The sequence below is a fragment of the Teleopsis dalmanni genome, chromosome 2, assembly GCF_002237135.1.
Source record: "Teleopsis dalmanni isolate 2A chromosome 2, ASM223713v2, whole genome shotgun sequence".
Classification (NCBI taxonomy): Eukaryota; Metazoa; Arthropoda; class Insecta; order Diptera; family Diopsidae; genus Teleopsis; species Teleopsis dalmanni.
The window spans coordinates 182,764,642-182,836,730 of NC_051847.1; the positions used below are offsets into that span (position 1 = coordinate 182,764,642).

Below are 72,089 nucleotides of genomic sequence, written 5' to 3' on the forward strand. Positions count from 1 at the left end.
AATATACAGCGCGCGAATTTTAAATGAGAATTTCCGAAAGCTTTTCGGTCACAATGTATCTGCAGTCTGAGTTGGATTGAATTCCTAATTTCAGATTATTCAATCTGCAGTGACCGGTCAATAATCCCGTAATAATTCTTAGGTTGTTTTTTGATTGTGATATGCAATCTTTGAAGTGTAAGTCCCTAACAGCATTTTAGATTGTGAGTTCCTATTGATTTTTCGCTATAGGATCAGATGTAATAGTAATGCGAAACTATCAGATTCTTATCTTGTAAATCTGACTATTGCGACAAACTCTTGTTGGGTTATGGCTACTAATTAAGGGCATTAAATCCTTTTTTATAGTAATAATTATGTAGAATTATGTAATGTGTTTCTTCAGATAGTTCATTTATTTTCTAATTACAAACTTTTTACACTAGACGCGAAATACTTTCCCAAAAAAAGCCTAAAATGTCACCTTTCAAACACATGTTCATGTGACATAATGGGATTAGTGTTACTATATATTCGAGTTTCAAGACCAAAAATGGCAGCTACTTCTTATATTACAGAATATATTTGCAGGTGTATTTGTATTAGCTACGCACCAATACTATCTGGTTGGTATATATTTTAAGTAGCTCTCAAGGGTTTTACAAATTTATTCTATTAAAACTGTGAAACAGATTGTCGAAGATTAGTTTAATCAGAACTTATTATTTTAGTACAGACAGGTGGCTGCAATTTGTTTCAATGTACTTGGGTCTATTGGCGCGTTGTAATTCCACCTGATTATACTTAAGAAATCTTTCATTGTTTCTCGCAAAACCAACCACACCGACCTTTGTGAACATTAAAATGTGGTGTAAGTCCATTTTGGCAACTGCCCCAGATTATATACAAAAGAGATTATACTCACGCTAATGCTACATAAAGTTAGGCAGTTGCAGATAAGATGATCAATAATGTCCTATATCGCCTTGTTATGTCCGCTTTTTCAAAAATTATTTCAGTGAACTTTGATTATAGCAGCGTACCTACCAATTAGATAGTAACCTGGTTTTATCTCTATTAACGGGGCAAGATTTCGCCTATTAAGCTAACTTATATATTTTGCTTTTTTACCGCTAAATTCTGTGTTTATTATACGTGCTTGACATATTCTATCGTCTTTGATTTCTAATGACTATAAATATATAATTTATATGTAAGGGATTGAAATGATTTTTGAATTTTGTTAAAAAAGTTCTTGTGCAATAGTTTACAGCTTCCGAGTAAAACGACGACTTTTATGAAATTATTCCAGTGCGATATTTCCGGACACATTTTCCCGAGTAAAACGACAATTTTGTTTCAGTGAGATATTTTCGAATAAATTTTCCGGAATAAATGTTCAATTCCATAATATTATTCCAGTGCGATATTTTCGGACAAGCTTTCCCTAGTAAAACGACTAATTTGATGATATTATTCCAGTGCGATATTTCCCGACAAATTATCTGAGTAATCATTTATGATATTCTTCTAGTGCGATATTTTCTTACAAATTTTTCCGGATAAAACAACCAATTGTATGATTTTGTTCTAGTGCGATATTCTCGCACAAATTATCTCTAGTAAATGCGATATTTCCGAATAAATTTTTTTGTTATTAATTTAGGGCAAAATATTCTTTTAAACACCATAATTGGACGATTTTACGGATAATAAGTATAATCCAGCCAGAATTGGATTAAAATACAACTTGATGAAAAATGTATGCAAATCCTTCGGATTAGTGGAGTAAACTTGCAGTTTATGTCAGTTCTCTCAAATTGGAAAAGAGATAACTGACATAATCTTAGTTATGTGTAATGTTAAGAATGCTTTTCAGAATTGTAGATCATTAAAGATTTTCACATATAAGTGCGACTATTTTTACCATCTTCAATCTTCAAATCAAATGTTGCAAATGCTTCATGCAGTATTTTAGCATGATTGACTCTTGTTGAACTAATGACAGTTAGTTTTGCATTTGCATTTATTATTGTTTGCCGTAGATTTTGTATTTTTTTGTTAAAATGAAAACAAAAACAAACGCAAGAGCAAAAACAAATATATGCGAAATCCGAACTAAAGAAACGATAGATACAAAGATATATCTGCAATGTGCTCATTTGTGCTACTGAATTCGGCTTAGTTTCTTCTGAGATGCACGAAGTTGTTAATAATGATTTCCTTTCTTTGACTCTTTGCCATAGACGGTTGCATTGGCTTATTGACTTTATCGATTTGCAACTTCTGGTTAACGTTTTGTTAGCAGCAGCAAATCATTTAAAATTTGCATGTCAACGACGTGAAAAGACAGCAAATTCTTTTTATTTTTTTTTTTGACTTTTTATAAACACCACTGAAGTGAATATTTTCCTTAAAGAAAACTTTTATGAAATGTGGTTAAAGTTGCCTGCCAGAGAAACTCAAATGCGGGTAATTGAAAATGTTCTGTAGGCAGTTATGCCTTACATGACCGAGCAAAGAAAATTCCAAGAAAATTTATTTGCAATTTGTCTTAGAATTTGAATGACAATCGTTCGTAAAACCCACATATATGCCAATTACTCATTTTTCTTAAAGCTACTGAGAAACTTTTGATTTGCAAATAATTTCACATAAATTAAATTATTATCTGCTTATGGCTTGTACCCACCTATTGGTCAATGAAATAGCGCCATTCAATCAATAATCCAGTCATGCATTTTCTACAGAATTTCACTACAGATACTTTTAGCAATGCATTTTTTTTTTATTGTAACTTTTTTTTTCTACAATTTCACTTTTTCATTTCTCTCTTGTATTTGAGCCCTTCCGCCTTCAATGCTGTCAGTCATTTTACCGGAAACAACTGTTGCCATTATTTTTTTGACCAACCTTTCTCATTATTTGAACGAAAATATATTGTGTTTTGCTGTCTGGTGAATGTTTTTCATTGTTACTGTCTTGCCTTCCATTTTGATTGGTGGTAGGGAATGAAGTCTTGACGTGACCATTTTCGGGTTTTATTTTTACAAGAAGTCAATGGAAAAATATTTGTGAATTATGACAGGAAAGTCAGCAGCTGACCATGCAAGTATATAATTACTTCTACTGCAGTACCAGCGATACACAAAGGAAAGGAATTGTGAATGTTATATGCAGCAGATATTTTCACTTTTCATATGAAAGTTTTCACTATAATTGAAAACTTAGAAGATATGCTATTTTAAAAGAAAATTTATGAAAATATTAAATGTTTAGCTTTAAGTATATCGATTCCTGTAAGGTTTTTAAGGAATATGTGCAAATAAAATTATGAAAAAGTTATGATCATATAATAAATGATATATACCAAATCGTAATAACAATTTATATACAATATATATATTTATATACACATGTATATTATGACTTTTTCATAATTTTATCTATTAATCTGATTTCGTAATTAATATCTGATATATAAATACAGTCAAACTTCCATAACCCGAAATCCAATTTTGCAAAGAAAAGGTTCGACTTATGGAGAATTTTTTTATTTTTTTTTTTATTTTTATTATTTGCAATCAAATAAAGCACAGGCGTTATAGTGAAGTAAAATATTCAGAAATTAGGATTTGAGACTTTAATTTTATTTTCAATAAAAAGAGATTCCATTTTATCCATACTCTAATAGTGATCATCAGTTGGAGTATCATTCGTTTGCAGATATAAATTCAGAATTTTGAATGAATCTTCTACTTCATTCTTGGAAGGCTGATTAACAATTACAACCACCGAACGAACCCTCATCATCACTTCCCGTTGCACCTAGAATTGGATCCAGTAATTTAGAGCTATTGTGCTCAATAATATCGTCATCTGCAGGAAAACTTGATATACAAATTTCACAAGTTCAATAGAATCATTAAAAATAGCATTGGAAGTTATTATATTTACTTTAAACCAAGCTGCCAGCGATTGGCATTTGCACAAAGAAGCAACATATGAAACGAAAAATTAAACATTTGGTTTGGAAAAAGGGGCTTCCTCTAACAGCAAAATGCATTTATACTTAAAACAAAAATTCGACTTATAGAATGCATAGAGGTATCGAAGTTCGAGTTATGGAAGCAGAATTGTATGTAATTTGCTCTCTAAAACCTTGGTGCACTGTTTTTGGTTCGAGTTATAGAAAATTCGAGTTATGGAAGTTTGAGTTATGTACAATATATACATATATATATACATATATTATATAATAAATGATATGCAGTCAATCTTTCATAAGTAGTTTTTCATTTCGACTTAGAAAAGGTTCGACTTATGGACACTTCGAGTCAAAGAATTGTATGTAACCCTATTACATTCTATTTAGTTCGAGTTATAGAAAATTTGAGTTATAGAAGTTCGAGCTATGGAAGTTTGACTGTATTTCATTTTTTAGTATAGTAACAAAGTTGTAAATCCTAATATATATAAAGATAATATTCAAAATCCCACTTATACATAATTAATTGACTTAGGTAATCGTGGCTCCACTATATCCAACAACGAACTTATTGACAAAAAGGCAAAAATTAAAACTTTCTTCAATTGTAAATTACATTTAATGTTGATGATAAAGTTTTCAATAAAAACCCATGATTATCAACTTGTACTTATACGAAAATCCCCTTCCCAATTGAGAAAATATTTCCAGAAAGAATTTCAAAGAAGCAAAAATTTCTTTCAAAATGAATTAAAATTCATTTGTAGTTAAACGACGTAGATCGCATACTGACCGTATTCACCGTTAGAGAACCAGATAGTACAGAACATATAATTCATTACTTCATTTATAAATCGGTGCCGATGACATATGTAGTTATAACATAGTTACCATAGGTCCCTTTTTGTTAAATAATTCAACGTTTAATATTTTTTATTACCTATATTCTATATTTTGACTCTCCTTGAGAGTCATCATCATTTGTTATGTAAACAAAATGAATGTATTCATAATAAATCAGAGTAAATAATAATAATAATGTAAATTGATATAATTATCTTTGTAGAACGTGATCCTGATGATGACTCTCAAGGAGAGTCGAAATATAGAATATAATAAATAATATTAAATGTTGAATTATTTAAGAAAAAGGGAGCTATAGTCGTCTTAAAATATACATAAAAACCATTATAAAATTAATTTATAAAAAGTATTAATTTATGTTTAAAAATAATTAATAATACAAACTAATACAAACTTTGCAATTATACTATGTAATATTTATCCATTTAATATTGATTGCATACAACAATTAATTAAAGTACATGCTATTAAAAAATCGGAACTATAGAGTTCTTCAAAAAGTAGTAGGAAAATGCTAACATTATCGTATATTCGGATTGCGAGGTAGTTATAGAGTCAATTCAATCTTGCTTCACTAAAAAATTCATGTGGACCGAAGATGATAAAAATATCAGATCTTGAACAAGATAACATCCATCTAAATATTTATAGTTCCTCAGTTAATGTTCTAGATATCTAATAGATATCTAGTTTAGATAGATATCTAACTACAATAGATATATACAGTTAATATCCTATATATCTTTCATTTTAAGCATAGCAGATTCATCCAAAGAAATATAGATTTCTATTAAACACATACCACCCAAAGTTTCCAAAACGTTCCACTCAAGGTGTCGTCTATTGTCTTTTAAATAAATATTTTATACCAATTAAAAATTTAACTTTGGCATGCTAAACTTTTTAAAAAAGGCTATCTTGTCTGCAAATCTCGACGCAACAATTGCATTTTATTGAATTCTTCCACTCATCACAAGAACGCCTTTCATATACATTCAATAAAGTAATAGAATATTCTAGTTCAGCTACTAATTCGCATAAATGAAAGACAGCGAAACAGATTGTTAACAAATAGCGCCTGGAGATGCGATTAACAGTTTCTTCTCCAGAGGAAATTGCGTGCGTTCTTGATTTACGCAGATTAAGTGTAAATATCAAAGCAACAACAACAACACCATAAAACGACAACAACAACAATGATATCATATGAAAACATCAACCGTAGTGAAATACAAATCTTTAAACTTGCAAATTGATTGTGCAATTTGTATGCAACCCAGTTCAAGTGTTGAATGTCGTGATTATCATAGCGAAAAGTACATAAAAATAGTACAAATGCTTTAAACAGCAGTGCAACAGTGCAGCAGTGCAGCAGAGCAGCAGAGCAGCAGTGCAACAGTGCGGCAGTGAGGAAAGTGCAGCATTGCAATTGCATTGATGCACTGATTGAGCAACATTTCCGCTGGTTTGCGTGCAACAAGTTGATTTTTCTTAATCCATCCTGCAGCAGAAAAACAAATACGACTCTTAAAGATAAATGCGCATAGCGCGAGGCACAATGCTCACTGTTTATGTTGCATGGCAAAGAATTATGTCTTCGATTTGGATTGACACAAATGCGGATTCATTGAATGGACTCAAGTGTTGAGCCACCACAACGAATTGCTGCAGGCAAAGAACGAACTGCTACGTCTTGTATGCGATGAATGCTTAGATTTGTATAGAATGTGAAAATTTATTTGAATCCACTTTAGTGTTTATCTATAGATTTTAAGGTTGTACGTTCCTTCTACTGACAATCGGAATAAAAGCAGATTTTGACAGATGCATTTGCATATGCGATTCCTTTTATGCCAACTGATGTCAATATCAATTTGACAAACCATCAACACATCAATTGTTTGCCATCAATCAAGCGATTTAGTGGACGATTGGAGCTTTCGGCTATCGAAATGAGTATTTTTCTCCCAAGAGTTGTTCTGACACTCAACCATTCATAACGGAATACAAAGTGGGTTTAAATTGTGCGCTTTTTTTTTTAATATGGCGGATCATGAACAAGAAACTAAATTGTAGTTTTCTTCTCCTGTTTGTTCACCAATTAACATGGACTCTTAATTAAAATGCGATTAAGGTCGCACACCTTAATTATGTATTCAAGTCTCTGCGTGAAGTTTCTGGAACATTCTGTATTAATTAGTCAAACGCAACAGTGCTAGTTATAAATTTTCTATAGGCTTATCTCAACAGGAAGTTTAAAAAAATGTAATTATTTAAATGCAACGATATGCAAATTAAACTTGGTTTACCATTTAATCCCATAATTATTATGAATAAAATCATAAAAAAAAATCATTATAATAAAATAATCATAACTACTTTTCATAAAAATAGAAATTCTGACATCGATTTAAATAGATTTGGTAGAGAGTGCAGTATTCTGTACTCTGTTGCTCTGGAAACCATCACAAAAGTATAATAAAATAAATTGTTAATTAGAAAATTATAACGTTAATAATTCAGTATTGTAGCCAATTCACTATTGAGTGACATTATATCCAATTTAGGAATACATGGTGGGAATTAATTTCCATTGACTGCTAATACAGATTAACTTGTTGGTGTTGTCTTTCAACACCATTCCTTATTTCCTTGTTTGCTATTATCTCTAAAGCTGTTGGCCGTTTATAACAGGAAAACATGTCATGTAAATGCAGATTAAATCTGGTTCTTCCCCGTAGATCTACCTAAAGATTTGCCCAAGAAAGAAAACTAAATCTTTTCTTTTAGAAAGACACAAATGCAGAAATTCAAAATAAATCAAGCACAACTGTTTTTCTAAATGTGTTGTTTCTGAACGGAAGGAATCTCTGGAATATTTTTATCTTCTTAGTGATCATCAAGAAAACTTTTGCTTTATTATAAAACACATAAACTTTAAAGTACTTAGCTACTTATTTCAATAAAGACAATTATTTGGAAATAAGTAATACATCTTCAGAGGCTTTGTGGTTTAGTCTATTTGCGGACTATTTGTGGACTTTATGGATTATTGATTATCGTATTTTTAAAAGCGATAAGTTGGGTGGTCAAGTTTGGGTATATACCATATGAAAACCTAAAGAAACTAAATAACATAAACGTCAATTTTTTCTTTCTTGAATGCCATTATCTTTAATTAACTCCAAGATTTTTAAATTAAATTTCTCCCTCTTTCCGCCCCTTTTATTTTTTTTTACTTTTTTTACACCTTTTAATTCTTATGGAGAGAAAGGCTATGCTCCATATCAGCCGTACAGACCGAGTCGGAATTCTTTTACATATGTACAGTCCGAGTTATTTTAGAAATTTGTGCTCCCTTCATATATATATATATTTAATCCTTTAACTATTAGGAGGAGCATAGGGCCGCAACAAATAACTTTCACTCGGTACGATTGGTGGCCAATAGCTTCAACTCTCCCCAACCTTTCCACATGTGCGACATTTCCGTGTCAGTTTGTCTTCTCCAGGTGTGAGCAGGTGGAGTATTTCTCCAAGTCAAACTTCTTCCATATATTGTAGTATTGAACCTTCATCACAAAGTTTTATATCTTCATCCGAAATGAAATGTTCACCTAGATACTTCTTTTGTTTATACATCAGTACCGGGCAAATTTCTATCACGTGTTTTGAGGTCATGTTCTCTTACCAACAAGTTCCCAGTTGTTGTAAGATGTTAGTTTAACCTGTCATCTTGGGTATATTAGAACAAAATATTTGTTGGATATATGGTCTGCTATTGTAACTTTTGACTGGAAACGTGATTAAATTGCATATTCATATTAGATATTGCGCTGTTCCTATGACTTCAATACTATCTATATAGGTTTAAGATTCATTTTATTGATAATTGTTTTATTTTTGTGTTTTCTCCTTTAACTACATAAATACTTCTGAGTATAATGCCGTAGATCTTCGATGAATTAAAAAAGTCGTTGCATCAATATCGCTAAAAAGGTTGGCAATTGTATAAGTATGTATGGCAAACCTAATTTATCGGGTATTTAAACTCTGTCGGGCGCTATATAAGATATTACTATATATTGCTCAACTGGGGTTTTCTTACTCATAAACAATATGATTTCTGAAAACAAAGGTAAATAGTCTGCAAAATGGTGACTATTTGCGGTATAGACGAAGGAAGTACCATATAATGAAAAATTTGTATCCAAAGTTACATTATTTTTAATATTGTTTTAAAAATTGCGCTCAACCCATTTAAAACAATATTACGCTATAAAACAAAAATTATATGTAAATCGGACTTTTACCATACAATGTAGAATTAGCAACAATAGATTACTATCCTCAGTTTATGTGATTGTAGATTGATCTCTGCAATGATAAAATCTTCCACATACATTACTTATAGATAATACATTCACTTGTCTTTACATTTCTAACTGCATTCACATTGTTAAAAACCAGAATAATAGTTAAATAAAATTTATTTATTATATTTTTTTTGCGTTTTCCCAAATTCGCATAACAAATTGATGTGCAAATATATAATTCAGTAAGAATTACTTCGAGACAATTGAAAGAATTCTCACCATAAACTTGTTAAAAACTTTTTCTTGTCATTTCCTTTGTCAACTTTTTCTGGAGTTCTCTAGTCTCAAGACTATAAAATAGAAACTTCTTTGTTTATTGTATGTTGTCTAATGTCACTGTCACACCAAGTCAGCATATATACGAGTATACGAGTACATGTGACAATCAACCAGAAGACACTTGCATAAATTTTTTCTAATTTTTATGCACGATCGTACGCATGCCCAATATGCATTCTTCGTTTCATTGACTTTGTGGAATTGCCTGGCACTAAGACGCCTGACTCCATCGTAATTTATGGTTTTTACCTATTTCAATTAATTATAGAAAAAGTCAATATTTGCAACTGTAGGTGGAAATAATGCGCACATTTTTTATATTATTTTTCAATTGTTTGTTAATATTAATTAGATTTTTAAATTGTAGAAGTGTGTAAAAATCCTTATATTTACTTATGTATATAAAATCGATAAAGGAGTTCTGTAAATCAAGTAATGAATGTGCGGTTTAAACTATACAAGTACGATATTTTTTATAAATAAGATTATTTTATTTTAATTTTTATTTTAATTCATAATTTTTGCAACAAGTATCATGCCATAATAATTCTTCAATGATTGAAAGCATGCAGATAATTTTTAATATATTTAGCCCTGAAAGCTATGGTCAATAATTCTGTTTAAATTACAGTTTTATGTATACGTTAACAGTTTGAGCAGCACAGGATTTTGATTTGCTGAGTGATACTATATACAAATATTACAGATATCAGTATATCTACTAAGCACGGCAAAAACACATTTCTCTCATCAAATTAATTGCAATGTGCTTATTTTCATCGAACTACAATTATAACTAACAGATGAGGGAATTTTGGAAAAGTTATATTAGAATTCTGCCATTAAAGGAAAAGTAATAAATAAAGAGTACTCTAACAATTATTCACCTCTGGAGCTTAATACATAGCATAAGCTTTCAAATAATTATATACACATACGAATACTCTAACAATGATTCACCTCTGGAGCTTATTACATAGCATTCTTATTGTATTCTTTATAATAATCCATACAGCTTTCTCTTAGTTCTAATAAAAATATATAAATATCAGTATAGAACAATGGCCCAACAATAAAATACACTGGAAAGTCGGTTTCTGCTATTTTCTAAGCATATAATTTGTTATTGTTCAGTGTTCTTTCTTTAAGGTTTTATTGATTTTTCTATACTAAATAATAAATCTCAGTCTACTCATTAATTTTAGAGTTAGGGATGAATATAACATGTTTATTATTGTTTTGCATTATAATATAATATAATCATTATAATATATAATATGATAATGTATAAAAAATTATTCAAACTAAAGTTGAAAGTTTTTAAGTTGAAAAATAACTAATACGATACTCATAAAGTAATTAATATATTTCTTTTGTTAGCAAATTTTGTCTGCTAAAAAAATTCAAAACTGAAGAATGAAATTTAATTACTTAATTTTTGATAATTAATAATGATAGTAAATTATTTATATACAGGTTTTAATTTTTATCAAATTGATTTCAGAAGACTTGCTTCATGATATTTGCATTCACCGCAGACATGGTCGTATTGTTAACTTGCTCGCTTTCTTGTTAATAAAATTTGTGATGATTTTCACCACAATTCAATTTCACCACCTTACACATTTACGCTCCTAATGCAACCATGTAGTTTTGTGAATGTGCATTGTTTTTGCGATTGCATTAAAGATTTCTAAAGAAATTTTATCTAAACATTGAATTAACAAATTAAAATTATAAAAATTAAATAAATAATTGAAAATCGTAAACGAAATTTAAAAGTTTTGTAAAATTGTTGCAAAACAAGTAAAAATGACTTCAATAGAACAAGCCCAAAATAAAACTTGGGACTTGTCCCTATATGAGTTGCAGAGAAAACCTCAAGAAATCATAACAGATAATACGGAGATTGCAGTCTCACCCAGAAGTCTACATTCGGAATTAATGTGTCCGATCTGTTTGGATATGCTTAAAAAAACAATGACTACAAAAGAATGTTTGCACAGATTTTGTTCAGATTGCATTATTACAGCACTACGTTCGGGCAATAAAGAGTGTCCCACTTGTCGCAAGAAGCTGGTATCGAAACGTTCATTACGACCAGATCCAAACTTTGACCTACTTATCTCTAAAATATATCCAAGTCGCGAAGAGTATGAGGCTATACAAGAAAAGGTATATATACTATTTGTATTAAATAAATTTCACTCTATTTAATGTGTTTGTATTAGGTTATGGCAAAATTCAACCAAACACAATCACAACAAGCTTTGGTGAATTCAATAAATGAAGGAATAAAATTGCAATCCCAAAATAGACCACAACGATTTCGTACAAAAGGTAGCGGTAATCGTGGTAATGGTAATGGAGGAGGTGGTAATAATCACAATCAACATGCAAACAATGCTTCAAATGATAGTAATACAAATGGTAATGAAAGCGATAACCGTGAAAACTCTGCACCACCTCCGACAAATGTACCACCCACCACCATACAGTCAAGTACACCAACTACAGCCGCAGTACCAACGACTGTGCCTAGTACGTCGGCAAATCGTATGCAACAAGATGATGGCGCTTCCAATCCACCATCCGTGCGCAGCACACCGTCACCAGTACCCTCCAATTCCAGTAGTACGAAACCAAAACGTGCTATGTCTGTTTTAACTTCAGAACGTTCTGAAGAATCCGAATCTGATTCGCAAATGGACTGCCGCACAGAGGGTGACTCAAATATTGATACCGAAGGTGAAGGCAATGGAGAATTGGGTATTAACGATGAAATCGAATTAGTTTTTAAGCCACATCCAACAGAAATGGCTGGAGATAATCAGCTGATGAAAGCTTTAAAAGAGAATTGCATACGATATATAAAAACTACAGCTAATGCTACAGGTAAAATAAATTGTATATATTTTAAGTTAATAGATTTTTTTAATTTTGTTTAAAAATCATTTTTAGTGGATCATCTCAGCAAATATCTTGCTATGCGTTTGACTTTAGACTTGGGATCAGAGTTATCTGAAGCATATCGTTTGTTAAATTTTTGTATTTATATTGCACCACAGCCACAGCAATTGGTTATTTTGAATGGAAATCAGACGTTACATCAAGTAAATGATAAATTTTGGAAGGTATTGTATTTAAATACATATATTAATATATACATCTATTTTCAATTAATGTATAAGACAACCTCCCTACAGGTGAACAAACCGATGGAGATGTATTATTCCTGGAAACAATCCTAGGGCATAAAGAACGTTAGCCGATCGCAAAATAAGGACTTATAATAGTGAATGTAAAGAATGAACATTTGGATTGTGTCCCCAACGCAATAGTTACATTTTCCTTGAAAAGATCTTAACTTTAGGTAGTATATATTTCTATATATAGTCTAATCTTCCACAAATATAACAACTAGAATAACAGAAGTTCAGTATTTTCTATGAAACACTTGATTTAAAAATTTAAAATAATAATTATAGCTGACTTAAAAGTATGTTTAGTAGTATGTATCTTATATATTATTTTAAATTATATATATTTTTGTTAATTTTGAATTGTTGATGAAAAATTAGTATTGATGTAAACCTTATAGCAAAGTTATGTGGAAGTATATTTTTGAGAAACACACAACTAAGTCATTAATTTGCTGATGAGAATGAATCGAACAAGTGAATCGAGTATGTATAATGTGCAAAAAAAAAAGGCCAAACGAAGAGCTTTTAACTTATTTTGTTATAAATTGCTTGGGTATTCTACCAAATGTTGGGTATCCTACGCGAGAAACAAAAGGAATAAATTATAGAAGAAACATAAATATTTATTTATAAAAATATGTGACAAAATGAATGGACTAGTGATTGCACAAGAATGAACAGCAAATTACATATCGAACTATATAAAAGGATATGCAAAGATAATGGAGGAGGCTTTGGAAGCAATAAACACGTTTTTAACAGTTTCAGAAGTTTGATCTGTTAATGCACATATCTTAATATATATGGCAAAAATAAATTCCATATAAATATGAAGAAAAAGGCCGTATACTGCACTTAGGAGAGAAGGACAGCAGTAAAAATAAAATAAAATGAAGAAGAAAGTATATGTGCTTAGTATGTCGCTAAATTACTAGAGAGGATGTGGCACTGTGGATTTCTAGTTATTATGCTCCGAAATCAATACTGTAATTTATATCTTATAGTACGATCAATCATTGATATTGATTGATGGTATTATAAAAAAAAATTTATGTCCGTTTCTAAGTTTTACACATTTCCAGAGTTAATGTCCGCTACAGTACAAGTGGAACGCCACTGAATAAAACGTTTGAGAATTAAATTTTTAACATAACTTATACTTATGGACGAGCATTGCTTCGCACATTACATATAAAAATCCCTTACATTTATAAGAAAATTCTTATATGTATGGACATACAAAGTGTAACAAAACAAGCAATTGTGTAAAGTCGTATTGCAAAGAGCCCTACAAAAACAAATGTGCTAAAAGTATTAAAGACTGTTCATTGCAGATTATTACATTTGTATTACTACGTTTCTAGGAATAGTGTCCAAACAACTTAGATCTGCACCACCACATTACACAATCATTCCATTAAAGCGTTGCTGATATTTAGTTGTTGAATTTCTCAAGCTTTTTGTTTTTTGCGATTACGAAGTTTCCTTATATTACAGTTGATATATATATCTTTTACAGCAGTAGAAAATAGTGAAATTTCTGTTTAATTATAAGCTATTTGTAAATGTTTAAATTAATTGATAAAAATGTATGTAGATTTCAAGTTTTCTAACAAATATTTTATTTAAAATGCACCCACATATAAGTGAACATATGCATAATTATGTATACATATATATATATATTATAATAAAACATATAAATTAAATTGATTAAAAAAGATTGTTTGTGTATTTGTGTGTATAATTAAAATTTATTTAAAAAATATCAAAGGTCTGTACTTATCTTGACATAGTTACTAAGCTAAGCTGAATAAATTGATTTAAAATAACATGACAAATATACATACATATATATGACATTGTTTTGTATATATTTATTAATTATAACATTCTAATTAAGGTACATTTGAAGAGTATTAACTTTAGACACTAGAAATCTTTTAAGAAGACAAAATTACTTAAAAAATCATCATAAGTAGCACAAATTAATTTACAGATAATTTACAAAGCAAGGACGCAATATAATAATTTAAATAATATTGTACATATTCAGCAATCGTTGTTAGTTTCCAACTTATATATAATAACATATAATACTTTCAACTTAAATATTATTAAAATTATTTAGTGATGCATAAATTAAAGCAAGTAAGCGAGTACATGTTGTTTAGTCTAAGAATTCACTACGCACAGCGAGCGGCAGTAAGTTCTTTATAACCAAAAGGCTCAATGGTTGTTAAATGAATTTACTCTAAATAAACAACACCTAGTGTTATACCTTATTTCTTAGCTTATCAAGTATAGCCGATTTGTAATCTTTGTATTCCTGGCTTGCTTCGATTTCGTTACGACATTCGCCTTGTATGCGCAGCAAACAACGCTCAATATTGGAACATTCACCAGTTTGTATAACCAATTTTAATTCTTTCTCCATATGATATGGTAAACCCAAATCACACAACTCATCCAGTTCATCTAGTGTTAGTATTCCACAATTTTCTTGTGTTGCATACTCGCCACATTTCTCATATATATCCAGAAATTGTTCAGCTTCACTTTTATCTCCAGAACGTTTAAGCTGCAGATAACTTCTTAGCAGTTTCGTTGCCTGTCTGTCTATTAACGTCGCCTGTGTACTTAAGCGGTATATACGCTGTACCTCATCTTCAGTCATTTCCATGCAACCACAGAAGCATCTTAAAAGACGTTTCGCTGCACCCTAAATATTGCAAAGATGTGTTCAATTATTTTTTTTTTTATTAAATGTTATAGTTCAGCATTTGAGAAGTGCAGAATTACCTTACAAGCTGCTGTGGCCATTTCGTTGTTAGATTTAATCGGCTTATGTACAATTTTTATTTATAAATCTATGATTATTAATGACCTCAGCACCTTAAGCACCTGATGTTTTAGAAGTCTTAAAATTTCAAAAAATATTGTATTATCACTTTTTGTATGCAATGTTATGAACGCTTCATAACGTCTTATTCGTTGTAATAGCACATTGTGTTTGTTAAGTATTTTTAATAATCCTTTACTTTCCGCTAAATAGAAACACTTCACAAATGGTTAAAGCGAAAACAGTGTGAATAACAAACTAAAGAATTTCTTACCTGTCATTCAGTGGCAAACCTGTGGCCGTCTTAATAATTGTAGTTGACAGAATAGCTGATAAAAAGCTATACAGGGTTAAGTCACCATTTCATTGAAAACACTATTATAATATTTTTATTTATATTAAATTGAATTGAATATGATTTTTCGATTTATATCAAATTTGCTTTAGATAAATCAAAAATCCAACTTAAATGCTAATATATTGATTAATATATTTTTCAATGGTCAGCACTATTTTGTTACAACAGCAAAAGTACACTAAATCACAAACAAATTTAACTAAACATATATAGTAATATTACAATTTTTTAGAATTATTTAAAAATAAGCATTTCATTAATATCAACGTTTCTTGTTTTTGCATTAAAAACAATAGGTGTATTCTTTTGACGTAAATGCTCCGATAGAACACGGTATTAAAAATTAACATGAAAAGAAAAAACAAAATTCGCAAAAATAAGCTAACTTTTTTGAAACTGCTTAACGAAAAAACTGCTGATCTGTTGTGAATGATTTTTGGAAGAAAATAGAAAACTCCAGTTAGATGTCAGAGGAGTTTGTTTATTATTTATACTGATAAGTAAATTTAAATATTTAAAAAAAATAATTTTTTTAATAAAATTTGTAAATATGTCTGAGAGATTAATAATTGTGAAGAAGTCATTTATTAATTACTTATTTAGAAATTTATAATTTCTGTATTATGTACACTAAAAACATAACATGATATACATGAAAAAATACAAAGCACAATTGCTCATTTAGCATAAACTATTGATGTTGGGAGTTTGAAAATTATATAAAAGAATTTATTGACGATCTCATATTGCCTTCTGGAGAACTGGAGCTATCAAAAATGTCAATTATTTGGTCAATGCGCCGCTTTCTTTCCATTCTCTTTATATCACTATATTTCTACGCTATCATGGATAAAACGTAAAAAGAATGTGTATTTTTATATAAATACAATATAAAATGCTCATCAATAACTTTTTTGTGTTATTCACTTTATGTATATTTATATAAAAAAACTTTTTTATAATTTTATGTTCAGGTATTTTTCTATTTACATATATATATCAACCATAAATTTGATTATGTTTTTACTTCTGGTTCTGGTTGTTATTTTTAAGCAACCAGAAGTTGAGCATTCATGTCAAAAGAACACACCTAGTATATACGCGCAATTTCCTTTGTATATTGATTTCACAATAGGGGTAGTTGCTTAGCAACTAATATAGACAGAGCACAAGCAGTTCAAATGAAAAAAATGGAATTAAAGGCTCACAAAGAATTGGAGCTGAAAAAATTAAAACTTGAGCTTGAACTTAAAAACTATGAAATTGATTTGAAATACAAAAATCAGAAATTGAAAAAGTAACGTTGGATATTGATGAAAATAACAACAACAAATTTCAATATTTAGGAAAATAATGTCTTCAGAAACTATTTACAACAACTGCAAAATACATATTATTTTGTACATATTATACATACTTAAATACTTCATTTTTTAAAAAATAAAAATGTGAGCAATAATAAGCATTTATAGTATTATGTAAAATTATCATAATTTATGAAAAAACAATTCATATAACTAAATTATATTATATACAATTCTGTATAAACTGCATATTATTTTGTATATAGATATGACAATAAATATTCAATTTTAGACATAAATTTTACATACACTGAACATACCGCTTTAAACAATAATGAGTTTGACATTTGGTACAGAAGAAAATTATTTAGTTTTGTTTGGTTCCGTTAGCATTTTCATTAATTAGTATATATTTGTTTAAATCTTTGGATTAATATGGCTGCAGCACGTTCACGACGTGCCAATGCTGGCCATAAAATTGCACAGTTATTGGAGGAAGAAGGTGAAGATGAATTCTATAAAACTTCTTATGGTGGCTTCAATGAAGAGGAAGACGACAATGAATATGTGTAATTAAAATTACTAATAATATATAAAAATTTCATATTTTCCAAGTATTTCTAATATATTTTATTATAATTTATAATATATTTCAATAACAGACAAAGAGATGAAGAAGAGGATGTTGTAGATTCTGATTTTAGTATTGATGAAGCTGATGAACCTGTCTCGGATAATGATGGCGAACCTGAGAAAAAGCGCAAACGCGGTGGTATCAATACTAAAGCATATAAAGTATATTTATAACAAATTTTGTTTAGCAGTTATAATTAATTGCAAATTTTACTTCGTTAGGAACCTAAACCTGCAGTAAAAAAAGAAAATAAGTCGGCAGTAGTAACAGCAGCAACCGCGGCTGCAAAGAAAAAGGTTGCAAAGGTAGTCAATAAAAGAATACGTGGCAAATATACTGTACTAGATTCTGGACGAAAATCAATACGCGCATCAACTGCAATTAAAACGCAAGCAACAAAAATACGTCTAAAGGAATTGGATGATGCGCGTAAAAGAAAGAAAAAGAAAATTAGAGTAGAGGAGCATATGCCAACACAAGAAGAGTTATTGGAGGAAGCAAAAATAACTGAGGAGGAAAATATTAAATCATTAGGTTTATATTTATATTTCCTTTATGTATTAAATTATTTCTATGCATTTTTTTGTAAATTTTTTTTGTGAGTATTTATTTTAATATTATTTATTGTTCAAAAATTTACTTTTAGAACGCTATCAACAAATGGAATTAGAGAAAAAGAAAGCTCGTCCCACTAAACGTGCTTTTCAAGGTCCTGTCATACGTTACCATTCCATGTTAATGCCAGAAACTCGTACGTCCACAAATGAAAAACCAACAACTTCAGAATCTAACAGTCCCGCAGTACTAAATGAACGCACATTTATTACATTTGAAAATGATTTAGATGAAAATGTCTTCAACGGAATTTTCAAACCAAATTCAGCAAAGAAATCTATTAACAATATTTGCCCAATAACAAAGTAAGTTTAATATTGATGATATGCTAGTAATTTTTAATAATGCTTTTGTTACTCTGCCAGATTACCCGCAAAATATTATGATCCTATTGTGAAAACTCCATATTATAGTATACAAGTTTTTAAGATGTTACGTGAGTCGTATTATATGCTATTGGAGGAGCGAGGCAATGCTGAAAATCCTGATATTGCCAAGTGGTTAGAATGGCGCAAATTAGTAAAAGAAAATCGTAAAAAGGCAGCAGATAATAAACAAAATGATAATGTAGCTCAGTAAGTTTGATTGTGGTACATTATTATATCAACTTTTATTTAATAATTTTGCTAATATATATTTTGTGACAATAACATTTAATACATCGCCATTTGTTTGTACTTAAAATATAAAAAAAGTTTAAAAGTACAAAATTATTATAGTAGAGCATTCTGAATAAAATAGAAATATGTTACTTATCATTCGGCACATTTAAATTATACAAAATATCTAATATTAACAACGATTTCACTATATATATGTATACTATCTTAAACTTAACACTAAATACATATGTATTTGTTACATAAACAACATTGAATATTTAATAGATTTAATAAAATATCATTTTCTATGAATTAATATACTTTTTTTGCATTCCAATATATAACGATTCTGCAAATTTCTGATATTCTTCGTTCAATTATATTCTTCTAAAAAAAATTTTCCTATATTAACTATCTACTCGAATCCGTTCTTAGCTCCATTTACTCTTGCATTTCATCATCAAATGTTTGTTATATAAGAGTATCTTCATCTTGTCCTTCGAATACCATTAAGAGTGAATGCTGTGATGGTGAGCGACCCAATGTCATACCACCCAACGAACCATCTGGTGATAGAAGCCCAGTCTGTAAACTATTATTATCTCGATAGCCAGATGTGGAAGAAGTTTGTGACACTGAATCCCAAGATATTTCACCAATTGTTTTCGGATGTTCTTCCTGAGAAAGTGCGGCAACCTACAATTAAGAAAAATGATTATTAGTATGGAAGATCTACGAGTACATGGATATAATGATATATTAGATTTTTATATATCTTGAAGACAGTCTTATAATATGTGTGTATATTTAATCTTTTAAATATTATTGGAAGTGTAGAGCATTTAGATGTGTGACTATGCAGTGCAAGCTATTCAAAAATGTAATATGAATATATTCGAGCAACTTGAATGAATATGTATAAACATAAAATGTTTGATTTCAATGTTAGAGTTCGACTATATCCGAATGGTTCCAATATCCGAATTGTTAATAGTGCTTTGAAGCACTTAAAAACTGAACTACAGTGTATCGAATTAGAAATAAAAAGAAATATATATAATATTAATTTTTTTTGTCAAAAGTGACGAAAAAAAACTATTTAAAAGTTAGAAGGGTTTGAATAGAAATGAAAAGACAACAACAAAATTTTTTAGCTAATTTATTGAAATTATGCTCGCATTATCATTTCTAAGACCACTGATGATGAGTATTTGGCAATACTCAATACAGCGTTGTATGATCAGCTAAATTTCAATAAATTAGAAATATATATAATGCTTTATAGCGGATATCTCTTTCCTATAGAAATCGTTTTTGTGTCCATAATGTTAAATTTCTTAGTAATGCCATGTCACCTTATTACTTTATATTTTTTAAATAAACAAAAAAATACTTACAATACTAGGAGGTTCCATCGGTGTTAAGCGACTGCGTTTCAACCTAAACGTTTTACGACTAGATGCCTTTGAACGTTGTAAGCGTGAACGTGTATGATCACCAGAGCTATCTTCCGCAGGACTTTCCGGTGACAAAGGTGTAGTTGAAGTTTCACCAGATGAATGTCGGAATTCAACAGAAGAAACAAAACGTAATTTCGGTGGTTGTGCTTTAAATGGCGCTTGTTGCAAGGACTGTGAATGTGATAATTGAGATGCAATGCCTGGTGGTAAAGCCGATGCTATCGTTGAACTCGTAGCATGACTAGAACCAGTTATAGTTGTGTGTCCAAGTGTGGGTGCAGAACCTGCTGCATTTTCACCACTTTGGCTATCACTTGTATGATGTTCGCGTCCCGTAGAACTGCTTGAGAGTGATTCTCTCGGCGGATGTAAAGTTTGTTGTGAAAGTGTATCACTTGGTGTGCATATACCGCCTGAACCGCTTCGCGAATCAATGGGCACAGCTGAGACATGTGAATGTGTTATTTGACCAGTTGTGGTACCAGTAAAAATTGATATTAATGAGGGACGTTGTTGAGATTTATGTGGATCTGCAACGCTTGCTGCAATTGGTGTATCACTTTTCTTCTGTTCTGAACTTTCACGATCTGTAAATAAATAATTTTTTTTCTCATTAATGTAAGGATATTAAATTGTTTTTTTTTCTATAGATTACTTACCGTAACGCTTTTCCTCTAACTCATCTCGTAAGTCTTTTAGCTCTCTAGCCAATTCTAGTAATAAAGCACCTTTAGATTTGATGCCACCTTGTGGTGGTGTACCACGTAACCGTTCTCTTATAATGAACTGCATGTGTCGTTCATGATCACCAATTGGTGGCTGTGCAATCTATTTACATTATAACAAATTATAATAAATAAACCACATTTAGATCATATTCTTACCTTATGCAATATAAATGGCATAAGCACTATGTACAATGGTGTACGATGTGTTACTACAAATTCTAAGAAACTCCATAAGTCCGGAGCTGCTTCATTGCGTCGTCCTAAATCACGCATAACTCTTACAATTCGCGGCCATTCTGTTGATAAACGATTTTCAAAGCAAATGCATACAATTCTTAGCGCTAGAAATGCTGCCTGGTATAGAGAACCTGATATTCTTGCTGGACGTTTTGCATCGCGACTACCTGTAAAAGTCAGCGAACCAGCACGTAAATCGCCACCCACACGGTTAATCTGTGATACTGCTTGTCCAGTACGACCAGCCGGTGGGCTCATAGCATTTAACACTGCAGTCAACAGAAAGGACACATCAGCCATTTTTAATTCTCCTATATCGGATACACCACGTCCAGAACAAACTTTCAAGCACAGTGGCATAATCAAATGCATTAGAAAACCTTCAGCCTTCTCTTGTGTGGCAAATTCAGTACTACCACCACATATTTGCACCAATGAAAAGCAATCAACAGGACTGACGACCTGTAAAGCAACTAAACGGACTACAGTTGAACAGAAGAAGGCGGGAGGATTCTGAGACATGAGAGCAGCACCTGCGCTTGATACACCCTCTGGTACCGCTGAACCAGGTTCATTGACAATAAGATTTTGCACGGTACTAATTAAAGTTTTCATTTGTTGCCAATGCAACACATAAGGATGACGTACAATAGTTTCGTGTATGCCTTTCAGCAGTCCAGCTGCTGCTTCCCAATCTGTGTTGCGGCGTATTGATGGCTTTTTGGATATTTTTAAGAATACTTTATCAATTCTGCGTAATATGGTTACTAAAGCATTGCGTAAAGCATCATTAGACCATTCGGCTCGCGGTAATATAGCTTGCATGTATCTTTGTAAGCCACGACAAGCCATAGATTCGGGATCATATGGTGAGACTTTCAGTAATGAATGCGCTATATCTGCTAAACGTATATGACATTTAGCGTCAAGTACTTCAGTTGGTTTGCTATCGTTCGGTAATTTCTTTGAGAGTTCTTGTAGGCGTGTAGTCGATTTACTCAGAAAATCACCAACCACGGAGAGTAACACATCTCGTGGACGTCTGTATTCGGTACGTATCATCTCCGAATCTTCACCTGAATCAATCATATTTTTTGTGCGTGGATCGCTAATATATTTGGAATGTGATTCCTCTTCGAAATCCAAGCCGGGTGAACAAGGTGGGCCACGACTACAATTTCGTTGTGATGAACCTTTATGCTCTGGACTGTTACGATATGGACCGTTGTAGCTTTTAGCTAAACCTTCACAATTGTGTACCATAGTACGTATAGCTACAGCAAGCTGCAGTATAATATCTCTTTCCGATTTTCCTTGCAATGGTATGTAGCTGGGAGATTGTATTTGCTGAAGATAACAAGGTAATATGGCTTCCAGAATTATCTAAGAATTGAGAATGTTGAGTTATTATTATGTTCATATATATATTTTTGATAATAAAATAATTTTTATAAAAGTATATTATAATTATACATTTCACATGTGTAAAGCTGAGGTACTTGGAATTATATATAAAAGATATAGCACGTTCTGCAAGAAAGTCATATTTTTTTACCTTGCAGAAATGTTATTCTTGGTATAAGTATTGAAGATTATTTTGGTTCGCTGCAAATCGAGTTAAAGTAATAGATTTATTTTATGAGAACCACCAGACACAAGTGTCGTAGGTGTGTGTATGTTTTACTTTGGTCGTATAAGATTGATGTATAGATCTTTCAAGTACAGTAAAAGTTCTTTAATTACATAAATTTTTTTTTTGGCCCAATTTTTTAAATAGATTAAGTTAGTTTTATTGTATGGATTATAAGATAATGTTTGCTTAGCAATGCATTGTGTTGATAATTTAATAGAATTATAGTCACATATGAAAATATATATTTTGAATTTATTTTTAAGCTAAAAGTTAAAAAAGATATTAATGTATAATAAGAACTATTGTCATATATATAGAACAATGTCTTATTGTGAGATCGGACTAAACATTTTCAGGTTTAGATAAATAACACATTAATTGATAGTAAGCAAGTTTCAAAATAATTCAAAATAAAATAGGGTTAATTATCAAATACTTTGATTATGGTCATCTTCATGAGTGGTAAACTATAAGATACTGCTCTAATATAATTAGATTTGTTAACATATTCTTTATTCCATTACTTACTAGCATCTGATATCCTCTAGTGCTTTCAGCTGAATAAGAAACTACCATAACACATAATGTGATACAATCTAGAACAGTAACATCACCGTCCTCATCATGATAACAAAAATCGATGGCTTTCAGTGGTTTTGGTTCCTTCACCAATTCAGCAATATTTAAAGGATCCGGTGAGGGATCTTCTAAACTCAAAAGTAAGTTAAACAAGCAGCTTGATTGTACCTATAAAATTAACAAAATTATATATAAAATATTTTAATTTTCGATTAAATTTAACTCACTTTGTGTGCTTCTCCATAAGTACCATCCTCATCAGTATCCAAAATAGCTGAGACTGAACCAAACATTTGTAATATGAATGGTTTACGATTCAATAAATAGAACTGCTTGACCGCATATTCAATCGTCGTTGTTATAAGTTTATTCGTTTGATGTAGAGAGTAAACTTGTAAGAGAGTCGGCATAATCATAAAGTAACCATTAGTGGAGAATATGTTTTTGAAGTTAAAAGCAGCATTAATATATGTAGCCATAACATAACGCATTATACAAGAATCTTCAGCATGTAATATAGCTGCACCAGAAAGTACATTTAAGAATAGTTGTATATCTGCCGAATAGGCAAAATTGCCAGCCATAGCTTCAAACATGCGTGCTATCAAACGTACCCACATAAATTTATGCAGCACATCCAGACCAAGAAGTACCTAAAAGAATCATAGAAAGAAGAATAAAAAGGTTACCTTCTTCATATGCTAATATTTTATTAATACTTACCTTGCCATATTCACCGCCATGATTTAAATCCAAATCAACTTCTAAGGCTTTACGTGGAAACGAAGGCAATTTCATAAGTTCTTCATGCAAAAATACCACACGTTGTACCACCATATCTACGTTTTTCAATATAGCCCATGTTAGATGTACTTTTCCGATTTCCACAAATTTTTTAGTCAATTCCTGTTTTTGTAAAGCTAGAAAAGATTCGTCCGGTTTCATTAGCATCAAACGTACTTCAGGATATTGCGAACGTTTAAAAAAGTAAAGATCACGTATATACCAGTTCGGGTTAAGTATCTTATCTGTAAATATTTTTTATGTGTTTATAATCATGTAATAGTTCTAAAACATCTTTATGGATGAACGGTGAAGGCTGAAGTTAACTTACTGCTTTTATAGTCAACCAAACAATAATGGGTTAAATTTTTCTCATCCACTGGATAATAGTCTAAGGCTTCTTTTAATAATTGACAGAATAGTGTATCCTCTTGTACTGGAAATTGTGAGGGTATATTGCAGTCATCATCTGTGGGACCATGTACAACTATTTTTTTAGCTGCAGGTACATTTGCTGTGAGTAGTATGGAAGCATCACATTGTTCCTTACGCAATATTTGTTTCAGGTCTTTAAACATAATACCATGTACGCTATGCACTACCATCCAAAGAACTGACAGTGCGGAACCAACGAGCTGGAAGAAATAAATGGGTAAATATATAGAAAAAGGATAATTTTTTATAAATTTTTATTTGTTGAATATTTACTCTTATAAAGTTATAACATCACACGCTATAGGAATAAACCTAGTATAAGGTTTAATCCCTATATTTAATTTAATTGAACTTACTTCTTGTTTGTGTTCATTTGATGATCTGACATAGAACATAATGTAACCAATTATGGAGTTATATAAAGCAAAGGCGGCTTGTTGTGGTAGTCTAGGCACAAATCTTATTAGATGACGTAGCAGTTTAAACATTTGATCCTGTCGATCACGTGTCAAACGTTCGAATACGTAACGCAAAAATAGTGCAGATTCTTCAACCAAACAAACCCAGATAACCTATAAAAAATTAATTTTAAATGAATGAATACTTTAATCCTAGTCTACATTTTCTGTAGGGAAGGCTACTTTACCCCATAAGCAATTTCGTAAACTGCATTTCCATCCGATCCTATAGCGGCATCATCAAGACAGCTCACAATTTGCATGACGGAAGAGCATAACACTGAAGGAAACAAGGAATGTGCATGATGCAAATGTGATGACATGCGTGTGCCATCCAAATCTTCAACTTCAATTTCATGATCCTCATGCTCCATGCCAGGTTCATGCGAAGCTTGTTGATTAATTGGTATCGTTGTAATCAGAAAACTATGTCTCTCTGCGCGTTGTTTATCACGTTGCTGACGTAAGGCATTACGTATAGCTTCAGTTTGTTGCATCTTACGACTTTTTGTAGCAGTGACAAGAGAACGCTAAATATTTAATTAAATTTTAATTATATAATTAATTATTATAAAGATATAATACTAAGTAACAATAATTACATGTCGATCTTGATTTAGTGTAACGTCCATATCTTTCGTTTGTTGTACTGGTAACCATGGTGGATCTACGACTGGTAAACTCTCAATGCCAATTTTAGGTGATGGCAAAGTGAATTCAATACCTCCAGGTGGTACTTTAAATGTAAAGTCATGTGCATTATCTTCCATGCGTGGCCAAACATGGAAACGACTCTTCCAAAGTACTAAGTATCTGAAAAATAAACCATCAATATAATTTATAGAATATATCGAAACAAAACAACGAACCTCTGTATGGCACCTATACGTATATCTGGGTCTTTATTCTTCAGAGCACGTTGCATTATATCAAAAGCAAAGTTTTGTGCTTTAACTGAGCCCATCAAAAATACTGCCGCACTTGCAGATGCTGTGTCCTGATTAGGTTCAAGCAGTAATTCCCAAGCAGCTGGCATAGCTTCAATAACCATTTCTTCGGTCAGTATAACCGCACCCTTGAGCATAGTAGCAAAAGGATAATGAAATAAACTGCGTATATGAAAACGTAAAAATTTAAGGATATGTGGTTCTTCTTGATCCTTCTTCTCTTTTTCCTGGCGAAAAGCTTTAGCTAACTTTTCAGCCATGTCTACATTAGGTTCATCACTAATACTAAAATGAACGTTGAACGTTGAAAATAAATAATAAATAATAATATTTTGCGAAATGAATTAACTAACCGATCTCTTTTACATAGGCTATCCTTGCGCTTAGATGGTGAAGTTTGTGTAGAGCTTTGTTCAGAGACTTTACGTGCTGAACGCGGTCTTGTTTGATGTGCTTTTGCTGCTGCCGATGTACTTGGCTCTACAGTTGGGTGATCAGCATCAAATGTATAACCGAACTCTTCCCCATAAACCTTTTCATATAATTATAATAATTATAATTAAAAAATAGTTAAATTTATATATGTCGGGCAGATAGCTATAATCGAGTTAAGTTAAAAAGCTTCTGTTGCCTCCTGTGAGGTTTGAACTCACGACCCCTGGTTTACGAGACCAGTGCTCTACCACTGAGCTAAAGAGGCGAGCGCTAGGATTGGAGGTCTCAGTTAATTTTGCAACTTTAAGCTTTTTAACTACTTTTTAATTACTTTCAAAGCTCAAATTTTACTTACTTTACGCGCAGCCTTGATAAGACGTGAACAAGCTCTCATATGTCGTTTGTAGCAATAAGGATGACAGAACCCTTTATGAGTACAATAATAATTATAACTTGTTATAATATCTATTATTGCTTTAAGCCAGGGCATATTTTTAGCTGTATCGTCAGTTTCGTTTGAATCCGTCGGAGATTCCGGCTGTTGATCATCGCTTAATATACCTGGAGATTCTTCACCACCACTCACCATACCTTGTTCGGAAGTGTCACTACGATCAGATAAAGAGGATACTTTTCGTCGTGATTGTATAGAGTCAACACGTTTGACTATAAAAAATTTAAATATAAATCAAAGTTTTTTTCTAGTTATAATGGAAAATGTATATTTACAATCTGCTTCCAAATCCTTGCCATCTTTTGTGTTTCGTCTTAGTTTTAAGGATCTACGCTTAAAAGAACCACCGGTGGTTGTTGCCGTACCACGTCGTAATAAAAATGGGCGTACTGCAGAAGCTGTAGGACGTCGAGCTAAAATATAATTAATTATTAATGTTTTAAACTAAAATTGAAAATATTAAAAGTACAGTGAAAGCTCAATTAAATGAGTATCTCTTAATGGTCCCGACTTTTGATGCAAAATGTATTTTTTAACAGAACTGAATTGCTGCTCCCATCAACTTTCACTGAAGGGAGCTTTCACTGTGTTTATAAAGTAGTTCTTATGATTTTAGATTAATAGTAGATGTTACAAAATAATTTATATATTTAAATAGAGTATTTCTAATTAAAAGGAGAATTTAGCAAACTATATGTAAGTCCAAGAAATGGTAGAAATTGTATGGAAAATAATATAATTTCTCAATATTTGCCGTGATATAGCATATCAAACAAATATTTTCCCGTAACATACTTTCAAGTGAGAAACATATCTTAAAAATGATTTATCTTCATTAAAAGTATGAAAGTTTGAAGGCGATAACTAGGGGATCCACTTAGGCCTATTGGCCTATTGTGTTACCGTATATATAGAAAAACTCAAGGTTTAAAATCACTTGGATCCTATAGCAATGCTCAAAATATTGTATAGTGTGAGATCTTGTAACTGATCAAGATTCTCAAGAAAGGGGGCTCCTTAAGTGTTGAGTCGCCGTCTTGCATGAGCTGGGTAAAAACAGGTGACTATAACAAGAACAAGTTTTGGAAAATTATATTTCAATGGATAACAATAAAAGTATTTTTGTATATTTTTACTACCACTCAACTCAACAATTTTTCATAAGAAGAAGTTCACGGTACTTGTTACGGCAAGTACAATTAAACAACTTGTGCTTGTTTCAATATCTCAAAAATGACTAATCCTCATTAAGATTGGTGTTTTTCGAAAGATCACTATAATAATAATGTTTTTCATACTATTATGAGTATCACTGCTAACATTAACTATCACTTACTATCAGATCGTATAAGCATAGGATCTCAACAGTTTTTCTAAATTGAATCGTGTTAGAAGCTTCAAGTTGCTCTTTACTGAATGTATAATTCAAGATCTTCATGTCGTTCTCCACGCTTTGGCTTAAACACTTGCTATTGAGTTTCTTTTGTATTCCAATGTAGTGCTCATTTATCTATGTTTCTGGTTTCTTTACGAAATATGATGCAATAATAATTATTAATAGGAAACCTGCTTTTAATCCGTCCATTTTCTACCTATTTCGTCAAAATCGCTCCACACTAGAATAACTGATTTAACATGGTATGTCTATAGATGCAAGAAAATCAAAAAATTCCTCCATCAATCTCGACTTTTGCTTCAGTCCAAAACAGCTTTCAATTTGTTAATGTCAAAAATTGATTTTTATAGTAGTTTATGTACTAAAAGTCAAGTAAAGTTAACATGTAACTTAATGTTTCCACTGCAGCTAAACTATTTTTGTTAGTGAGATTAAAATTTGGTTGTTTCCATTGGTATAAGCTGATTTATATATGTTTACATTTTACATGTAAAACACTTGACAAATATTTTAAATTTCGTTCTTATTTTTTTTTGGGAAATTTATTTTTAATGGTTGCATTCGACATCTCTTGCTTCAAATTTATTTATTTTTAATGAGCTTATTTATATGAAAGCTCTTTGTATGGTAAATTATTCTCATTTGTAGCCTTAATGCGCTAAATTGCCTGAATGAGACAGTGGAAGCATGGCATAACCTAACTTTAGCGTTACTACACAAAGTAAGATTAGCCTAGGGCAGAACTAATAATTAGTCTATATTGTTATAAGATATTATTTTTAGATATAATTTTAACATCAACGCGATTGTTTGTTTAAGAAAGTAATTCTATTCTATAACCTTTAAATTTTAACTGACATTTGTAATATTTTCAGAAAAAGCTTACCTTCCTCTCCCTCTTTAGTTAATGTAGTGTTGCTACTATTTTCAGATTCATTATCTGGTTCATGTAGTACAAATGATATTTTACGTTCAGTTTGACCGCCTATATAAAATATAATTTTGTTCTATTAACCAATCTTAAACTTTAACAAAAATTTTAACTTACCTCCACCTTCATTTCCGGCAGCAATCGACTGTAAGCTTTGCGCTGATGTCTGTGAATGACCCATAGAACTTAAAGCCATAGACCAACGACGATTCGCCTCACGATATACTTTCTCCCACGGTGCCGGCTTATCTTTGTGCAATAGTTTCGAAGCTTTAGGTAATAATATATACGTATCTCTTAGAAATGCGGTAATTTCGAAAAGTAAAACACAAGCTATTAATTTCAAAGCATGTGGACAATCGTTTCCGTGTGGATTCACTGAAGTTTCATCCAAAAAGTCTTCTTCTTCATCTTGTTGTAGTAGTTCGCGTTGTTTATCCGGATCACTTAAGCTTGCATTTAATGATTCAAACTGTAAACGCTCGGTAAAAAGAATTTCTTCTAAACGTGCACCAATCATTTCGGCCCACTGTAAATTAACAAAAAATAAAATATTCTTATTTATTCTTTGTTGTTATTTTTTTTGTGGTGTTAAGTTCAAATAACATACTTTCTATTTTTAACCCTTAAATGGAAATATTATTGTTTAAGCTTTTTTATGTTTGTTTATTTGTGTATGTGTGTATATACGTGAATTTTGTTCTTGTTCTTATTGAATTTTACTTAAGTATTACATTGTGTATTCATTTTTATATGACGAGGTGGCCGAGTGGTTAAGGCGTTGGACTGCTAATCCAATGTGCTCTGCACGCGTGGGTTCGAATCCCATCCTCGTCGGATTTATTTTATTATTTTTTTTTTATTAATTATATATTTATAACATTTTTTTTATTTTTATTTATCAAATGATTTAGGGAAACTTTGGTAATTTTTGTGTATTAAATTTTTTAGTAGTATTAAAATAGCAATACAAACTTAATAAGTATTAGTTTAGTCTATTTTTTAATTAGTCTATTTTTTTTAAGTAGATTTTTTACCATGTAATTTTATCAGTTATTAAGAAAAAAACAAATATCGAATCTAAAAATTAATATCAATAATATTTATTAATAACGAAATTTATTCCGTTTAAAAATAACAAAACTATCTCTAAATGTGTAAATTTTTAGCTAAGCAAAATGTATTATAAATTTAAATAAAATTATATCTACATATTAAAAGAATATATAATGGCCCCAAGAAAATAATTTCTCTGGAACTCTCACTTTAATATACTCAAAAATATTAGGCTAGGTTAGGTTGGAGTGGCGGATTTGTTTACAAAAAAAGCCCACGTAAGCACAAATAATGCCCCGTTGTGGTACCGCAGGAAAAAGCGATATTCGTATATAGACAAAGCGATCACTATACGACCAACGCCCAAAAAAGGTAACGACTCCCCCATTAGGTGAAGGTAAACCAACCCGACAGTTCTATGAATCTAGTAGGTCCCTCACATTGTAGGATGACAGCTCAGTCAGATCGGTCAGAAAAGGGGCCCCTAAGATGTTTGATTTTCTTCTGGCTAAAGATGGGCACTGGCACATGAGATGGAACACAATTTTCTCTTACTCCTCAGAGCCACGACCGCGGCAAAGGTCTTTATAAGGAAAAGCCAGTCTCATAGCATGCCTCTCTATTAGGCAGTAACCCGTTAGCACCGATACTCTAGTGCTAACAGATTCCTCTTTAGTTGTAGCAGCTGACTCGTATGTTTTTTGTCCAAGTTAGACCAAATCGACCTAAAAATCTGACAACTGGACTCACTCGCCCATTGTTGTTTGGCAATGCTTAGATATTTTTGTTTAATTGCTAGTTTGGCTGATGCAAGTGGAACGCCAATTTCTAATGAGTAAATTCCAGGGAGAAGAGCTCTAGTCTTGGCAAGCTCATCCGCCCTACAGTTACCCAGAATATCCTTATGACCAGGAACCCAGAACTTATCTGGACATTAGCACACCTAGCTATGTCGTTGAGGGAAGCACGACAATTTTGTATAATAATTGATGAAGTTGAGGTGCTTACCAGTGATTTAATGGCAGCTTGGCTCTCGGAGAGAATTGAATAATTATCATCGGAGGTATTAAAACTATTACTTATACAGATTTGTCATATAAATATTTAGTATTGGTCGCGTTAGCATTTAATTTATTTTTAGATTTGAATCAGTAATGCTTATAATTAATTACTTAAATATATTTAAATCAGAAAAATTAAATTATAAAATTAATGCTGGGTAATAATACTAATGATTCATTATTAGGTTTGAATCAATCATGTTTTAACATTAAATCCCTTTAATAAATAAAACTAATTAATTAATCACAACAGTATTTTTTTCGAATATAAATTTAAATAGGTTTTAACCGCTTTGGAAAGATAAATAAAAACTGGTGACATTAAGAATCATCCGAATTAAGTTTACGTTACAGGGGACATAATCCTGTATTCTCATAAAAATGCATAATAGCCACTTACCTGATGAAACATTTTCCCAGCTGCTCGCTGCAGTATATGTGTTCTTCTAGTACTTGTCGTACTCATTTGTTGTTTTGTTTGGTTAACATTAATATTCGTACCAGATTGTCTATAACCACCAACATTCTGCTTCATCCAAGCTGGCCATTGTCCTTTATTACAAAGATGCACAAAATGAGCGCATTCCAATAGAAAAGTAGCACGCGTTACAAGTGGTGCTTGTGGCTAAAAAAATAATTTTATACCTTTATATACATTATAAAATAACATAAATATATACACTAACCAAATCTAAAACAGCTGCTACCAGTTGTGGATCTGGAAATGAACCTGGTGCACAAGTCTCCAATAAGAATGATAAACGCAACATGCCCAAACGTACTGGTTCTAAAGGTATTAATTTACGTTCTTTTAATACCACAACTTCCGACTCACGTGGACCATCACACATATCAGATGAACTGCGTCGACTATAGTCTGCAGTTTCTTCAATACCACCAACTTTTTTCTTACCCTTAACAATACCGCCAAAACGATTTAGACGTCGTTCTACACGACGTTTTGCTCGTTGTATAGAACGTCCAATACCTTCACTAGAACGTCCACGTTGTATTTTAAGTGAAGCATGTCTAATAAAAGTTGATGTGATTTCAGGATTTAGTGAACCGATTTCCAAATCAATCGATGAAGCCTCTTTAGGTGTACCACGAAACCAACGCACTAGCCCACTGAGACGACCAAGTGAATTGCGTTCAGAGCTTGAAGTTGAATCAGATAATAGTGCACGTTCGCTATGACGTGGTGTAAGTGTAGGTCTGACACCGGTAGTACGTCGTCGAAAATTACTTAACGGTGATTGGCTTGTTTTGTAATGCTCTTCGCAAGGCTCTGTTTCTAGGAGGCTCTATAAAAATTTTTGATTAGTAAAGTTTTTAATAGAGTGAACTGCTTACCACTGCACAGGCCGATGAAGTACTGCGTTTTTTTAATAAAAATCTTCGTTGTGAGCGATTATCATCGTTTGTTATATTTTGGGAGATCTCAGCTTGTGGTATATGTCTGTTGTATATAAAAAAATAATTTTAAGTTAACTAATATAATAAAATAAATATTACTATTAATGCATTATTGTTTTCAGAATACGTCCAATATAATGAATACTCAACTCAAATAATATTACAAAAAAATTACGAATAACACCTTAGGTTAGATTTTCGGCCCTCTGTGCCCTCTGTGCTACCATTTAAGAACTGAAAGACTTAAAAACTTTCTTGATGTTTTGGCAAAACCATAAATGGTCTTTTGAAAAAACCCAAAAACCAAAACCAAAAAAGAAAACCCCTAGCATAGTTAATCACCGCTGCGTATCCGCTGGACAGTAACAACTCAGATGTGAGGCATTTTTGTCGTCCTCCTAACAACTGCGATAGAAGTGATTAAATGGAACATTCAATTTTCTAGCAAGGTCCCTTAAACTGCTGTGGATTATCAATAAAACTATTATAATATCTTTATGCTAGGCTAATGATACTATATCCTACCCCGATATCAGAGTAAGGTATTATGATGTCTTTACAGGGCGTCTCAATGAGGTTGCTGGATTATATCTTGACAGAACTTATATATGAATATCTACATATTATTACATCTTTTCGCCTAGCATTAAATTGCTCAATATAGAAAGATTTTAATAACTGTCTGGTTTAACAACCAGTGGTATGCCCAGATCCATCTGATATTCAGATTGGTTAACTGAGACACCCCGTCGGGTAAGCTTGTTTGTAATTGCTGAAAATATCCCTATGACTGGGAACCCAGTGTAAAGAAATGTTAAACTCCGTCAACAACTCATTTAGAGATGTGTAGCAGTCAAAAACCGTCCTGCATGTAAATTTGACATATAATATAAATACCCCATGAATATACCCTTCAATGGACTAATATAAAAAAGAGATATTACACTAAAATCTTGATTTTATGAAACTAAAAGCAGAACTATATAAATACCAAATCATTAGGTTTTTAGAAAAAATAATAGTTAAAACTAAAAGCTATATTTCCTTGTTTAATATATTCATTCGATTTGACGAATGGACTAGAAGCCATTTGTTAAATTGGACATCTATTGTATCTGATATACATTTTATAAAATATATAGTATATTATTTTATATAATTTTATTATACATAATATGTCTTTTCGTAATTTCAGAAACTCTCACCTTATTACTCTTGTAGTTTGTGATATTGGTCCCTTCTTGTGGGGACGTGGTGTCACAGCCAAAATGCCACTCAAAGCTACCAATCTGAAAGGTCCGCCATGTGCACCCTTTACATATGTCACCAACTGTCTAACATCACTATACAATGGAGTATTTTCAGCTGTTTTCAAATCCTTGGAAGCATCCACAAAACGTGTAACCAATGGCTTGAATACGGCAGCTATAACCTGAGATTCCGGTCCACCACTTAGGCCTCCACTGAAATTGGTTGAGTATCCACCCTGACCGCCTGATGATGATATACCACCGCCAAGATCGGTGTTAACATTTTTTAATCCACTCGTACGTTTATGAGCTATCATCATATTCATTTGTACATACAACGAGATTTGGTGTGTGGTTTTCACAGGGGTACAGTCAACGTAAGATAAAGGTAACGTAACGAAAACGAAAAAAAAATATAACTCAAACTAAAGTCATGCAAATACAATCTAAAATTTTTTTATTTATTTTTATATACAAGCTTTAATGATTTAATGAGTGATTAGTTCGAATCTATTCAGGTGTGGTGTGATGGACATGATTTTAAAAGCTGTTTTAAGAAGCCATTCTCTTGTCGAGCATGCAATAGCAGAACTTAAATAAAATAAGAATTTTTATAAATTAAAGAAATAAAATGAAAATCTAAGTATATGTATATATCTATGATATACATATACATATACATATTACAACAGATATAAAAGTGTCAGTTAGTTGCTATTGTTGGAGTAAAATAATAATTGAAAAGTCCAAATTGGAGTTTGAGTCTTAAATGAAAAGTAAAGGGAGTGCACCTACATTACCGCCTATACTTGCATCATCTTCAAATCATGTAACTTATATGATACGATTCAAATTCTAATCTAAAAGCAAACTGTTCCAGACTTAAGTATATATAGCATACAACTTACTCAGCGGTGATAAGAGAGAGCTTGGATCCACACAGAATGCCACGAAAGCGTGGAAGAAATCGATTAACTCCTGAAGCTGCGTTGTTTTCACCATTTGTTGCAAGTAACGTTTTGTGCGCTGATTTGCTTGACGTAGCATACGAGAAAGTATCTTCTGGCATTGGTTACGTAGGAAATCTGCTGGAGGACCACGCACCCCTGAAAGAAATGAAAGTAAAAATGATTACAAATTATAAAAAAAAATTATAATAAAAAATAAAATAAATTCTTACCATCATTACAACCATTTGGGCAACCTAAAATAAGTAATGCTCTTCTAATAATACCCATAGCAGTTTCATGTGCATGACCACCCAATTTCAATACACCCATTTCTAACAAAAGTTCGCAAATATTTAAACCAGCTTCCAGTACCCTCAGTGAACAGATAGTCATGTCTCTCTTAAAAACATTGTAAACCGCTAGTAGCACAATTTCATAATCAATACCGCCATCACGTGTAATATAAAAAGAGGAGCCCGGTGCTTCAGATTCATCAACGCCTGTATAATCTATATGTGAATCCGTATGCGAACGCAACATTTGCCCACGGAAACGTGCGCTACTGCTACCAGTAGGTGCACCACCACTACCACTGCCACCATTACCACCATAGCCACTGATACTGCCACCATTACTAAGCGCATCCAGCTGTGAGTCAATAGAACCCTATATGTAAAAATAACGCCTATTATATGGATGTATAGAAAACTAATTAAAGATATTTGCTTTACCTGTCGCTTTAGATAATCCGGCGAAGGTGTCGGTGTATGCTCTGTCACTGTAATTATGGGGTTACGTGGATAGAATGCTGTGCGTGGTCCACTCGATTGTGATGGTCGCATAGCTTTAGGCGGTTCTACATATCTGTAAAATCTTGTTTATTGAACAAATGTAAAATTTGTATAATTAGTGAAAAATGGCTCAAAGGGTGCAGGCATGTGGCATTACGCTAAAATTTTTAATATAAATTTGTGTTTAAATAGTTTCAAGCTGTAAACACAATTAAAAGCCTTATAATATATATTGAATATGATTACTGTAAATATAACATCAAAAGCAACAATTAACTGGTCTTGGTTAAATTGATTATTAAAAATTCTAAAGGTGCATTTAACGCTTTAAATATTCAAAAAACAAAACATATTATAACAGTTTATTTTATATTTGTGGGTATTTTTATGAATTTAGATACTTTGTTCTTGGAATCTAACTTTTTCCAAATTAGTGAAAGTGCAAAAATTTTGACTGCGAGTATCAAAACTCTCAACTCAACATATTTACAATTGTGTTTGTGGACTGTTATGTTCAGTTTGTATGAGTTTTGTGGGGTTCAAGTAGTCTACTTTAAATATATTTTAAAAGAAGATCTTTAAACAAACACACTCACCCGCTATCAAGAAGACAGCTGGATTTTATAATTTTTAAACATATTTTGAAGAAAAGAGTAATAAAGATTTGTAGGGAAGAAAGTAGAGATTTAATTAATAGATAAGTTAAGCAACTAAGATTAAAGATATATTGAAAACTTTTAGTTATATTATAGATTTCAAAATTATTGTGTATGTGATATCCTGAAAAGTGTATTGTGAAAGGAGGTGATTAAAATCTGTTAGAAAACTTTTATATCTATACATATATATGTATATATACACACGTAGGAGGATAATTTTATAATTTATCTAAATAATATGGAAAGTATATACATATAAAGTACATAAAAGTATATATTAGATAATTTTATTATTAATACTATAGCATTAATTATTTTTTTAATTTGTTTTATTGTAATATTTTTAGCATCAATTTTATCAAAAAAAAAAAATATATATATATATAACAGAAAATTAGATATAATATAATATATTGAAAAATTTATTATGGTTAGAGCAGGTACGCATAATATTATAGGATACAACAGTGCAACACGCATAACATTATATTATTAATATTAATCTATTAATCCATAAGGATTAGATACAGTAACGAACCCATGTAAATAAATTGATTTTGGTCAACGAGAAACAGAGATAATGTGCGATAGTAAGAGAGATATAATAAGATACATACATAAAGAGTGATACATAAAGATACATACATACATAAAGTGACGTTAAAAGAAAGATATATAGAGAATGTCTATAAGGCCGTTTAATATAAAATACTTGAGTCAATGGTTTTTAAGTTGTAGCGCCCAAGTAGAATCGATTGCGTATATAATTAAGCGATTGTCTATAAACATACTGCATAAATTATTATTTATATAGTAGTAGTACATATATTATTATTCACTCAAATTAAGTGAACATAAAAGGATTCTGTTCTTAACATCTTAATTTAAAGGTCTTGCCTTAGATGTAAAAGATTAAAATCAGGAGTATCAGCCCCATCTCGGGAAAATTCGCAGTAACAAAATCTAAAATCGAAACTTGGTTAAAAAAATTATAAAACTGCTAAGAAACTGATCTAAGAAACTTTGTATGGAATTCAAAATAGTACCATGAAACAATTTGAATAAAACCAGTGTTGTAAAAATATTATAGTAGCAGTTAGTTGAGTGAAATTGGGTATTGTTTATAATACTATATATGGAAATGAGCTGGACAGAATATGAAAAGTTTAATAGTATTAACTATTATTAATATATAGTATAGGCAGCAACTAAGGTGGTAAGTATGTACTAGACAAAATATTCACAGTACTTTAAAAATCAATGTTCAGATTATAAATTCTATGTGTAAACATGAATGACTATATAAGACAATAAGGCAATAAGTTTGCACTCTCCGAAAAAGAAAAAAAAAACATTTAAAACAGTTAAAAAAGACATAACAGTGAGAAAAAAAAGCTATTTGCGGTGATATCTAGAAGAAAACATTACAGTAGGCCAAGGCTGAAATAGGTCAGATGAGTAAACAATGCTGATGTTAAGATTTAAAGTGAGATAGTACTTTATATGAAGAAATCGAGAAACAAATATAGTCAGATATATGTTCATAATGTATATTCATTAAACAAATATATTATTATTAGTATCTGTTATAGTAAGCATATGATGACGTACAGTTCTAACCGACAAAATATATCTAGATAAATAAATTCATTAATAAAATATTAAACACATATTTCTGGTAAGAGCAATATTATTTTTGTGTTATATGGGACGGTCTCTGGATTCATTTATTACATCTATAAATACATTCAGCATTTTTACAACACTATTTTTATTCTAAATACGATTATTGTTAATGAGGTAGTATAAATATTGTTGAAATAATTAACATTGTAGAATTATTGTAATTATTGTAGAAATAATTAACATTTTGTAAGAGATGGTGGTCTTATAAAAAAAATATTTTTTTGATTTTTATTCGGTGTTACAATGTTAGAACTATGTATGTTATTTTAAATATTTAATAATTTTGTTATTACTTATACTAATATTAATAGATAAATATTTGTCGGTAGATATAAATATGTATGTAATATAAAACCTTAATTTTACAAAATAAAATAATAATATATTTTGTATTAATATATTTTTGTACTAAAACTCTCTACTGAAACGCTTAGATTCTATATAACATTTCCTAATATATGTATAATATATACTTAAAGATACAATAGTCTAATAGTAAGGAAGACAATAGTAAGGAAGACAGTGTTATGGACAGCTAATGTTCAAATCTGTACTAAGGTTTTGTAATAGTAATACTGATAATTTTTTACTATAGTTTTTATAGTTCCTACTATAGTTTTTGTTGTTGTCATAAAAATAATTATTTTATATCAAAGTTTTGTTCAACACAATTATCCTCTCAAATTTATAAATATTTATAATCATTTATGTATTCTAATTATACGTATAAAAAATTTTAAATAAAATAAAATTATAAAAGAAAATTATATCTTTATATCTTTAAATTATATCTTATATCTGCACATATATATATAGAATAAATACCTCAAACTGGGCATGGACTTTCCTTTGATGAGATTACTCGCTGGCTCGCGGGTTATCATTGAAGCTGACCGTGATAATTTTTTCTCGCCGGTATCTAAGCTGCGATGATATTCCTAGAGGTATGGAAAAATAAAATATTTAATTAATATCGTAGCCATTTTTTTAAAAGTAAAACATATATAAAATAGGCAACATGAACATTCAACATTAAAAACATGTAACTAATTAACATTTAAATTGGGGGGAACATATATTATTTAAGAATTTGAAAAACAAAGCTTATTAGGGAATGCTTTCCAATTAAATAAAGATTATGGATATGGATTTCTGGTGCACTGCTTTGTGTTAAACAACAACAATTTAACAAACAACAAGTGCGAAATATGTGCGCAAAATGTTCAATCTTACTGCATGTTGCAGTGGTCGCTTGCCATTAGCTGAATTAGTATCAAGGCCTACTTTTTCTAGATTCTTTTCGGATTTCGAAAACATTTTGGTCTCGACAAATGCACGCAGATCTGCCATTTTAACACGCTTCTTCTTCTCACTACCGCGTCGTTCTGCTGATGGATTTGATTCCTCTAAAATATAAAATGTTTTATAAGAATATTTATATTTTATAAATGTAAATAGTAAAATTTAGGCTTACCGACTAAACAAGTTGTTATAGATGGTTCAGGAATTTCAATGTAATCCTTAACAATTGAACTACCAGGGCTATCACGACTATTACTGCCAGGTCCTTGATATAGTGAAATTTCAATTTGTGGTATAGGTAAAGAGTTAGAACGCTTGCGTGGTTGATTAAGTGTTATAGCGGCCTCTTCACCAATTTCACTCAGTCTATTTTGTAATAATATTATATTTATTATATATTGAATAGTATTACATATTAACGTATAATACCTATTATACATATATTGCAAGCTCCAGAAAATACCTTCTTCCTGCCAATGCGATATGAACAGACAACGCAGTACGGCAACATCTAAAAATGTAGCTGCAGATATATCTGCTTTTAGACTATCCATACTATCAGTTTCAGTTTCTTTATCAACTGAAGCACTACGTTTTCCTTTCATAGATGCACCACGCATTAATTCCTGTTGATCAAATTCAAACTTGGTAGCAGGTTGTTTATCTTTATCGCGTGAGTGTACAGATTGACGACTTCCACGACGACTTTGGCTCTGTTGTTGCTGTAGGAGACTAGCATCAGCCTAAAATTTAGAGTTCTATTATAGCAAAACAAAATATAGTTTATATAATTTAGATTACAGTAAAGAATGAATTATCCATTATATGTGGAACCGAAGGTAAACGAAAGATAACTACTCGTTCATCCTCAACACTGGAAGCTTCTTCGGGTATGGTTTCAGGAAATGCAAATTCTTTTGGTGAAGAAACCCAAGAACTCTAAAATAAACTCAATTATCTTAGTGAATGAAAAGTGTGATAAGTTTTAGGCTTCAAACCTCTTCGTCTTGTTTATTATATTCGGATTGTATACTAGGTGGAGAATCGGCTTTTGGCGATATGGGATCGGCACTTAGCGAAAACTTGCCTGAAAATGTATAGAGAAATATTGTATATATTTGCGCTTAAGAATATAAACTGTATATGATGTGATAGAGCATTATTTAACATAATTAAATTAAATAAGAAATTATTACACATATTTTAGTTAGAACAAATAATAGCCACTTGTGACACCACGGAAATTATCGGCTTAAATTATTATAAAATAAGTTTTTAATTTAATTATGAGAGATATTATTCAGAATTTGATTTAGTACTATTTTAAGGTCCTTTTAAGTATTATTATTATTCATATATACGTAAATTGTTTATATTAAAATATTATATATAATACTTACGTGCTGGAAATACATCTGTGGAACCTTTTGGAGTAGGTGCACATAGTAAATTTCTGGCTTTTGGCTTAACCGGTGCCGTAAAACAAGGTGCACCTGGTGCACGATTATCCCACATCCCCTGCCACAATTTAATTCCATTTTCCAAACGGAAATTTTGAAAATCAGATTCTTTCAAGTGATGAATTATTGGCGCAAACAAGTACACAAAAAGCTAGTGAAAATATCTTATTATTTTCATAGTTTATAAAGAAGTTTCAATTGTAGAAACACATACCGTAATTGTGGGCACTGAAAATAAATATTGATCTATGGACTTATTTTTGTTTTCATGTTCTCCCAACAATTCATCGCCACCCTCATCATCCGCACATTCTTCAGCTGCATAAAGGAGTATCCATTGCATAGTGTATAGCAATTTTGTTTCAACAGCACCAATAGCCTGCATATCTTTGACACGATTGTGCAGTAAAGCAGCAACGCAGTGCATTACATGTGGCAAGGCGGCTTGTAACAAGCGCCATCTTTGTATGGCACCCAAAGCTTTCGTCAATGGAGGTGATAAGCCAAACTGTATATTCTGTACAAGCACTTTCTCAAAGGACTAAAAGGTAAAAACCAACTTATTTAGTTTGATAAAATTATAAATTATTTGATTATTTTTTTTTACCTTGCAAGCCTCTTTTGATTCCTATAGGTGTGGAAGGTGGAGTTGGAGAGATATATAAAATAAATTTTATTTATACAATAAATTATCACGAGATTTTTTTTTATTTATTTATTATTTTGTACTAATGTCTTGGAATTGTTTAGGAATTAAAATATAAATGCTATACAAACATAAATTTATTACACAAAACACAAAAATGAAGTTTTAGATTTTACATCTACATAATATCAATATATAAATAATTAGTATTAAAAAAGTATATACAAAGTTGAAGAAGTATGAAGTTATATAGGATATATTATTTAAAATTATATTGTAAAAAAAAATTAATAAAAGTTAGGATATATATTAGATTTTGAATCCCACACTCTAAGATGAATGAACAGTTTGAATTAATATAAATAAAAATAATTAAGAATTTTATGTCGTATAACAAAATAAATAAAAATATTAAAAAAAAACTTTTTATAATAGATAAAAATAACGAAAACACTCTACTTTTTGTATAATAGATGTTTTCTGTTCTATTTACAGCTATTAATGATAATATTGTAATAACTTTGCTGGATACTTATTATTAAGAGACATTGGTAAGATAACTTAGTTCTTCATATCGTTTTAGTCTCTTCTTAAACTAATTGTTCTATTGTGCCGAAGGAATACAAAATCCTTTGGAGTTCAAATGTAAGTTTTTAAGCTTTTCATTTTATTTTTCTGCTTAAAAAAATATCACATTGGTAGGGTTTACCGATTACCAATGTTTTAAATATGTTATTGGATTGAAATAACGAATGTTTGTTATATGCTCTCGTTATCGATCACTGTTTTATGAAGTTATTTTTCCAAAAATAGAGTAGAAAACAAATAGAGTAGAAAAAATTGTGTTTTTCTAAGGCAATTTGATGACATTAGGTAGTGGGTCTCTCAGATATTTTGTGTATTTTTAGTAAAAGAGATAAGAAACTTTTCTATAATAGACAAATTTAAGGATAACAGTCTACTTTTCTATTTTATCATTTTAATCTGTTTTCTTTTTTATACCAGTTGCAGTTGTTAGCTGCGGTAATATTACTTTTTTGTTATGGGACAATGGTAAGGTAACCAGAAGTCTCGTTTTGCAGTGATTGTTCTGTTTTAAAACTTACTATCACAGTATCCTGAAAGAATACAGAATTCCTTCGTTTCCAAAAATTTTTCACCCACTTTAAAGCTGTATTTAGCGTGCAGAAGAAAACAACCTATCGATGGGAGTGCTATGTAATCTATATTTGACTCGATTCAATGTCTAATTTATCGGAATAGTTTTTAATAGCTTGTTCTGTCGTCAGACACTTCTTTGTGAAATTTTTTTGTTAATAATTACTTTAATAATTCGTATTTTGTTAAAAAGTGAAAACTGTATTAGAACTGATAGGAAAAGAACAAGAGGGTTTTAACAAGACCGATTTATAACAATAAAGGAAAGGGTCAACTATCACTGGTACCAATAAAATATATTTTATTTTATTATTATAATATTATATACTATTTTATTATGAACAAGTTTTTAATCAGGTAACAGTTTTTTAAGGATTTTAGAAATTAAGGACTATTAAGACTTATAGAACTTAATATTTTATATAGGTTTCGGAAATATGATTTGTTTTCTTTGACAACTAAAATTAAACCAATATAACTCTTTTTAATTTATTTTAACGAAAAAAATATTAATATATACATAAAAAATAAAGAACTACAAAAGAAGAGAGGTAAGTAGAACTACTTAGTTGTTGCGACTTACATGGTGTCCTGGTGCATGTTGACAAAACTACATCAATTTGACATGTACGAGTACAAGTACGATAATGATTAACGATTATTCAGTATTTTAATTAGCGTTGAGTTAGTTTCAGATAAAACATATAACAATTTTATATTTTTTAATATACATTCATTGTTGTTTGTGTATTAAAAGCATTAAACATGTAAAAATAATTTTTCAAATCAAACAAAATAATGCAGACACTTAAACAAAAACATTTAAACAATTATTTAATTATGCATATAATTTATATAATTAAAAATAGTTTTTGTATTATAATTTATTTTAAGTTAAAATAGCTTTAAAATATTTGTTTTTTTAAGAATTATTAAATGCACTACAGTATTTTTAAAATTTATTAATATTTAAGATTATTTTTCTAATCAATTGTTTATGATGTATATTGATATATATATATTATATATAATAATATTAATAAATATAATATATATATACATGTATATATATTTCGACTTTTTGATCAAGTGAATATATTGATCAAATAAAAAGTTTGCCTTGGTTCTTAGTAAGGTCCAAGGCGTGCTTTAAGTTCTAGTCGTCCCACTAACATAATCAAAACAAGTCAATAAATATACATAATTGTTTAGCATACTGCGTCGATAGAATCAGCGATTTAAACCTTCAATGGGTTCCTAATGAGTCTAATGTACCAAGTGGCGAATACTAGACGAAATTAAAAGGACTAACTCTAAAACAAAATTTTCTGAACTTAAACTAAAATCTATTATGAAACTATTATGAAGCTGGTGACTATATTATCAACATTATAAAATCATTCCGTATTATTTATGAATCTATATAAGTACATAAAAAGTACTTTTTTTTGAGTACTTAATATTTTAATTGTAGCTGATATGGTAAAGGAAAATATTCTATTAAAAATACAATATTTGCTTTATCAACAATGGTCATTTGAAAAAGTGCTCTCATATAATTTATTAGTGCTTTAATGTAGCAGCATTTATAACAAAAAGTTATATAAAAAAGCTAATATATGGATGAAGTTAGCATAGATTTTAATGTAATAAAGATGAAAGATGCATCGTTTTATTATTTAGGGGATATTGTTTTGACTTGATAATTTTTTTACTTTTATCATCGATCCTAATTTATAGTAAAAGTTATATAAAAACAGTGCATAAACAGAGAAATACTACATATCAATAGACCAAATACGAACAATTATAATAGATTCCTACAGTTATTGTTCTTTTCATGTGGTCAAAACTGAGGTAAAAATGCTCATTTTACTATATATATTGCATATAATTCTAATGTTTCCATAACATATCTTAGTGTAGTGTTGTATTTTTATGATCGGTTAAGTCAAGTTCCGTTTAATGTTGTGGTCTCCATCATCAACTCGTAACTAAGGAATAAAAAGGCATCATACTTTCATCTTGTTCTATAAGATATGCTGAAAAAATTAACTTCTCAGGTTATCCTACAATTAATTTATTTAATTTAGTTTCCTTTATTGTTTGAGTATGTATTTGTCTAATAGAAAATTGGCTTCTGCTGTTAAGATTCTTGAACTTGGCAAGGTTTAACAAAGTTCCCAAATCAATTTTGAAGTTATGTATAATATGAAAGGCTAATCATTGAATGAATAAAATTAATCATTGAAAGGTTATATATACATAATATGGTCACATTAATTGCTACCAATAATTCGTCCAGTGAACAAGATCACACACTCATCAACATAATTTTATCTTTATCTTACTATTTATCGGTAAGATATATTGCGTAGTGCGAAGATGAAGGTTTAATGTAAAAACTTTTATGAAAACTTATATATTTGTAATTAATTTAGTAAATTTTGAAATTTAATACATATTTTATTTAATATATGTATTTATTTAAATAATTCAAATTTTTGACTATAGTGCATTTAATATTTAAGTATTTATTTTTGTATAACAAATGCTTATTAAATTTAACATTAAAAGCATTCAGCACAAATAACAGATGGCAAACCATTAGATAGTAGTTTAAACTCTTAATATTGTTATATTGTTATTAATAACACACACATAATATATAAATATATATACATATAAATTATGTATTCGAAAAGGTATTGAGCCGTCTTTTCATTCGATGTAGTGTAAATAAAAACTATGTGTACCTACCAGACATTTTAAAAATGTACCATTAGTCTCCATATTACACTGTGTGAGTTTCATGTTTTCAGCAAGCATTATCTATTAATGAATAGATAAACATTTTCACCTTAAACATTTTTCCACAAACTTTCCAACCCTCTCAAAAAGTGGGTTTTTAAATTATTTGTTAATATCATTGTGTAGAATACAAACTGTTTCAAGAAATATTTGAAAGACTTTGTTCTTTTTGACAGAAAAGGAGGAAGGGAAATTTTGGAAAGGATATCTAAAATAAAAATAATTATTTGAATATTCATACCAAATTTATTTAAAAACAAAAAGTCCTTTTCTTAAAATAAAAAAAAAATTTTTTAATACTTTAAACCACAATTTTTTTGTTTGAGAGAAAAAATGATCGCAGATTTGAGCTTAATAGCTTCAAATTTAGTAATTTACGATATAGAATTTAGTGTTGCATAGTATTATCATAAGTTCGTTTAATAAAACTTCAATTAAAAGTCTAAATTTTTAATATAAACGATTGTTTTCAATAGAGAGGCATTTCGAACAGTAAAAAATTACAACAATAAAATTTTATTATTTATTAATTAAATGAATTTTTGGCTGACCATACAGCTGTTTCAGGTATTGTCAAATACTCATCTTCAGTGGTCTTGGAAATAATTCTTGTATTTAATTATTCGTAAAAATTTTTTTGTGAGACTGCAAATACTAGAAATCGAAGTCATGCCCTGCTAAATTTGGAGCTCAGAGTCAGAGTTCATTAGCCAACTGATGTTCACACTTTTTTCTAGAGTTTTGGTAATTTTCTGTGAAAGTTTCTGGGTCAAAATATATAACATTCGAGATTAATTAATAACATTTTAGATATTTTGCCAGAGTAGCAAGATTGCTCTGAAATTGACAGCAGTTTTATATGATTTGACAGATAAACTGTAATTTTATTTATATGTATTTGTGAAAAATGGAAATGTTTACTAACACAACAAAACAAAAATGTTAGATTATTCTAAAATTGTTCCCTTGGACAACAAAATTTGAGAGATCAAGAATAAATCTAGATTGAATCTAAGTTTAACAATCGAACACGTCAATTGACTGAAAAATCGATATACATTGTGACCGAAAAGTTTCCGGTCATAAATAAATAAAACGCAAAATTCTTAATCTTCATCAATATTTATTTTATCTCCTTCAAAATATGCTCATTAGAAGCGATAACACAAATGCCAACGTTTTCTTCCAATCATCAAAACATTTTTTTATAGGCGCTTTCCGGTATGGCTTTGAGTTCCCTCTGCGAATTCTGTTTTACGTCTTCTATGGATTCAAAACGCGTTCCTCTGAGTGGTAATTTGAGGTTGGGAAACAGGAAAAAGTCACACGGTGCAAGATCAGGTGAATACGGTGGCTGTTCGATGGTATTTATTGAATGTTTGGCCTTAAAATCGTTGATAATGTTGAACAAATTGAGGTGAATCGGAACAAGCCGGGCGTTGACACGTCGCATACACAAATTGTCCACCAAAATCAAACGAGCCATCTCACGACCGATGCCTAGCTCTCGTGCTATCTCTCTAACACTCACATGAGGATTTTTGAACACGATTTCCTTTGCCTTTTCAATGTTTTCGTCGGTGGTAGAGGTCGAAGGTCGTCCAGAACGCGGCATGTCTTCGACGGTCGTACGACAGTCCTGAAAGGCTTTGTACCACTCATAAACTTGAGTTTTCGATAAAACTGATTCCCCATAAGCCTTTTGTAGCATTCGCAACGATTCTGCACACGAAATTTCGTTCGAAAAACAAAATTTGATGCAAACTCTTTGTTCAATATTTTTTTCCATTGTTTTTTTCGCAACGCACTACTGAGGTGAACTGGTTTCAACAGCTGCCGTAAACGAACTGTCCGACAGATCGCGCTCATTTTTGGCATAGTAATTAAGGACAGTGCTGCCAAACTACATAAACTTAAAATATCGAAAAATATACAGCGCGCGAATTTTAAATGAGAACCTCCGAAAACCTTTCGGTCACAATGTAAACTATAAATATTAAATAATATTATTTTTTTATTTATTGTCATTGACATCATTAGATATTTTTTATTATGATTTGTGCTTTTAAAGGCTGCTGTGAAAATTGATCAACCTATTAGTTTCTAATTCAGATTCCAAGAAGTCTTTAAAAACACAAATTATTTATTTATTTATATTTATTGCTTATTTACTTTAGTAAGATTCTTCTCATGAATTAAAATATTTCTTATCCTGTTAAACTTTGAAAGGCTCAATACTTCGTCGACTATTTGATATATATATCTATATGTATGTATTAATGTATATGGTGTACATTTTAAGTTTCTAAATTTTATCATAATTGTTTTAATTTTTTTTAAGTTCCATTTTTTTAAACAGTTATAGCTTTATATATACAGCAATTTATATTAGTAATTTAATAAGTTTATATACATACATTTAAAATTTGTATAAATTTGTATAAAATTTAGTAATTTTATTTAATTTTAGTTTACAGGCTTTTAGTAGAAAATTCTTTATTATTAAATTCAACTTCTTAATAGTATAAAATATAGCAAAATACAAGCTAAGAAGCAGTTAAAGTGCAAGTGTTTAAGCTTAAGAGTACTGGCTAAGCATTAAATAATTCTTATATAGCCTGTTTAGGGATATTTTTTTTTTGAATTAATTATAATTGAATTCTTAAAAAATAAATTAAAATTACAATGTTATTTCTGCTAAAAGCCAAATATGATTGTTTTTGTTGTAAATTTTATTATATATGTTTAATTGTTTGTAGTAAATATTTTTTTTTTAATATTAATTAATTTTAATATAAATATTTATTTTTTTAGTCAACTCACCATACAACTCGCTTCATGCAATTTACCAAGTCTTGGCCTGATAAAAGGTGCTATTTGACGCCAAAGAAAGGTTTGCACAGATACTGGCAAACCCAAATCCTGCATACCATCATCCTGATCAATGTCAAACTCTTCGCCATTGTTGTTGTGTAAATTATTATTCGTTGTTGTTGTTGTAGTTGTAACCATTTTGAATTAACATTACTCATACGCAGTGTGTTTCATTGAAATATTTTAATTTTTTAGATAATCAAACGATTTAACAATAGTTATCATTACTTTTTGTTTGGTTCACTAAAGTAGTTATAATTAAATAAGAAAATAAATAACAAAAACTTTATTTTTTATTTATATATATAAAATAAATAATAAATAATTAAATTATTAATATTGGAAAAAAATATATTATTTATATAAAATAATGAATTTAATTGACTATCAACCGATTTAACAATAGTTATCATTATTTTTGTTTTGTTTCACTAAAATAGTTATAATTAAATAAGAGTATAAATAAAGAAAAGTATATTATTTATTTATATATATAAAAAAAATAATAAATTATTAAATTATAGTAGAAAAATAATAATAGTAGAAAAAAAAATAATAGTAAAAAATATGTTATTTATATAAAATAATGAATTTTTTTGCTTATCAACTGATTTAACAATAGTTATCATTATTTTTTTTTTGTTTCACTAAAATAGTTATAATTAAATAAGAGAATAAATAAAGAAAAGTATATTATTTATTTATATATATAAAAAAAATAATAAATTATTAAATTATAGTAGAAAAATAGTAATAGTAGAAAAAAAAATAATAGAAAAAAATATGTTATTTATATAAAATAATAAATTTTATTGACTATCAACTGATTTAACAATAGTTATCATTATTTTTTTATTGTTTCACTAAAGTAGTTATAATTAAATAAGAGAATAAATAAAAAGAAGTTTATTATTAGTTATATATATAAAAAAAATAATAAATTATTAAATTATAGTAGAAAAATAATAATAGTAGAGAAAAAAATAATAGAAAAAAATATGTTATTTATATAAAATAATGAATTTTCTTGCTTATCAACTGATTTAACAATAGTTATCATTACTTTTTTTTTGTTTCACTAAAGTAGTTATAATTAAATAAGAGAAAAAATAAAGAAAAGTATATTATTTATTTATATATATAAAAAAAATAATAAATTATTAAATTAATAATAGTGGAAAAAATATGTTATTTATATAAAATAATGAATTTTATTGTCATTATTTTTATTTGTTTCAGTAAATTTTTATAATTAAAAAATATTTATAATTAAAAAAGAGAATAAATAAAGAAAAGTATATTATATATTTATATATATAAAATAAATAATAAACTATTAAATTGTTTATAGTGAAAAAAAATATGTTGTTTATATAAAATAATGAATTTTTTAGACTATCAACCGTTTTAACAAGAATCATCATAATTTTTTTTTGTTTCAGTAAAATATTTATAATTAAATAAGAGAATTAATAAAGGAAAGTATATTATATATTTATATATATAAAATAAATAATAAATTATTGAATTGTTAATAGTAGAAAAAAATAAAATAATGAATTTTATAAATGGATTTGAAACTTTAATGGAAAAAAAATTTATTTTATATCCTCTCTAATAGCTCAGCTCTTAACAACTGTTGCTGTCGCATTTATTGCCCTTTAAGGGTAAATTTATGAATGACCTACAAACTGTTGCTTTCATTCATTTATAGCTTTAGTATGTAAATGTGTTGAAACTCGTTAAAAAAACTCGTTACAATATTGTGTAGATAAAAACCCTCTATTATTTGTCAAGCAACAAGTGTTTGCGTGCGCAGGCCTTTTTCAATTTACTACTTATTATGCATATTTTAATGACACAGAAAAAAATAGGATACCGGCCTATTGATTTCACTTTCTCTTCTTATTTTTTCACAATTTTTTTCCGGCATTTCACATCTCAACTGTTGATATGTAAACAAAGCCAAAGTGAATTTTTTATCAAACAGCTGTTTAGACAGCTGTTGACACAGCTTCCAAATCACGCAGGCTCCGCATCTTCGTTAGTAGGTGTAGATACAAAATGGAGTATCTAAACCATTTGGGAGCCACCATCTTGTAGAAAATTTTCAGCAAGATTTTCGACTTGCTTACATAATCAATAAAAATTTTCATTTCAATTTTATAACAATTTTTTCAACAATTTTCTTAATATTTCTATCAGAAATTAACCATTTTTAATTGCTTTGATAACAATTGTTAATATTTTTTCACATTAAGTGATAGAAAAGCTAAATATGCCACACCTCAGTAATAGAAATTTGCCATTTTTTGTGCACTGTAAAAAGGGTTTGGCTATGGCTTATCATTTTCACTTCATTACTTTTGTATTTAACCTTTTATCGTTATCATTCATTTAATTTATAAGGATTTATTGAAATTTTATCACTTTTGATTTCTTTTCATTGGAGTAAATTTTTTGCAAAATTTTCACTATATAACCTACCGTGATTTTCGAGAAGCTAACGCACAGTTTGAGGGTTCGGATGCAACTATTGTTACGTCCAATAAAAACGACAAATGACGAGTTACTTTTTGCGAATTACATATTTCACAGTGCGTGTATACAGGGGGTGTAGGTAGAGCCATGCAGTTGAAAAAGGTTACGAAATATACAGCAAAACCGTTCAATTTGGTAAAAAAAACATGAGAAGAGTATGTTGCATCGATTTCTTATACCCTAAAAATGGATTAGTGAATTAAAATGGATTAAGTAATGCAAATATTTTCAGTAATATTGTTAAATTGTACGACATAGATTAAATGTTTAATTATTAAAAACAATAATTTTTATCAAAATTAGTTAGAAGGAAGGATACAATAATTATTATCATCAGCATTAATAGATTAGATCAAGTTGAGAAGGCGTGTGCTGACAGTTATCAGCATTTTCACACGGAGATATATATTGCCCACTGTGATGCCCTCAAAGATATTGCCGGAAGAGGCGAGTTGCAAACCTTTATTATCTGCGTTATTATCTTCATACTATCCTAAAAATGAATTAGTGGATTAAAATGGATTAAGTAATGCAAATATTTTCAGTAACATTGTTAAATTGAACGACATAGATTCAATGTTTAGTTATTAAAAACAATAATTTTTATCAAAATTAGTTAGAAGAAAGGATACAATAATTATTATCATCAGCAATAACAGATTATTAGGTTGAGAAGGCGCGTGCTGACAGTTATCAGCATTTCCACACGGAGATATATATTGCCCAATGTGATTCCCTTAAAGATATTGCCGGAAGAGGCGAGTTTCTAATCTTTATTATCTTCGTGTACTATCCTTGTTAAATCATTGTCAGCATTAATAAATATTTTAAAAAAAACAGTGCATAACATTTTTTACAATCAATTTGTCTTGTTCTTCGACTTAGTCAATGTAATATTCTGCCAACTCAATATATATGATCTAATGTTTGTACAACTCTTTTAAATCGTTCAAACTATAATAGACTTTATAGAGTAACTCTCTATTAGTAATAAATTTCTCAATAGATTCATCAGTGGTGCACTTTCTGTATTTTTTGGACAAAAAAGTACTCTTTTCTTGTTCAAATGTTTTCTATTTAAAATGTGGTTCAGACACATCACTAAGGCTAGGCAAGACTTACCATTGATCATTAGCTTACAGGGAAGATAATTGTTATTAATTATACTGCAAACGTTCCTAGAAAAACATTTTGTTAAAATGTATTTACTTGAAATGTGGTTTAGAGTGTTCACTAAGACTTACCATTAATCATTTGTTTACATGGAAGACACTTGATGCAAATTATACTGCAGGCATTCCAAAAAAAGACAGTTTGCTCTATTTGTTAGAGCGTCTAATAATGTTGGACATTACTTGCATTAATCATTTCCTTACATGGGAGATGACCGATGTTAATTATTCTGCAAGTAATCTAAAAAACCTGTGGTCTACTGCACAGTGTTGACTTTCTTAAGAATTGGTATACACAGCAAAACTCATTTAGATGGATTATTTTGAAACATTAACAAGTGTCTACGTAAAATTATTTAAATATGTTAGGCAGATCGAATATTAAAACGCAAACTGAGATAAAAACGAAAAGTGGAAGTGGGTAGGTCTTACACTTAGACAACCGAGAAATTACATAGCGAGGCAAGCTTTGGCATTGAATCATTGGGATGCGTTTCTTCAAGCTTGTATATTTAAACGTTGATCAATCAATTGGTGATTGTTAACAGTTCTATAACCATTGTTCTATAAAAAACTATTAGTCTTTATATAAATAAATATTATTTAAAATAATTGATGTACAATCAATAATTTACAATACTTGATGTAAAGTTTTATCTCCACACATTTTTACTTATTATAATTTATACACAAATAAATATCCTTTAATATATTGCTATTTGATATTTAATTTTTACACCCTGTATTTCAAAATTTTATCAAAGATAAGAAGTTAATACATTTTTCTCCACGAATTCGTCCTCTTCATCGCCGAAATCTAAGTGTTCGCATTTAATGAGGGTTGAATGTTGACACAGATGCAGTATACGCATATGTCATGTCAGAGGCGGAACATAATATGATTTGTGTGGGTGATAGTGACTTAATATGCAACAAAATTTTAAATATATTTTAAAAAAAAGTTTTAATAAATAAACTTAATATGCAACAAAATTTTAAATATATTTTAAAAATAAGTAGTAATAAATAAACATCAAAATTTTTATATAAATTTAAGTTTATTATTGGAAACTAAGTTAATTAAAAATATTTAATTAAGTTATTTTCAAATTATTACTGCATTTTTGAATCTTCATTATATATTAACATTTATTTATTTAATCATTTTTAATAGATTGTGGTAATTCTTTTATCAAATATAAACCAAAATTTATCTATAGAAACTTTATTAACAAACATCTATAGATTTGTCAATTATAAATGTTAGAAAGAGTTATATTATACTACACTTTTATGCAAACTAATGTTTTCAAACATATTCCTATTGTAACAAGTAATAAAAATTAAACTTTATATTAACATTGAAAATTTTGGTTTCGGTTAAATATGAAAACTATTAATATAATAGTTAAAGTAAACCAATTGAGAATTATAATTATTATTGTTAGTTATATGTTAGTTATATTTTCCGCAAGCTACGTTATTCCTGCGCTAGATAGTTTTCGTCTTCAAAGTGGACAGTTATTTATCTGTGGTATCCCAATAGCCCAATATTTATGTTCATATGTGCTTTGATGCAAACGAATTCAACTTAAAATTACAATCAATTAGTTATTTATTATCATGTGATATGTACTTTTATATTATGTAAAAGTCATATACAGTCAGCGACAAAACTCTACATACACCCCCCATTTTTGCTAGCTCGTAAATCCAAGGACATAATAGAAAAAAGTAATGATACAGTTTTGTTTAGAACTGTTTTTTAATAATAATAAACAAAAGAAAATCCATTCATCAATATAAATTAACAAAGTTATTCGAAAAAAACCTAAAAAAATCATTGACAAAAGTCTACATACACTTCATTGATTTTTAGATATAGTCGACAGAAATGTAAATGTTAAACGGGAAAGTACCGTTTTTCATATTTCATGCTTGTGGCATGAGTCATACATTTATATAATGCACTTAGTTGTGCTTTGAGAGTGGTATTTAATTGACACGATGGGTCCACGAAAAGAATTTCAAGTGATATGCGAAATCTGGTTATTATGCATAGAAATGAAAAAACACCTTATGGTAAAAATATCAAAATTAGTAAATTTGACTCGATCAACAGTTCAGACGATAATAAGAAATTATAAAAATACTGGTTCTCCTGAAAATAAACCTCGCAGTGGCCGCCCAAGGATACTCATACGTAGGGATGTCAGCTTGGTTTTAAAAGAAGTTAACAAAAATCCGAAAGTAAGTGCCTTAAAATTAGTCGAACACACTGCTAGTGCAACTGGAAAGCATGTCAATCTACGTCAAAGCTATTTTTCCTACTTCAGTTGCAGCTACGGCTCCCCAAACCATAGCACTACCACCACCATGCTTTACAGTTGGCATTATATGCTTCGGGTTCAGTGCTGTTTTCGCTTTCCTCCAAACTTTAGCTCTCCCATCGCTTTCAAATATATTGAATTTGGATTCATCTGTAAATAAAACTTGCTTCCCGAAATCAAAATCCTTTTCTTTATATTGTTTGGCAAACTCCAAGCGCAGCTTTCGGTTTTTTTCAGAAATTAAAGGTTCTTTGCGTGGTATTCTATCATGAAAACCGTGGCTGTTCAACGTTCTTTGTACTATACGTGGATTGACATGCTTTCCAGTTGCATTAGCAATGTGTTCGACTAATTTTAAGGCACTTACTTTCGGATTTTTGTTAACTTCTTTTAAAACCAAGCTGACATCCCTACGTATGAGTATCCTTGGGCGGCCACTGCGAGGCTTATTTTCAATAGAACCACTATTTTTATAATTTTTTATTATCGTCTGAACTGTTGATCGAGTCAAATTTACTAATTTTGATACTTTTACCATAAGGTTTTTTTTCATTTCTATGCTTAATAACCTGATTTCGCATATCACTTGAAATTCTTTTCGTGGACCCTTCGTGTCAATTAAATACCACTCTCAAAGCACAACTAAGTGCATTATATAAATGTATGACTCATGCCACAAGCATGAAATATGAAAAACGGTACTTTCCCGTTTAACATTTAAATTACTGTCGACTATATCTAACAACCAATGAAGTGTATGTAGACTTTTGTCAATGATTTTTTTAGGTTTTTTTCGAATAACTTTGTTAATTTATATTGATGAATGGATTTTCTTTTGTTTATTATTATTAAAAAACAGTTCTAAACAAAACTGTATCATTACTTTTTTCTATTATGTCCTTGGATTTACGAGCTAGCAAAAATGGGGGGTGTATGTAGAGTTTTGTCGCTGACTGTATATGTTAAGAAATAACATATACGTATTTATAGTAGTATAAGTTTTTTCGTCGTTAGGTCATTTTCTTAACATATAAAATTTTAAAAAATTACCCATATTAATCTATGTTAAATATTTTAATTACATTTTAATTTTTATAAAAACTATTAATATAAATTTTAAAAAACTATCAGTGTACATTTGATATACTCGTATATATCTATGTAGTGAAAACATAGTCCGATACATCTTAGGTAGTGTGGAGAGGAAGTGTAAAAATATTTGTAATATCATGCTGTATTCAACAGCAACCATCGTTGATCCAAAATAAATTAAGGATATAATTTATTTCTAGGTGCAAGAAGTATAGGAGCCAGGAGATTAGAAAAATATGAATTGTTCAGGACTGATAGTTACAAATGAGCGCAGTACTAATAATGTATCCGTAATACAATGTTTTTTTTTTGTTAAAATCATTTTTTAAAAAAATATTATCAACAATATAAATGTACTTTAAAATGTGATATTAATAATTGATTTATTTATTGAGTTTTAGGTTCAAGTTCTTAAAAAATTTATTATTTGTAACCGACAAAAACTTTAATACACATATATTATTTAATAATAGAAAGTCTTTAATTTTTTACCCCATTTACCTCCTCCTCTGCGCGTTTTTGTTGGGGGTTGTTTCAAACGCAATTTATATGCTTTGTATAGGAATTTGGAGATAAAAAGTAAATGTTGTGAATTTTGATGGTATTTAGCTGGTCTGAATTTAACCCAATTTTATTGCCTGATAATTTTTTTAATTTACAATATAATTAGAATAAAAAAAAAAAAAATTCGGTTTTCACATTTTTATTTCAATTATATATATTTTTAAAGTAAATCCAAGAAATTTTGTTAGAATTAGGTTTATTCTAGAGTTATATCAAATTTTATTAAGACAAATACTTTCTATTGTAGTAATATATATATATTTTCAATTAAAATGTAATGATATAAAATAAAATAAAATAAAATAAAATAAAATAAAATAAAAAAAATAGAATAAAATAAAATAAAATAAAATAAAATTAAATAAAATAAAATAAAATAAAATTAAATTAAATTAAATAAATAACTAAATAAAATAAAACAAATAGAATAAAATAAAATAAAATAAACTAAAATAAATAAACTAAATAAAATAAATAAAAGAAAATTTAAATAAAATAATTAAAATAAAACAAAACGCAACAATGTATAAAAAAACCAAATAAGGTAAAATAAAACAAAATAACGTAAAATAATATACAATAAAATGGAACGAAATAAATTTATAATTAAATAAGATAATATACCATAAAATAAAAGACAGTTAGTAAAATAAAAAAAAGAAAAAAAAATAAGAATAAAAAAGAAATTAAATAGATTAATTTAAATAAAATATTTTAAAATTATATTAAATTAAATTACAAAAAAAAAGTAGACAAATAAAATAAAAAATAAAATAAATAAAATAAAAAAAATAAATAAAATAAAAATAAATAAAATATTTTGATATATAACAATAATATAATTTTTTAATTTTCACCGGGCTTACATCGTTTATTTAACACATAAAACTGATAAAAAAAATTACATTTATTAAGTTGTGTTAAATTTTTTTATTATATTTTTAGAAAATATTTATAATACAAATATTTCGGTGAAAATTGGAAATGCTGTTGCTGTTAAAATTGGTCATATTAACAATTAATTAGCTTAATAATATAATTAAATCCTTAATTTATATTGATTTTGTTTTATTATATTTATATTTTTTGTTTATATATTTGTTTATATTTATATTATACTTGTTTCATATTTTTATTTTTTATTTTCATAATATATATTGTATTCTATTGTACAATAAAAACTGTTAAAATAATAAGATTTTTAGTAACTGTACAGGTGGTTTTTACAATATTCTCTGAAACTCAAATCCCTTCTATACTCTTTATGTAAAAGAATTTGTACTCATTTTTCAACAAAGAAAACAAAATCTCATCACATGTTTCGAAAGTCGGCACTTGTTTCCATCAACTTCTGAAAATACGGAAATGCGCAGAATTACTCCATAATTGCTCGGTGTCTCGAACAGCTGATGTATGTGTGGGGTTGATGCAATCATAAAATCTAGTCAATATTTTTCTTCATTGTTTTCATCATCAAAAAAAAAAATGTGTGTATAACAATAACAATAAAAGTATGAAAGGATAACAATGGAAGTGAAATTGGATGCTGTTACGTGCTTTCTTTTCACAATCAACAAGTCTCATTCATAAATTTTATGTATATTTTGTATTTAAGTATACCGGAACTCACAGCTGACTTCCGTACTTTTAAAGGTTGAGAGTACTGACCTTATTCAATTCAATGAAATTGGTTCAAGGATATTTATTAGCGTTATTGACTTAGTTTTTAAAGGGGTTGTTTATTTTTGGGTCAACGAACGTTAAGACAATTCTTTGATTTAAAATGATTGAATACAAACGGTTTTTAAAATTTGGGAATTGCAAAATTGAATTTCTTTATTTTTGTTTTTTATATTAAATTTTTTATAGTTATCTCTATCTAATATTTCTGTATCTTAACGTTGTTCTGATGTTAACTATTAGTCACTAATTTTTATTAAAAAAAATAGAGTATACTATTGATTGCGACCCAAGTTTTTTAACTCTAGTTGTTTCATCCTGTCATTATACTTTTAAAGAATATGAGCACTTTTGGCGGTTTATTATTGCTTCATATCTTATACGAAGTAACAGCTTAAAACCCCATATGGATAGGTCTGTTGCTGCTCACTTTAAGTAATTAAGAGAGAATATGTACATATGTTACAATATCTATTATACAAAAATGGCAAGTATTGATCTCTGAAATGTGAACCTACTTGATAGGGCACCTTATCATGCAATGCTTTGTCAAAAATCCGGTAAGAAATTTGATGTTCTCTCTGCTGTTAGTAAGTAATCTTGTCGTGACTTCCGGAGATGCATCTTTCAGACTGCATTCGTGATCTAGTATTTTCAAAATTGAGAACCTTTCTAATATTACTCAATTCTATTTGTGCTCTTTCACAGGAGTGTAGAATAGTATTTTTTGTGATTTAATGAAGATACCCTCTAATGCATTTAATATATTTTTTTTCTTAGATTGATTATTAATTTAAATAGAAAACTTGATGTCAAATCGGTCATAACGGAAACAGAATTAATTTTCTGGATAGATCAACTACCCAACCAGTTTGCCAGTATCTATGGTCCATTAAATTTGTAGATCGGAAACTTAATTTAGTAATTAGCTGGTAAAGTTAATTTCAATAAATAATATCAGTGAAGGATTAAAAATCAATGAATTCCTAAAACTGTTTTAAATAAGACAAAGTCAAACATTTTTAATTTAAATAACTTTCCTGTCAAAAAAAAATCCATTCCTTTAGCGTGAATATTGAACATTTGGTATATTGACTAGCTTTGTTTTAATAATAATAGAGCTACTTAAATAATTGAAAAAAAGTGAAACAAAAAAGGAGAGAATAATAATATATAAAATTAATTATAAATGGCAATTATTATAAAAAATATTATTAATTAAATATATAAAACCTCCTACATGAAACATAAATCGTTTAATTTTTATTAAATTTAATTTTTTAACATTTTTCGTCGGGTGTAATAAAACTGTGAAAGAATTTATATCTGTGTCATAGTTTTTAAAAATAGATACTTTATAGGAAATCTCTTGTGTACAGAATATAAACACAACTACAGTTCTTGAGAGCGAGAATATTTTTTGCAGGTAAGTAACTTTATTAACTGTACAAATGAAATATGTTTGCTATATAAATTAGAGATTTCAGCATACTTCTGTATGTTTTGCGTATATATATAAATATATATTACTTTAATTAAAATTACATATAATAATTATAATTAGTCATTCTGTACTTATTTTTAAAATAATATGTGGGTATTTTAATGCATTTTAATATGCGTTTATATAGTTATAGTTATAATGGATCATAATGTACAAAAGTCAAATAAAATGGAAGTAAAATAGGGACACAGAAAATATTTTTCTTCTTTACATATTTGGGATAGTATTTCCATACTATCATAATCTGTTAGATACTATTATTAAATATAAATAACTAAAATTCATTCTCAGTTATTAACTTTAATATATTATTTTATTTATTTTATTATTTATTTTTATTTATTATTTTATTTATTTATATGTTAGCACTCATTTGTACCAGAGTGCTCTGAAAATGTAGGAAAGCAAAGAAAGTATACATAATATAAGTTCGGGACTGAGATTTCGTCATTATATTAAAAATGTTTTTTATCAAAGAAAAGATTCTGGATGTAAACTTTTGCATGCTTGATGCAAGTACTTTTTAAATTTATAAAAGATTACTTTCAAAAGGATTTGAAATAAAAGGTATCCAGAAAGTTTTATTTGGAACATATAATAGATATATATATTTATATATTCACTTATTAAATCTTATAATATATTATATAATCTTATCTTAACTATATAATCTTATGATTATATTATTTATTAATTATAATAAATAATAATAATAATTATTATTATTATTAATTATAATAAATAATATAATATTATAGTATTATATTATTTCCCTTCATAAAAACTAAATAGCAAAAAAAATGTCCAGACATTCACATTTGTTTTCTCCTACATACAGTAGACCTATCCTATCCTTATCCTAGTATACAGTAGTATATTATTACTTTGATTCTACTGCCTTTGTGGGTCCTTTAATATACACTAAAAGAAAGTTTTAATTAAAGGTTTTGATCGCATACGTGATAAAAAAAGTTCAGAACTCGATATAATGACAAAACTCAGAACTTATCAGACGATGAATTTATTAGTTCTTAATTGTTGATTAGCTTAGATTTTAGGAGACGTTATTAAATTTTTTTTAACAAAAAAGAAAAAAACGGTAAATCGGACATATAGTCAAAACGTAAGTCTCCAGGTATTATGCATTTGAAAATTAATGTAACGATTCTAAGGCAAATTTAGAGAAAAAGGTCCAGATAAAAATTTTTAGTTTAATACGATATGAAAATAACGTGGATAGAAAGAAGTTTAGAAAATGACAGAATCAATGAGTCTCTGCTAGTAAAATGCCCATTTAAAGAAAAATTCAAATCAATGAGAAATCAATGTAGAAGTATAAGCTGAAGTTGCTTAATATAAAGCGATTTATTGGAGCTGTTTCATATATTAGAGTAAGCAAAAGTAACTGTGTATTACATCTGAACTATATTAGATACGTAGGTAATATGAGATAAATATGGATATTATTTCAGATATATAATTGTTTGCGCTATAAATTTATATCTATTTTGTTGCTGAACACTTTTATATTCAGCATAAATCAGTCAGCAAAATAAGAAAAAATGTTGGATTAACTTGAAATTTCTGTCTTAGATATTATATTCCCTAGGAAATTTATATGCTTACTTTTGATTAATTTAGGATGATTAATTTTTGTATTCAATTTTAAAAAAATTTTGATTCGTTTTTTGTATAATACATACTGTATCTATATTTTCTTATAATTCAGCTAATAAACTTTAAAAACTATAAAATAATATATAAAATTATCAGTCTACGTTTACTCATAAGAAATATTAGAAATTAAATATTAGGTTGCTTGCTTAGTAAGTAAGCAATCTCGATATACTCCCTACTCCATATAAACGTGTTCAGATTTTTTTAATTATTATTAAGGATTTTTAATAAAAGAACAGTGTATACTTTATTTTTTTTACTAACTACAGGTGTTAGTGGTAAATGTAGAATGAGATCTTATCTACAGTGATGAATGTAATGTCATCTAAATATACTCACAGCTATCTATATATACTTCACTTATCTATTCTGATTTTCATCATCGTTCTTTAAATAAAGAAAAAATGAAGGAATGCAAAACAATTACCTAAAAAATTGCACTAAATAGAAAACGGCATTGCCATTTGTAAAAATTTTAAATCCAAAGTAAATTATAGAGAAGTATAAAGAACGATCAGGGTCGAATGAGCATGACTACACATAATTAAAAAATATTTAAAAAAACAAAATAGACAAAATGGTAAAACGGGCAACTCATCTATTGCGCAGCTAACAAAAAAAAAAAATATTAACAAAAATTTCCTGAAACATTAATGGCAAAAATAAAAATCAGAATATTCAAAAATTTCTCTAAATATTATTGAAATCTTTGATGATATTCAACACTATACGCGAAGATATGCTAGAAATGCCACAAATGATTATGCTTTTCTAAAAGTATTAAAAATAGATATAAACTCACACGAGGTAAAAACAAATGGTCTCACAAAATTCAACAACAACAGGCGGTCGATCGGTCGGTGAAGTCCAACCGAAACTGTGCGTAGACGCAAAGAACTCATTAGAAAGCTAAAGAGCTATAAAAATGTTGTAGCGAAAAAGCACAGTATACAATTTTGTATACATTGCACTATGTATTTTCGGTTCGCATTAGTCAATTTTCCGAACTACGAAAGTCCACAAAAACACATATACCACTGAGTTTAGCTATACCAAATATAATGAGTTTTTATTCTATACAAACGAATGTGTTTGTATATCTTTACACAGATCGGAAAAATGTGGAAAATAGAAAGAAAAACTTTTAGTTGTCTATGTAGTTGTAGACCACCTTAGAATTACCTTTCCGAATTGCTTTGGACGAACAGTGTTCAGTCGAGACCGAGCTCACCCGCGAGTTAGTTCAATTTTTCTCATTAAACAGACAAAATGGTGAGTGGACATACCATATCGTAAAATATGTTTTGATCACAAGGAAAATTTTTAGATATATATATATATATACATTATACATGCGTTTAGGGTTGCAAATAATTGTATATATATATATATATATATATATATTTCTTTTTCGAAAAATAATAATTTTAAGTACTTGAACCTATTTATACAAATATTTGTATTATTTCTTTTCCGTTTAAAAATAGGCCGATGTACCAAAGCGTGAAGTTGAAAGTAAGTTTGGATTTTTTGATACAGTCTACTGAGAAAACATAACCTAAGATTTGGAAAAAAATGATTATACAAGTTACAGTAATTAAAGGATTATATTCAAAACGATATTATATGGATTACGGTGTAACGATTGTGTGAAACGAATTTGTGATCATTTAAACAATAAAACATTTGAAGATATGTACAGTAAAAGTACAATGAAGTGAAATTCCTCCAAAATGTCCTATATATTAGACTTATATAAGATAAATGTATCTCTTATGAGGTGATCACATGGAGGCTTATAATATACATATATAAAACATGATTGATCGATGTGATATTGCAAAACAAAAAATAAAGACAATAATAATATTAGTATGATGAAATACATAATAAATAAAATAACAAAAATACACAAAAAAATCTGTGAAATATTCGATAAACTAAATCTCTTCGAGAAAAAAACCTTTGGCAAGTGAAAATATGTGCTACAAACCGATGGACAATATTTCATTAGACTTTCGGTTATGGTCTATTTTTAAAAATACAATACGAACAGAAACGAACCATCGTATATGTTTCGTAATAAAGTACAAATACAATAGCATTCGTGAACTATGCGATAACCAAAAATAAATTATTTAAAAAAAAAAAAAATACGAAATACACAAAAACAAAAATTAACTATAACAAAAGTGTGTATACGCCATTGCCATTGAGTAATGCCCAAATCCCCAAATTGAAATAACTATACATAATAATATACATGAATAAATATATAAGTCGACTCTATAAAATTCTTATTATGAGGACGCAAATTTCTAATTTTGGCAATTTGTTCTGTTTTCGCTATTATCGTCCGAATTGCGTGTGTACTTCGTATTCGAAACGAACGAAAATAATTTCATCGACGAGATCGGGGTGTCATATTACTGTAGATATATAGATAATACCTACACAACTATATATTTGTAAAAATATTATATTCTGCATACTATTATAGAATTAGAAAAACCAAGCCATTCCGAAATTTTCTTTTAATTACTAATGTTTTTATTTTGTGGGTGTGAATATATGAGTAGATGAAATTCCAATTGGATTATCATTTCTTGACCTTAAATACTTTGTATTAATTTTTTGTCTATTTTTAATTTACTTAAAATAAAATAAATAAGAAAAATATACAAGCTTTAATTAAATATTCATTTATTTGCTTAAAATATAATTAAAATAAATATGTCAAATGATTGATTAGGAATTTGTCATGATAAACTACGTAGCGAAGCCTTAGCAAAAGATGTATTAACAAATTTTGTAGGATTGTAGAGACATGTTCCATATTATTCAGGGTTACCCGGTCAAACCACATCATGTAAATGTGACCCAATAGATTATTGAATTTCGGGAGTCAAACGAAAATTGTCTTTTTGCAAAGAAAGTTATAAATATAATTGAGAATAATGAATATAAAATTCATAACATAATAATTCATTATAATAATTATTATAACACCATTTATCAAATAATCCAAATAAACAAATATATAATAAAAAAATAGATACAAAATTTATTATAAAATAATACATTATAATAATTTACAACTACATAAAGAATTATATTTAATTGCATTCGTTGAATTTTTACACATTTATTATTTTGCTTGAATAATATTTAATAATAATTAAAACAAAATAAATGAATGAATAATAATTCATTTATAAAAATAAAAATATGTTTCATGAAATCTTTCTTTAATTTTTTTTTACGTATCCATTTATTAAAAGTTTTTAATTCTATTTAAAATATATATTACATTTGGATCCATACAATTCATTTCAAATTTTAATATACAAATAAACAAACAGTTATATTATAAACTCACTTAAGATAATTAAACATAACTAATAAAGCAAAATAATAAAAATAATTAATATATGGTTTTATATGTACAAACTAAATTAAGATAATTAAACATAACTTATAATAAATAAATGTTATATATTATATTATATATATATATATGAAAATAAATACTTTGGATATTCATGGAATACGGATATTCGTTACATAAATAATTATTAATTAAATTAATTTAAAAATACTTGGTGAAAGTATTTATTATATATAAACACTATATAATATTTAAATATATATAAAATAAATACTAAAATTTTCGAAATATGTCTACATTCAAAATAGACTGAATCAAATTTGTTAATTTCTAAAAAATTTTTTTTAATAAAAAAAAATTGAAAGAATAATTTATTTATCAAGAATATTATTAATCATAACTAATTAAATAATATGTAATAGAATAATCATGCTTCAATGGTATTGCAAATTATGAATCAGCTTTGCTACACATCTGTCTGATATCAGAGGTCACACATATGATATATAAAATGCCTTTAATTATAGTAACAGATTCTTGTGAAAGAGCATAACCTTCCCCGCCTCCTTGATTTTAAAATAAATATTTATTTATTTATTTCAAATAAAAAATATATGATTTATATAAATATATATAATAATTTTACATAAAGTAGTAGAGGGTTTAGATACTTAAAAGTTATCAGCTCTTATTATGATGGATTGAAATTCAATAGTATGCATATATAAAATAAAGTATAAGTATAATATTATACTTAAAATATAATATTACTTAATAAATGAAAGGGAAATTCACAAAAAACTTTTATTTTTAAAATTTAAAAAGTTTATAATTAAACGACTAAGACCAAAGATAATATCAATTAAATTAGTTTAGACCATAAATTTGTTTTAAAGTCAATGAGACTAAGAATAAATTCAGTCTACACAAATAGGCTACATTCTTTTATAGGTTACAAGTAAATAAAATACTTTACTCAAATATCTGAATTTGTATAATTGTGCATCCAAACCACTAGTTATCTACTATCCCTTTCATGGTTACAGACCCATGCCATCAGTCTATTGCCAAATGTCTATACTTAATGATAGTGAAGGCTAGTCACTGGAAATTTCACCCAAAAAGAGAATGTATACTTAACCCTACAGATTATAATCTGTAAGGTATACCATACCTTACCCTATATAAAATATTATAAATAACAATTAAAATAAAAAAAACAAACAAATAAATAATAAAATGTTATTGATAGTAAACATTTCAGTTCTGGGTATAAAAAGTATTTATACTTGTTTTTATATATTCGGGAACAAAAAAATTGGAGAGAATTTTTTGATATCGCAGATAAGACCTGTTTATTTGTTTTTATTTTAAATATATAACAAATACGGTCGTATAAAGTTAATACTAAATTTAATAAAATATGAATAAAGTAAAAAAATAATTGTTGGAATTCCGATAGTTCATATTGAAACTATTTTAAATATATTACATCTTCCATTACCTAAAAACAGTTTTCTGATGGTCAAAAAAATAAGAGACACCTCGTTGTAAAATAATTAAATATTATATGTGTAATATCGTAAATAAATTGATAAATAAGAATTGAAAAATAATAGATTTATAGCATATAATATATTATTTTTAGAAGAAGAATTGCAGAGAAGTTAATTTTTGTATTATAAAAATTATTTTAAAATTTTAAATCAAATCAAAAGAAGGCCTTAAACGTTTCGTAGTAATAAATATCACGTATAATCATTTAAAGCCAATCTATTTGTTTCTATATACATATCTGTAATATCAATATACTTAATCGTTTCATTGATATTATAGATATATATAATGTTTTATTTTAAATAAATAAATTTTTCTTTCTTTGTATAAAATTAATATTACTTATTTTTTTTTAAGATGTCGAATTCGTATTCGAAGTTATGGGTTCGCCCGGTGTTGGCATTGATTGCTTTGATTTAGGCGATGCTCTCCGTGCCCTCAACTTGAACCCAACTTTGGCACTCATTGAAAAAATGGGCGGCACAAAGAAGCGTAATGAGAAAAAAATGACAATGGAAGAATTCCTCCCAGTTTACTCACAAGTTAAAAAAGAGAAGGATCAAGGTTGCTACGAAGATTTCATTGAATGTTTGAAATTGTACGATAAAGTAGAAAACGGCACCATGCTTCTTGCTGAATTGCAACACGCCCTCCTCTCATTAGGTAAGTTGAAGAAATCAAAATGTATAAGAAAAGTTCTTACACATATATGAGATATGAATTAATATTCATATCTATATATTCGTAATATGAATTACGAATATTATTAAAATAATAATAGTATAGGTACTACTATTATACTATACAGAGGTTTAATGACCCCTGTTTTTAAGTCCGTGAATGTTAGTGTTTATTTATTATATATTTTTTACTTTTTTCAAATATTTCGTAACGTATTTAAATGAAATTTATAAAAATAAAGAAATTAAATTTAAAAATATTTTTGAATATACTTTTATATATTATTATAATTATAATTTGTAAAAAAAATTTATTTCAAAATATAAATAATACATAATTAAATAGAATAATTATATTAATTTAATTTGCAAACAAGGGTACAATTAATTGATAACAATTTTTTTATACTGACACTGACTTTTTATCTTTTAATTATTAAAAATATAAACATATTTTTTTAATTATATGCTTACAGGTGAAGCTTTAGATGATGAACAAGTGGAGCAACTCTTCGCTGACTGCATGGATCCTGAGGATGATGAAGGTTTTATCCCATATTCCCGTAAGTACTTTCTACATAAAACTAATAATTTTATTTTATTATAAAATTATTTCTTTTTTGAAATATGAAATTGTCTTTCAACAAGACATTAAAAAACAAGTATTAATATATGTTTTGTATTTTTATATTGTTTCATGTCACTATTTGTTATATGTATCCACAACACACCTTATCCGATTCCTTAAAAAAAACAAATCACATCCTTATGTCAAATGCACTGCAAAAAAACAAATCGTTTGTTTTACTTAATCCTATGTAATGTACCACATATGCACCGTCCAAAAACGTTTGAATGTTTGCACCAAAAACAGAATTCGTCCAAAGATTGATGAGCGATCCAGTCGTCTTCGACTAAACAGTAAGTAAATTGTACTATTTTTACATGAGGAAAATTATATAAAAATTTCCAAACTATATAGGAAAGTAAGATAATGAAGTTAAGTATTCTATGTTAAATGTTAGTAAGGTATATGTACTTTTTAAAGAGTTATGACTAAAAACGAAACCCATTTAATTGCCTATATACTCGTATGTCTTGTAATAATTTTAAATATTTAATAACTTTTTTCAATATAATAATTATTTTATTTAGTTATTTAATTATACATTTATTTTTATAATTATATCAATTTATTAAACTTTATTTATAGTAGTTGCTGATTATGTTAGAAAATATACACATATATATATGTTTTATTAATATTATTTCATTTGTATTATATATATATATTATATATATATTAATTTTTTTTATATTATTATATATAAACTTTTACTATCAAGATTAAGAAGTTTTAATCAGTGATTATCCTGAAAAACGCCAATTTTTTTGTATTACCATTTTCGGATTTAGCAGACCAAAATTTTATACTTTGGAAATGACTTTGTTTAGCTGTGTCGTCTGAAGTTATTCATATTAAAGTATTAACAGGTATAACGTATGTTATATTTTTGCAGTGTTTTGCATTAATATAATATATATAAAACTAAAAATATTTGGCGGTATTTTAAACAATAGTGAATAACAACAACAAAATTTTTATTATTTATTATGAAATAATTATTTTGGTGGTCTTACAAGTTGTATTTGGCAATACTCAAAACAGCTGTGTGGTCCGTCAAAAAATCAAGTAATTAATAAATAATAAATATTTTGTTGTTGTTAGTTGTTAAAAACTAGTAACAACAACAATCAAATAATCAGTAATATCCAAAATATAGTTTCTTTCATCAAAATTGACTTTAAAAAGAAAAACTTAACACATTTTATTAATTTATTATAATTAATAAAAAAAGTATATAGTATTTTTATAAGTATTTACATTTATATAAATATTGTTTCAAACTAGAAAGTGATGATTCTTATATATATATATATATGTAATACAATTTATTATGTAGTATAATCGATTTTATTTTGTTCTCCAAAAACAGTTTAGATAGATAAACAATTTTAAATTTTTTATTATAATTAGGTAATGATAATTTAAGTTCAAATATACTATCTATAAAATAAGTTTTTTTGATTATTACCGGGTTTAGATCATTTATTAAACACATAAAATTAAAAAAAATTATAAAAAATTACACTTTAATTTGTGTTAGATATAAATAAAATATTATTTAATTATTAATTAATTGTTATATTTATAATTAATTATTAAATATAATTAAAATATTAAAAACAAATTAATAAGTGTAATTTTTTATAAATTTTTTATAATTTTACACATAACACATTACCGACCTACCGGCCCGGTAACAATCAATAAACTTATTGTAAGCTGGTCTCAATAATTAATAATTAACAATATATTTAAATTAAAAAGTTTTAAAAAATTTGTTTTAAAAGTATCCTCTACTATAATGATTCAGAACAATATGATAAATAATAATAATAACAATAATAATAATAATGGAATAATTTTTTTTTTAATTTACTTCACAGCATTTTTAGCCAGAATGTGTGACAGACCTGATCAGCTATAAACTGTCAACAAATTAATAGCTGCAACATATCTCCATAGATGTTATAGTCATCTCTCTCTCTCGTATATTATATAATTTAATTAATGATACTGCTACTACTACTGCAATTGAACTTCAACATAAAAATAATTTTTTTAAAAATAAAATTTAAATTATAAATTTCCAAAAAAGAAAAAAATTTTAAAAATAATTTTGTTGTTCATTTTTTTAATTATAAACACAATTTTTTTTATTTTATTTTAATGCAAAAAATAAAAAAAAATTGAAAGAATAACATTTTTACATACTAAAATATAGTAATAAATACATAAAATATGCATAGTGAAGCATAATTATTTACTAAATTGAAAAGAAAGCGAAAACTGTTTTTAGTTGTAAAATTGTTTAAAAATACAAAAAAAAACAAAAAAAAACATGCAAGAAAATGAATTTTAGTTGGAACGAACAAGACAAACTTACCATTGCAAAGTTTAATTAAAACAAATAAATATTATATCTATCTCTCACACACATTCTCTCTCTCTCTCTCTCACTCACTCACTTTTAATACACTCTCTCGCACAAAACACACACAACTAATGCGATGCAAAGTAAGCACAAATTAAGCCGTATTAGTATTTCTAATATATGACAGTTTTTAATATAGAGAAAATAGTGAAAACTGAACCGTACAACAACAACAGAAACTAATTTCATATATAACGGCCGTTTCAAAATTCGCATAAAATCAGTTTTAATGCAGTAGGACTCCTGGAATGACTTCTATTTAAAAACTCATATATAGAAATTTGATATGCTTTATTTATGCTACTTTGTTGTTTTTTCTTATGTACATAACACACTTTCTTTAATTGAAGGGATTTTTTTATTTATAATGATGATAAGCTTATTTATACATAATGAGTTAATTTTAATGAAATTATAATGATTTTATGTAAATAAATACTGAAGAAAGCTGAAGCAAGAACATTAGATTTCTTCTAAAATAAAATAAAGCAAATAACATCTATGCTACAAAACAAAAACGAACTGACTTGATTATATGTTAGCCATAATTTTTGTTTAATTATTTTAAACTTAATTAATGTTCTATACCTCCATCCCCATTCCCATCCTCTTCCCTCTCTCTTTCTTCGCCTATCTATTTCTCTCTCATGGTCTTTCTTTCTTTCCCTTTCCATTTACTTTTCTCTTCTACTTTTCCTCTCACTCCCGAAACTAGTAACTGCTAGTTCTTTCCATTGGTTCTGGAGATATTAGTACATGTATAGTATAGTATAGATTATATATTAGTCATAATTTTTATTCAATTAATTTAAACTGAATTAATGTTCTATACCTCCATTCCCATCCTCTTCTCTATCTCTCTCTTTCTTCATCTATCTTTTTCTCCTTCATGCTCTTCCTTTCTTTCATTTTCTTTTTCTCTTTCCATTAACTTTTCTCTCCTTCTTTTCATTTTACTCCCGAAAATAGTAACTACTAGCTCTTTCCATTAGTTCTGGAAATATTAGTACCTGTATAGTTTAATAGTTATGTAAGATAACTAGTCTTTTAAGTTCTAGTTAATACTTTCGCAAGTTGTGTTTATTACCTTATTATCACTTATATATTTTATATATATATATTTTATACATTTTAGTCAGGTTTACGTTTGGTATGCTCTACTTACCATTAGTGACGTCACGAAATTTTTATAGCAGCATGCAACAGCTATTTCTATAACTGTTTCTATAAATAGTTAATTATAGTCTCTACAACATGTTTTGAATGGGTTATAATGTACTTATGGAAGGGTTTGTAAGTAGTTAAGCGAAATGCAATGAATTCCAGTTTCCTTCAGCATCTATTTGAGATTCCATTCGGCGCATATGGGGGAGATACTGGACGTTCTATAATCTACAGCAAGCACGGTTGCTTTAATCAGGTATTTAATCAGGTACATTGTACCACAAGAGGTCTTCCAATGCACCGTTTGTATGTTTCATAACGTTTTAGATACATTATTCAAGCATATATCCTGCTTAGTGCTTAAGTCTTAAATAAAATAAATTTATATACAGACCTTATAAGTATAATGGCATAAACAAAACACGAGATATATATTATCAAAATCTTTTAAAATTGTTTACAAAAAACATATTTAATAATCATACAATTATGTAAATTTTACAATTATGTAAAACAGAATAAAAAACTTGTAAAAAATTATATCAAAACATCATAAAAAACTCTAAGTTAAATTTATGATTCAGTATAATAATACAAGGCTTCAGGATTAAAACCATCAAAATATTGATGTTTTAAAATATCTTTTGCTAAAATGCGGCTAGCTGGATTATAAGCAATCATTTTTTTAATTAAATCGATTCCTTGGTCGTTTATATTACCCGATAACGATGTAAGTTCAGTTGATGACTCAACTTCCCATTCTGATAAAAAGTGGGGAAGAGTGGTTACTCCAGGCCACATGTCTTCAGTGGGGGCACCTAATGTTCTAGAAAGTATGTAAAAAATATATTAATATATAAATAAAATATTTTTTTATATACTATATACGTATTTTATAAGCAAGTTTAAAGCAATATAAACATATTAGCTAATCCAAAATGTTAATTATATATAATTATAATAAAATTATAGTATAACTAAAATAATATTATAATATAATAATAAGAAAATTATAAAGTAATTATAAATAAAATGTAATAA

The 72,089-nt window shown here is 28.4% G+C and overlaps 6 protein-coding genes and 2 non-coding genes across 12 annotated transcripts in view; 4 read left to right on the forward strand and 4 right to left on the reverse strand.

The window, feature by feature from the left end:
* Positions 1–11,127: 11,127 nt before the first annotated feature.
* On the forward strand, positions 11,128–12,984 carry LOC119679854 (E3 ubiquitin-protein ligase RING1). 2 transcript variants are annotated; one of them, XM_038092425.1, is made up of 4 exons: positions 11,128–11,661; positions 11,718–12,381; positions 12,448–12,620; positions 12,678–12,984. In XM_038092425.1, the coding sequence occupies exons 1-4, from the start codon at positions 11,299–11,301 to the stop codon at positions 12,735–12,737; spliced, it is 1,260 nt and encodes a 419-aa protein (XP_037948353.1). In that variant the 5' UTR covers positions 11,128–11,298; the 3' UTR covers positions 12,738–12,984. The 2 variants fall into 2 exon arrangements, with proteins under 2 accessions (XP_037948353.1, XP_037948354.1); XM_038092426.1 differs by having other exon boundaries at positions 12,693–12,984.
* A 1,489-nt stretch (positions 12,985–14,473) lies between these two features.
* On the reverse strand, positions 14,474–15,766 carry LOC119680593. Its single transcript, XM_038093498.1, has 2 exons — positions 15,492–15,766; positions 14,474–15,411 (listed from the first exon to the last, which is right to left on the reverse strand). Exons 1-2 carry the CDS (start codon positions 15,510–15,512, stop codon positions 14,965–14,967), a joined length of 468 nt encoding a protein of 155 aa, XP_037949426.1. The 5' UTR covers positions 15,513–15,766; the 3' UTR covers positions 14,474–14,964.
* A 1,757-nt stretch (positions 15,767–17,523) lies between these two features.
* On the forward strand, positions 17,524–19,105 carry LOC119677413 (vacuolar protein sorting-associated protein 72 homolog). The gene is made up of 5 exons (XM_038088748.1): positions 17,524–17,762; positions 17,856–17,988; positions 18,049–18,361; positions 18,474–18,747; positions 18,808–19,105. The coding sequence occupies exons 1-5, from the start codon at positions 17,629–17,631 to the stop codon at positions 19,019–19,021; spliced, it is 1,068 nt and encodes a 355-aa protein (XP_037944676.1). The 5' UTR covers positions 17,524–17,628; the 3' UTR covers positions 19,022–19,105.
* Positions 19,106–19,515: 410 nt separating this feature from the next.
* LOC119677414 (protein unc-80 homolog) lies at positions 19,516–48,868 on the reverse strand. 2 transcript variants are annotated; one of them, XM_038088750.1, is made up of 35 exons: positions 48,590–48,868; positions 43,539–43,565; positions 41,759–41,779; positions 41,366–41,692; positions 41,092–41,302; positions 40,690–40,778; positions 40,493–40,630; positions 40,121–40,434; positions 39,864–40,057; positions 39,623–39,795; positions 39,215–39,327; positions 35,985–36,126; positions 35,484–35,919; positions 35,212–35,409; positions 34,259–34,547; positions 32,994–33,096; positions 32,324–32,941; positions 32,038–32,262; positions 29,638–30,049; positions 29,476–29,574; positions 27,469–27,606; positions 27,095–27,405; positions 26,658–26,836; positions 26,227–26,589; positions 25,960–26,170; positions 25,546–25,887; positions 25,256–25,471; positions 24,796–25,099; positions 24,405–24,709; positions 23,909–24,334; positions 23,631–23,849; positions 21,389–22,852; positions 21,164–21,332; positions 20,442–21,091; positions 19,516–19,740 (listed from the first exon to the last, which is right to left on the reverse strand). In XM_038088750.1, the coding sequence occupies exons 1-35, from the start codon at positions 48,776–48,778 to the stop codon at positions 19,516–19,518; spliced, it is 9,840 nt and encodes a 3,279-aa protein (XP_037944678.1). In that variant the 5' UTR covers positions 48,779–48,868. The 2 variants fall into 2 exon arrangements, with proteins under 2 accessions (XP_037944678.1, XP_037944677.1); XM_038088749.1 differs by having other exon boundaries at positions 32,991–33,096; positions 34,259–34,613.
* Positions 26,933–27,004, reverse strand: Trnat-cgu. Its single transcript has one exon. It is a non-coding gene; the product is annotated as a tRNA-Thr (tRNA).
* Trnas-gcu lies at positions 30,276–30,357 on the forward strand. Its single transcript has one exon. It is a non-coding gene; the product is annotated as a tRNA-Ser (tRNA).
* Positions 48,869–61,773: 12,905 nt separating the features above from the next.
* Positions 61,774–69,378, forward strand: LOC119684313 (myosin light chain alkali). Of its 3 annotated transcripts, none has more exons than XM_038098330.1 (6): positions 61,774–61,780; positions 62,688–62,715; positions 66,503–66,808; positions 67,302–67,388; positions 67,700–67,746; positions 69,337–69,378. In XM_038098330.1, the coding sequence occupies exons 1-5, from the start codon at positions 61,778–61,780 to the stop codon at positions 67,741–67,743; spliced, it is 468 nt and encodes a 155-aa protein (XP_037954258.1). In that variant the 5' UTR covers positions 61,774–61,777; the 3' UTR covers positions 67,744–67,746; positions 69,337–69,378. The 3 variants fall into 3 exon arrangements, with proteins under 3 accessions (XP_037954258.1, XP_037954257.1, XP_037954259.1); XM_038098329.1 differs by lacking the exon at positions 61,774–61,780 and adding an exon at positions 62,385–62,472; XM_038098331.1 differs by lacking the exons at positions 61,774–61,780; positions 67,700–67,746 and adding an exon at positions 62,385–62,472.
* A 2,243-nt stretch (positions 69,379–71,621) lies between these two features.
* The window catches only part of LOC119676322 (cyclin-dependent kinase 1-like), a 1,096-nt gene continuing 628 nt past the window's right edge, over positions 71,622–72,089 (reverse strand). The window contains exon 2 of the mRNA XM_038087563.1: positions 71,622–71,874. Within this exon, the coding sequence (XP_037943491.1) occupies positions 71,622–71,874 (253 nt within the window). The remainder of the gene's footprint in view (positions 71,875–72,089) is intronic.

Bases quoted from the DNA above. Each gene is read 5' to 3' on its own strand.
- LOC119679854 (XM_038092425.1), top strand. From the start codon at position 11,299: ATGACTTCAATAGAACAAGCCCAAAATAAAACTTGGGACTTGTCCCTA. The intron at 12,382-12,447 runs GTAAAATAAATT...AATCATTTTTAG, and splicing joins AACTACAGCTAATGCTACAG to TGGATCATCTCAGCAAATAT. The intron at 12,621-12,677 runs GTATTGTATTTA...TTAATGTATAAG, and splicing joins TAAATGATAAATTTTGGAAG to ACAACCTCCCTACAGGTGAA.
- LOC119680593 (XM_038093498.1), bottom strand. From the start codon at position 15,512: ATGGCCACAGCAGCTTGTAAG. The intron at 15,412-15,491 runs GTAATTCTGCAC...TGCAATATTTAG, and splicing joins TGGCCACAGCAGCTTGTAAG to GGTGCAGCGAAACGTCTTTT.
- LOC119677413 (XM_038088748.1), top strand. From the start codon at position 17,629: ATGGCTGCAGCACGTTCACGACGTGCCAATGCTGGCCATAAAATTGCA. The intron at 18,362-18,473 runs GTTTATATTTAT...ATTTACTTTTAG, and splicing joins GGAAAATATTAAATCATTAG to AACGCTATCAACAAATGGAA. The intron at 18,748-18,807 runs GTAAGTTTAATA...TTACTCTGCCAG, and splicing joins AATATTTGCCCAATAACAAA to ATTACCCGCAAAATATTATG.
- LOC119677414 (XM_038088749.1), bottom strand. From the start codon at position 48,778: ATGGTTACAACTACAACAACAACAACGAATAATAATTTACACAACAAC. The intron at 36,127-39,214 runs GTATTTATTCTA...TCAATAAACAAG, and splicing joins AAGTCCATGCCCAGTTTGAG to ATTTTACAGATATGTAGAAC. The intron at 24,335-24,404 runs GTAAGTATTAAT...TGATTCTTTTAG, and splicing joins ATGGCGGTGAATATGGCAAG to GTACTTCTTGGTCTGGATGT.
- LOC119684313 (XM_038098330.1), top strand. The intron at 62,716-66,502 runs GTAAGTTTGGAT...TTTTTTTTTAAG, and splicing joins ACCAAAGCGTGAAGTTGAAA to ATGTCGAATTCGTATTCGAA. The intron at 67,389-67,699 runs GTAAGTACTTTC...CACCAAAAACAG, and splicing joins AGGTTTTATCCCATATTCCC to AATTCGTCCAAAGATTGATG.